Below are 71,925 nucleotides of genomic sequence, written 5' to 3' on the forward strand. Positions count from 1 at the left end.
ATTTATTATTAAAGTATTATTCATTAGATTGTGATGATTTAACCATTAATGTAAAAAACAGGATTTTACTTTTAAATGTTCAGGTGCAGCTAAAAATAATTATTTTAGCTGATTGATCTCATTTTCTGCATGAACTGATTGTCTTTTTAATCTGAACATAGTTAGAGTGATCAAATACTTTCTGCTGCCATTTTTCAATGAGACGAGTACACTTAGTATGAGTTTCATGTGTAAAAACCAGGGCCGGGCAACGATTAAAATGTTTAATCTAATTAATCACATGATTTCCCTGATTAATCACGATTAATCGCATTTGTACGCAGAATCCAAAAATGAATCCAAAAGTAGTGTATAGCTTTTAGCATTTAGCTTTATTTTAAATGTGCTGCCATATGAATGAAAGTGCCATAACATTTGTTGTGCAAACACACTTTTAACATCAGCATCTTTCTGTAGTTTTTATGTAGAAAATGAACGGGGCCAGAAATAGTCTTTGACCAGGAAGTAAAAGTGGAACAAATCAATATTTAATAGAAAACAAATGTTTGTTTTTGATAAATAACCCAAGTTTATTATTTTCTTCTCCTGGATTTAGTCAGATGAGTCGACCTCAAACACAACAACGTGGTGCATTATGGGTTAAATGTTGCCAGGTAACAGCATTCACAGCCCGTGCTACTGTAGAAATGTCTGAAGGCTTCTGATTTTTATATATTTATTCATTTATTCTGTCAGAACTGTATGCTGGGCCGCATGGAAGCTGGTTCTGAGCCGCAGGCGGGCCGCGAACCACCCTTTGGAGGACCCTGGTTTACAGTCAGGATGGCCGAGCGGTCTAAGGCGCTGCGTTCAGGTCGCAGTCTCCTCTGGAGGCGTGGGTTCGAATCCCACTTCTGACAACAAGCTTTTTATTCTTTACACTCTTTGAGACAACAAATCATGGAACCCAACTGTCTGCTATTTATTCTCCTTCCTCTCAGCCGAAAAGAAAGGTGCATTTCTTATTAGATGTATGGAGTGCGCATGCGTGTGCCCTGTCCTGTACCAACTCAATCCACCAGGGGGCAGCAAAGACCTCTGTCTACACTGCCTTATTGCAGGTAATTGTGCTGCTTTATTTGACACAAGCTGAGCAAAATCTGTGAATTCAGCCTGAATAATAAGAATAATAATAATAACAACTTGGACTTATATAGCGCCTTTCAAGGTACCCAAGGTCGCTTAACAAAAGAAAAGAAGGGGGGAAGGGTAGGCCGGAGATGATGGAACAACCCTCGTGTTGCATTAGTCACACCAGCAGACTTCAGCCAGCAGACTCACATTAGGAGCAGATTTTCTCTTATGAGCTCATTCCTGTTGCTTCTTGTTATGAGTGGCATCCAGTAACAATTATATTCAGTCTGTTAAATCCTGAAGTCTGTCCAGAACTCATCTGAGCATTAAAAGCGTTCCTGATACCTTCTGTTCCTGTTCACACTTTAGTTCATCTGTAGGAGATAGAACTACCTCAGCTACCAGGTGCTTTGGCTCAGGGTTACAGCTGCTAAATAAAAATCAATAAAACCAAAAGAAAATACTTCTAAAACAACGGCACCATGCACCCGTCTCCCAAATGTTTGTGGCCTGCTGTCGCCTCCGTCACCTGTGTGAGCATTTCTAAAATAATGTTTAAATCTCTGGGCTCAAGTTATTTTAAAAACAATGTAAGGTTCCTGCTGTACGTACCCCGGCTCGTGGCTTTTCTGCTCCCCAGAGAATAAAAGGACAACCACACACCCTGCTGTCTGTGCAGCGCGGCTCCTACCAGCTTGTGTCCTGGGAATTACACACACCTGGCCTTCATTACCCACCCTGTCACATCAGTGAAAACCAGCGTTTATCAATGAGGGCAGCAAACAAAGTAAACAAAGTGAAGTGAAATTTATTTATATAGCCCTTTTCAGCAACAAGGCGATCCAAAGTGGACGTGAGACAGGGGCACAAGTATCTGTCCATCCAGGCGGGGTTAAATCTACAGTTTTCGTGCTAGCTGAACGCTAATTCTACTGAACAACTTCAAAACACAACAACGTGGTGCATTATGGGTTAAATGTTGCCAGGTAACAGTGTTGCATTCACAGCTACTGTAGGAATTTATTCCATCGATGTAGAAATGTCTGAAGGCTTCAGCTTTTTACATAATTATTCATTTATTCTGTCAGAACTAGGGTTGCCAACCGTCCTTTGAAAAACGGAATCATCCCGTATTTAGAAACAAATGTAGGTATTGAGCTGAAAAGGGACGCACTTTGTCCCGTATTATCGTGAGAATCAAAAATAGTCCATAAAATGTCAGTGGAATAAATGAATAACACGGCGCTTTGTATGAAAATGTAAGGTAAACTCGCTGCCTGGCCCTCTCCTGCTCTGTGACCAATGTTTTAAGTTTTAAGTTTAAGACAGATTTCTGTTTAAGAAAGATATTCATTTTATTCAGTTTATTTTGTTATTTTGTAATAAAGTACATTTCTGGTGAAACATTTGTTTTCCATGTGTTTATATCACTCAAAAATACGCATTTAATTCAATTCAGGTTCGAGTCAAATAGTTAAAAAATCATTTCACTTACAAAAAAAATCACCAGGCCAGGAAGGCTGCTCCTGCCAAGGAGGTGTCCCTTATTTTGTTTTTTCAAGGGGTTGGCAACCCCAGTCAGAACTGTATGCTGGGCCGCATGGAAGCTGGTTCTGGGCCGCAGGCGGGCCGCGGACCACCCTTTGGTGGATCCTGTTTTACAGTCAGGATGGCCGAGCGGTCTAAGGCGCTGCGTTCAGGTCGCAGTCTCCTCTGGAGGCGTGGGTTCAAATCCCACTTCTGACAACAAGCTTTTTTTTCTTTACACTCTTTGAGACAACAAATCATGGAACTCAACTGTCTGCTATTTATTCTCCTTCCTCTCAGCCGAAAAGAAAGGTGCATTTCTTATTAGATGTATGGAGTGCGCATGCGTGTGGATATGTTTTGTGTTCATAATGTTTAATAATATTCCAGAGATCCATTCTTCTGAATGTTTGTGGAGGTGTAACACTCTGTTGAATTTGCACAGTCAGTATTTCCTGGCTCCGCCAGTGCTGCACAGTATATTTTATTACTTTTTATTTACTCTTAGAACACTTTTACTCACGATGGAAAATAAAGTAAAAGCCAATGAGTTAATAAACATGTCATTTACAGTAATTTACACCAGATCTGTGTCTGTCCATTTATATCATTTATATTGTTTTTAGATAGAGAAATGTCCCCTGCAGACACATGGACAGATGTTTATTCCGTCAGCTCAGGTAGGAAGATATGGCACATGCATGCACACTCCATACATCAAATAATCTCTTTCCTTCAATACTTTGTGAGTGACTCAACATTACAAGTTGAATCCACTTTGACTTCTCCTACAGATGAACTAAAGTGTGAACAGGAACAGAAGGTATCAGGAACGCTTTTAATGCTCAGATGAGTTCTGGACAGACTTCAGGATTTAACAGACTGAATATAATTGTTACTGGATGCCACTCATAACAAGAAGCAACAGGAATGAGCTCATAAGAGAAAATCTGCTCCTAATGTGAGTCTGCTGGCTGAAGTCTGCTGGTGTGACTAATGCAACACGAGGGTTGTTCCATCATCTCCGGCCTACCCTTCCCCCCTTCTTTTCTTTTGTTAAGCGACCTTGGGTACCTTGAAAGGCGCTATATAAGTCCAAGTTATTATTATTATTATTATTATTATTATTATTATTCAGGCTGAATTCACAGATTTTGCTCAGCTTGTGTCAAATAAAGCAGCACAATTACCTGCAATAAGGCAGTGTAGACAGAGGTCTTTGCTGCCCCCTGGTGGATTGAGTTGGTACAGGACAGGGCACACGCATGCGCACTCCATACATCTAATAAGAAATGCACCTTTCTTTCGGCTGAGAGGAAGGAGAATAAATAGCAGACAGTTGGGTTCCATGATTTGTTGTCTCAAAGAGTGTAAAGAAAAAAAAGTTCCTTGTCAGAAGTGGGATTCGAACCCACGCCTCCATAGGAGACTGCGACCTGAACGCAGCGCCTTAGACCGCTCGGCCATCCTGACTGTAAAACAGGATCCACCAAAGGGTGGTCCGAGGCCCGCCTGCGGCCCAGAACCAGCTTCCATGCGGCCCAGCATACAGTTCTGACAGAATAAATGAATAAATATATAAAAATCAGAAGCCTTCAGACATTTCTACAGTAGCACGGGCTGTGAATGCTGTTACCTGGCAACATTTAACCCATAATGCACCACGTTGTTGTCTTTGAGGTCGACTCATCTGACTAAATCCAGGAGAAGAAAATAATAAACTTGGGTTATTTATCAAAAACAAACATTTGTTTTCTACTAAATATTGATTTGTTCCAGTTTTACTTCCTGGTCAAAGACTATTTCTGGCCCCGTTCATTTTCTACATAAAAACTACAGAAAGATGCTGATGTTAAAAGTGTGTTTGCACAACAAATGTTATGGCACTTTCATTCATATGGCAGCACATTTAAAATAAAGCTAAATGCTAAAAGCTATACGCTACTTTTGGATTCATTTTTGGATTCTGCGTACAAATGCGATTAATCATGATTAATCAGGGAAATCATGTGATTAATTAGATTAAACATTTTAATCATTGCCCAGCCCTAATTATGTCATAAGATAATTGATATTTATTATAATATGTCTTTGTGGCCCTGTGATGGACTGGAGAACCCACCTCAGGCTTCAGCAGGTAAAGAAAACAGATCCCACCAGGCTACGAGATCTCTTCTTCCAGGTGGTCCTGGTCAAAACAGAGAGTTTCACAATAAGAGAAGAGAAAATCAATAGTTAATACAACAGAAAATGGCCCCTGAGGGGAGGAATTCAACCAGTAAACAAATTAATGCAACATATATTTCTTAAAAGATTACAACAGGGAAAGGGTTTCCTTCGGGGCTGTTTGTAAAAGACTCTTAAAGAGGGGATTGGCTGTCACATGATGTCACATGATATATTTAGTATGGATGGCTTGTTGCTGCACAAGCTACAGGGAACTGGAATTTAATTTATTTACCAGGCAGGGAAACAGATTTCAGTGGAAAACGTACAAAGGTCGAGCTTATACATATTAAAATGGCAACATGATTAATTTACCCTGTCCTTTCTTTAAGGAGTCTTCAGGAATAGTTCTCCAGGCTTCTTGAAGGACATCCCAAAGCTCTTCTTTGGATGTGGGCTGCCTTTTGTTCCGTTCTCTGCCAACATGATCCCACACTGCTTCAGTAATGTTGAGCTCCGGGCTCTGGGGAGGATTCATCCCTCCATCAGACCTGCTGCCGCTGATTTTCAGCCCACTTCTTGTGTCCTTTGGCACAGCTCAGCCTTTTCTCCCTGTTTCCCTTCCTTAAGAACGGCTTCCTGACAGCCACCCTTCCATGGAGCCCATTTCTGATGAGGCTTGGGCCAACAGCAGATGGATCAGCTGAAGCTCCAGATGCATCTCTCAGCTCCTGTGTCAGGTCTTTGCTGGATGTTTTCCTCTTTCTTAAGGACATCACTTTCAGATCCTGTTCATCTGCTGGAGATAGTTCTTTAGGCCTGACACTTCTTCTTCTGTCCTCCACTTGTCCAGTTTCCTCAAATGTTTTAAGGACACACTGCACACCATGCTGAGATATGCCAAGTTTTCAGCTAACAGCTCTTTGGGAATCACCTTGTTGCTGCAGAAATCCTGTTTTCTGTCTGTCACACTGTGTTATCTTTGCTGTTTTTCACAGATGCAGCTAAAGAAATGGGAACAAATGATGTGTCTCTGTGACAGGCTGCTGGGAACAAAGTGCCTAAAGATCCAGTTTAAAATGGCTTCATTGCTAAGTTGGACACAACACTGGTTCATCCCTTGAGTTAGGACCCTTTTTCCTGCCTGAATGGTTCATAGCTCAGAGTTAAGTGGCTTAATGAATAAAAAACTGGACTGAAAATGAGGAAAAAAGCTTTATATAACTCCAATGAGTGCCCAGTGTTGGATGTGTACAATGAACCTGCTAAATTAAATTATTTTTTAATATTGTGTTTTGTTTTCCTCCAAATTAACCAACAGGACTCATTGTGATATTTTTTCTAAATTTTACCTTCAAAAAGGAGAGAATAAAATCCAAGATAGCAAAAATAAAGAAGAGAAACTTCCTTTGAAATACAGGAGAACTTGTTCTGGATTTAAAATCGTCCATAAAAGGTGCCCTTTGTGGGTCTTTCTAACCTAAAATTCAAAGACCGATATCATTAATTTAATTATTTAAACTGCATGTATTTATGAAGCACGTCTCTGTGTGCGCGTTTGTAAAATGTTTCCTGCTGCTTGCCGTAGTTGAATGTAAACACGGAAGTTGTGTGACGTCAGTTCCCGTTCCCATGAGTGTTAAAACCGGCTATCTGTGACTGCAATTACTTTAAACAGTACATTCAAGACACCTTTCAGTTTGGTTGTGGCGCTAAATCAACGTTAATGTGTCCATGAGAGAAAAAAAAAGAAAAGATATTTGACGACTGAACCCGCCCGCGAAACATGATATATATCAACTGTTAGCTAGCTGTTGTTAGCTTAGCGGTTTTTGAGCTAGCTGTTGTTAGCTTAGCGGTTTTTGAGTTATGGATCGTGAAAAAGAGAAAACGTTCCAGTTTGTGATCGTGGGAGGTGGCATAGCGGGGGTGACATGTGTGGAACAGGTGAAAATGAATCGCTGACATGCAATAAGTCAACTGTGCACGCGTAAAATCAGCGTTCAGGCTCCATTACTGCGCCACAGTGAATGCTGTGCGGCTGCTAAACCTGAATGGTCATGTGTTCTCCCGCAGTTATCGTCCCAGATTCCGTCAGCAGACGTGGCTCTGATCACAGCAGGTCCCCACATCAAGGCAGTGACCAACTATAAACAGGTTAGAGTTAGAATGGTGACCATGGGGGTGTTTTTTTTTTGCATCCACACCCAGGGCCAGGCATAAGAAAAAATAATGATATTTTATATTATAATAATATATTTATTCTCGACAGGCAAAATATATATTTTTTTTCTTATGCCTGGCCCTAATACTCTTCCGTAACTTTCCTCCATGTGAAGGTGTCCAAAATCCTGGAGGAGTTTGATGTGGAGGAGCAACCGTCCAGTGTCCTGGAGGAGAAATTTCCCAACGTCACTGTGATCCATTCAGCTGTGAAATCACTTCACACACAGTCACATGTGAGGAGCCCATTAACAGCACTCCTTACACTCAAATGGTCTCAGTTTATATTGAAATGCAGCATTCTTAATCGGATATGTACTGATTATAATGATAAAACAGTGATTCCCTTCTGTCACTGTGTTTAACAGCTATGATCTGTCCAATACTGCCACCTTGTGGACACGTGGTTCCAGCGCATGTTGAAAAAGTTTAGTGTCACAGAACTGAGACTGATTGCTGCTTCCCACGTGTTCTTCTCTGTCGTTCAGGCTGTGGAAACCACAGATGGACGCGTTTTTGGCTATGAAAAGCTGTGTATCTGCAGCGGTGGGAGACCGAAGCTTCTCACCCAGGACAACCCTCATGTGCTGGGGATACGGGACACAGACAGTGCCCAGGTACAGCTTGGTGCTGCATTTCCTTGTTATGTCTTCTGCTCCCTCCCCTCCTGTGAGTGTCGTAGACCTTGCTTTTCACCACGCAAACATAGCAGAGTGTCTTTACGTGCACGTGGATCAGCAGCAGCGACACACAGAGCCAGACTATCATGATAAACACGACCGCCAGTGAAAGAAAATTCCTGCTCCAGTCATAACAGTTGAAAACTGAAAACACGACCTTGTGGTTGAAGGTTATAAAACATGTGGCTGCTCACCACAACACTCTCCGTTTGTGTTTCAGGAGTTCCAGAAGCGCTTATCCAAAGCAAAGAGGATTGTTGTTGTTGGAAATGGAGGGATCGCCTTGGAGTTGGTGTAAGTCTGAAGTTCCAGTCTAAAAACAAAGTGTTTTATATGTAGGAAACCTGCTTTCTTTCTAACATCCAACAGAATCTTTTACACATATATTTGCTCGTTAATTTAAATCTTTACTTCTTAAACACTAGAAATGGTTTTCAGTGTGTTTACTGACCAACTTAACTGTGTTTAGAAATGATAAATAAATTGAAAATCTGATGCAGCAACACTTATAAAACATCCTGTTCCACCAGCTTCCTTTAATGGAACTGAGGACGCTGATTGTTGCAGTTTTTCAGAGGAATCTGGGTCCATTCCTGCTGAATCCCAGATTCCAGCTGCTCAGCAGTCTCTGGTTGTTGTTGCCTGGTTCTCCTCTTCATGATGCTCCAACATCTTCAGCAGCAGACAGATGTGGGCAGATGTGGGCAGATGTGGGCTGCAGGCAGCTGAGAACAGCCTGGATGCTCTTTCTCAGCAGTTTTTCCCAGAAGCAGCTGAAAGGTGGACTCATCTGCCCACAGAACACGTGTCCACTGTCTTTCTGTCCATCTGAGACGAGCTGGTGTCCAGAGAACTGGGCCGTGTTCCAGAAACCCAAAGAAAACTCCAGAAACTCAAAGAAAACTACAAGAAAACTCCAAGAAAACTCCAGAAAATTTAAAGAAAACTCCAGAAACTCAAAGAAAACTCCAGAAAACTCCAGAAACTCAAAGAAAACTCCAGAAAACTCAAAGAAAACTCCAGAAACTCAAAGAAAACTCAAAGAAAACTCAAAGAAAACTCCAGAAAACTCAAAGAAAACTCCAGAAACTCCAAGAAAACTCCAGAAAACTCAAAGAAAACTCCAGAAACTCAAAGAAAACTCAAAGAAAACTCAAAGAAAACTCCAGAAAACTCAAAGAAAACTCCAGAAACTCCAAGAAAACTCCAGAAAACCCCAGAAACTCCAGAAAACTCAAAGAAAACTCAAAGAAAACTCAAAGAAAACTCAAAGAAAACTCCAGAAAACTCAAAGAAAACCCCAGAAACTCAAAGAAAACTCCAGAAAACTCAAAGAAAACTCCAGAAAACTCAAAGAAAACTCCAGAAACTCAAAGAAAACTCCAGAAAACTAAAAGAAAACTCCAGAAACTCAAAGAAAACTCCAGAAAACTAAAAGAAAACTCCAGAAACTCAAAGAAAACTCCAGAAAACTCAAAGAAAACTCCAGAAACTCCAAGAAAACTCCAGAAACTCCAAGAAAACTCCAGAAAACCCCAGAAACTCCAAGAAAACTCCAGAAAACCCCAGAAACTCCAGAAAACTCAAAGAAAACTCAAAGAAAACTCCAGAAAACTCCAGAAAACTCCAAGAAAACTCCAAGAAAACTCCAGAAAACTCCAAGAAAACTCCAGAAAACTTAAAGAAAACTCAAAGAAAACTCCAGAAAACTCAAAGAAAACTCCAGAAACTCCAAGAAAACTCCAGAAAATTCAAAGAAAACTCCAGAAAACTCCAAGAAAACTCCAGAAAACCCCAGAAACTCCAGAAAACTCAAAGAAAACTCCAGAAACTCCAAGAAAACTCCAGAAAACTCAAAGAAAACCCCAGAAACTCCAAGAAAACTCCAGAAAACTCAAAGAAAACCCCAGAAACTCCAAGAAAACTCCAGAAAACTCAAAGAAAACTCCAGAAACTCCAAGAAAACTCCAGAAAACCCCAGAAACTCCAGAAAACTCAAAGAAAACTCAAAGAAAACTCAAAGAAAACTCCAGAAAACTCCAAGAAAACTCCAAGAAAACTCCAGAAAACTCCAAGAAAACTCCAGAAAACTTAAAGAAAACTCAAAGAAAACTCCAGAAAACTCAAAGAAAACTCCAGAAACTCCAAGAAAACTCCAGAAAATTCAAAGAAAACTCCAGAAAACTCAAAGAAAACTCAAAGAAAACTCCAGAAAACTCAAAGAAAACTCCAGAAACTCCAAGAAAACTCCAGAAAACCCCAGAAGCACTGTCTTTCTGTCCATCTGAGATGAGCTGGTGTCCACAGAACTGGGCTTGCTGATCTTTTCCTGAACTTTTCCCGGTCTCTTCCTGAGAAACATTTGCTGAACTTATTGAGGATTCTCTGATGGAGTTTGGCCCAAAGCGTCCTTGCTGGAGAGGCTGAACCTTTGGTGGAACGCTGTTCCTGTAGATTCTGGAAACTTTTCTCTTTTTTCCAATTTATTTGCGAGTAGTTATTTGGTTTCTGATTCTGGATCTGTTCATATATCCCGATAACAAACGGATGTGCTGTATTTTTTTTGGTTTTAATGAACATGTTCTTTCAGGTACGAGGTGGAGGGCTGTGAGGTGATCTGGGCCGTGAAGGACAAGGCCATAGGAAACACCTTCTTTGATCCCGGAGCGGCACAGTTCCTCGTCCCGTCGCTCCAGGCCAACAAACCGGAGGTGGCCGCCCCCTGTAAGAGGCCTCGCTTCACCACGGAGGAACCAGCACCTGGAGCCCCACAGACCTTCACAGCAGGTCCGAATCTGAACACTCGGTCGGGAGATTTCTGTTTCCAAAACCAGCCACTTAAAATACTTCTGACACTCGCAGAACCAAATTTACGAGGACGCAGTTCTGCTCCCACCGAGGCCGGCAGCGCTCTTGGTCCAGACTGGCATCGAGGAATGGTTCTCCGAGGCACGGAGCAGGTCGGTGCACGTTTTTTACCCTGAGCGCATGAGAAGTCTGCAGCTGTGGGCAACGTGGGCGACCGCATTTTCCATTCTACTTTAGAATGAAATAGAGAGACTGTATAATAAAAATAAAATACTAAAAAAACTGAAAACTCAAAAAAACTCCAGAAAACCAAAATAAAACTCCAGAAAACCAAAATAAAACTCCAGAAAACTCAAAGAAAACTCCAGAAAACTAAAAGAAAACTCCAGAAAACTAAAATAAAACTCCAGAAAACTCAAAGAAAACTCCAGAAAACTAAAAGAAAACTCCAGAAAACTAAAATAAAACTCCAGAAAACTCAAAGAAAACTCCAGAAAACTCAAAGAAAACTCCAGAAAACTAAAAGAAAACTCCAGAAAACTCAAAGAAAACTCCAGAAAACTAAAAGAAAACTCCAGAAAACTAAAATAAAACTCCAGAAAACTCCAGAAAACTGAAAAAATACTCAAAGAAAACTCCATAACCCACATAAAAATGTAGACTGATCCCAGGCCACAACACAAGCTGCTTCCAGTCCAAATAAACTGTATTTCATCCCTAAAATGAACACAGACCCATTTACCTTCGTGTAACTAACTGGGTTATGTGACTAATGTAAAAAAATAACATAAATCTGTGCAGCCGTCTCCGTGAATGTGTTTACGTCACGTGACTCCGGTTGATTGACGGCTGAACGGACGGCGTTAATGGGAAAAGCAAAGGTAATAATGTGGAGTCATCATGGTGAAAGAGCAAAGAAGCCATCAGGCGCCCAGTTTAGAAAGAGAAGAAGAGGAGAAACTGGCAGAAGATAAAGGGATGCAGATCTCTATCAGTGACCTGAGGGACGTAGGCTAAAGGCTATCTGTTAGCATCTTGCTAACATGTTGCTATTAGCCACGACTGTGTTTGATTTTTAGTTTTGCTGAACTAGAATTAGAATCATGCATCGTGTCATGCAGCTAATTTCACCCAAAGGCAACCTGGTCCAGGGATGGTTCGCCCAGGGCCTAAATCTGCACTGGAAAAAATGCCCTTCCAAAAATAAGTAAAAAAACAACAAATAAAAGACGTTTTTGCTTGAAATAAGCAAAAAAATCTGCCAATGGAACTAGTGAAAATCGGCTTGTCAAGATTTCTTGAAATAAGATGTGATATTTAGGACTTTTGAGATAAAAGTGATCTTGAAATTAGCTTAAAAACCTCATGAAATGTAAAAAAAAAGCTTGTTTCATATGAAATGTGACTCAAAACAATTTGTTTTCAAGACTTTTTCATTTAACAAGATATTCCAGATGTATTGTATTAAAACAAGTCCCTATATCTGGCTGAAATGGTGCTTGTTAGGCAGTTGGGTCTGATATTAAGTGTAATGAGATACTCAATGAGACAAATATACTTGGTAAGATTTAGATTTTTTCCAGTGTAGGCAGGACCGCCGCCAACGCAAACAACCAGCTGCTGACGCTGCCGCTCTCCTCCTCTTTCCAGGCGTCCCGCAGAGTCTCGGTGGAATACCAGTGTGAGGTGGAAAGGATCTTCACCTCCGAGGAGCGAACACTAAAACCCGAGAGCGGTGAGAACTTTGGAGTTCTAGCCGTCTCCTCTCTGTGCCCGCTGCTCTTGTTCATCCCCGCTTTCCTTCTCTCTCAGCTGGATCCTGGCCGGTTTACGTCCAGCTCACCAACGGAAAGACTTTCGGCTGCGATGTGGTGGTCAGCGCCACCGGCGTCGTGCCGCACACGGGGCCTTTTCTCCACGGCAACGCTGTGAGTGTTTAGGGGAAACTGACCTCTGCTTCGACAAAGATGAGAAAGAACATCCAGGCTGTTATCAGAGAAAGATTTAAAGGGACAGTTCACCTCCTTAAAGGGACAGTTCGCCTCTTTAAAGGGACAGTTCTCCTCTTTAAAGGGACAGTTCGCCTCTTTAAAGGGACAGTTCGCCTCTTCTGGCATGAAGCTGTGTAACATCCCATATCAGCAGCATCATTTCTGAACATCTTCTTACCCCCTGCTGCGTCCTGTGAGCAGAGTTCCAGCCTCGTTTTGGTGCTGATGAAGGTGGTCCGGCTAGTTGGCTGGGGTTTAAAAAATAAAGCGTCTTTCTTCTCAGAACAATATGCGTTCAACAGAGTAATACATTTGCATCACAAAATGGTTCTCCAGGAAAAGTCAGACCTTTTCTTTTGTTCCTTTCGTTTCCTTTCCTTTCTTTCCCTTTCCTTTAGTTTCGTTTCCTTTTGTTTTGTTTCGTTTCCTTCTTTCCTTTCCTTTCCTTTCCCTTTGTTTCCTTTCCTTGTCTTTTGTTTCCTTTCCTTTCTTTCCTTTCCTTTCCTTGTCTTTCCTTTCCTTTCCTTGTCTTTCCTTTCCTTTCCTTTCCTTTCCTTTCCTTTCCTTTCCTTTCCCTTTGTTTCCTTTCCTTGTCTTTTGTTTCCTTTCCTTTCCTTTCCTTTCCCTGCTGTGCAGAGCGAGCAGCAAACAGCGTAACAGGCGCGGCTGTCGGCAGCAGGCAGTGATACGCAGGGAGAGAAAATAGGGCCAAGAGATTGTGAGGTCTGACTTTTTCCTGGAGAACCATTTTGTGATGCAAATGTATTACTCTGTTGAACGCATATTGTTCTGAGAAGAAAGACGCTTTATTTTTTAAACCCCAGCCAACTAGCCGGACTACCTTCATCAACACCAAAACGAGGCTGGAACTCTGCTCACAGGACGCAGCAGGGGGTAAGAAGATGTTCAGAAATGATGCTGCTGATATGGGATGTTACACAGCTTCATGTCAGAAGAGGCGAACTGTCCCTTTAAAGAGGAGAACTGTCCCTTTAAAGAGGAGAACTGTCCCTTTAAAGAGGCAAACTGTCCCTTTAAAGAGGCGAACTGTCCCTTTAAAGAGGAGAACTGTCCCTTTAAAGAGGCGAACTGTCCCTTTAAAGAGGCGAACTGTCCCTTTAAGGAGGCGAATTGTCCCTTTAAGGAGGCGAACTATCCCTTTAAAGAGGAGAACTGTCCCTTTAAGGAGGCGAACTGTCCCTTTAAGGAGGCGAACTATCCCTTTAATGAGGCGAACTGTCCCTTTAAGGAGGAGAACTGTCCCTTTAAGGAGGCGAACTGTCCCTTTAAGGAGGAGAACTGTCCCTTTAAGGAGGCGAACTGTCCCTTTAAGGAGGCGAACTGTCCCTTTAAGGAGGCGAACTGTCCCTTTAAGGAGGCGAACTGTCCCTTTAAAGAGGAGAACTGTCCCTTTAAGGAGGCGAACTGTCCCTTTAAGGAGGCGAACTGTCCCTTTAAGGAGGAGAACTGTCCCTTTAAGGAGGAGAACTGTCCCTTTAAGGAGGCGAACTGTCCCTTTAAGGAGAAGAACTGTCCCTTTAAGGAGGCGAACTGTCCCTTTAAGGAGGAGAACTGTCCCTTTAAGGAGGAGAACTGTCCCTTTAAGGAGGCCAACTGTCCCTTTAAAGAGGAGAACTGTCCCTTTAAAGAGGCGAACTGTCCCTCTAAGCCAATAAAGAGCAGAGCAGCTGCATCCACGTTCATCTGGAACATCACTTAGTTTTTGTGTAATCATACTTTATTCACTCTCTGCTCAGTTTGCGTTGGCAGAGGACGGCGGCCTGCGGGTCGATGACCACATGATGACATCAGAGCCGGACGTGTACGCCGCAGGAGACGTGTGCAGTGCATCCTGGGAACGCAGTGCGCTGTGGCAGCAGGTAAAGGGACCAGAGGAGTTCTTTATCAGCTTATTTAGGCTGCGCGCTTCCACTCAGACGACACACTCCTGTGGCATTCGGGATATTTACCAGAAAGTCGAGACGAATAAGAAGTGAAGGTAAAGTGGGGTCGGCCGACAGGAGAGAGGTTATCGGGAGGCTCTTTAGGTGTTCGTGTTGGACACTTTAAACACTGAATTGACTGAATAATGAACTTTCATTAAATGTTTTAAACCGGTTTATTTATATTCACTTTGCTGAATATTGTTCAGTTCTGGATCTTATTTCGAGGCAAAGCTGACCCGTTCCTCTACATTTCTTTCTTTTATTTAATTCTTACCTGTTTTGAACTGGAAACTAGTCGTCTGATTGGATCGTTGAACGTGGGTGTGCATCTCCTTATAAGGCACCTGTCACTCATTTGCATGTGCAGAGCATTTTAATTTAAACGTGGGCTTCTTTCTGCATAGCTTTGCCTTCCACACTCAGCGGGGTCACATGGCACTGAAAGGATCGGATAATTGGCTAAATTACAATCAGACTGAGTTATTAAGTGCATGTAGACACCTTAATCTGACTAAGAACTGGATCGGATGGGATTCAGACCCCGAGATAACTGGGTTAAAGTCACTCTAAACCTGCTTGTAGACGCTGAAGCACGTGGTGAATCAGACTTTGCGTTCTGCGCATGCTCCAGATGTTTTCCCGGGGTCGTGACCGGGAAGTCAAAGGAGACGATATTCCTGTTGTTGTCGCCGTCAGAAAGAAACAAACAACGCGATGGAGAATGCTCCGTTGGGCATCGAGTTTGTGCAACAAGCAGCTCATCACAGAGCAAATGTAGAGGGACGTAGCTTCATCTGGCTCTGCGTTCTCCATCTTTCTCCAATGCCTGAGTTTGTTGTTGTTGTTGGTGGTGAAGAGGTCAACAGGAAGTGGCTCTATTAGCAACAGCTGGAATGGGTACAGCGCCACCTATCATACCGGGGTATGACACGCTTTGTGCCTCTGATCCCATTCATTCACCGCCACATATCCAAGGAGAATTACCCTCGCTCAGCTCATTCTGACTGTAATTTAGCCAATAATCTGATCCTTTCAGAGCCATGTGACCCCAACTGAGTGACCTGGCATGTAAACGCTGAGCCGGCTGTAAATGAGTTTGTTAAGGATATGTGGATATCGCCTGTGCATGTGGAACGTTGAACGTTGAACGTTGAATGTTCAGCTCGAGCAGAAGACTCTATAGAAGCTAAAGGAAAAGCATTGTGTGTTTTGTGCGCAGATGCGTTTGTGGACGCAGGCCCGTCAGATGGGCTGGTACGCAGGCCGCTGCATGGCAGCTCATCTCCTCTCAGAAACAATCGAGTTGGACTTCTGCTTCGAGCTCTTCTCACATATTACCAAATTCTTCAACTACAAGGTGAGCAGACTGTCGGTTTAAATCAGTGGTTCCCCAACTTTTTGTGCTTCATTAAAGCAGCAACACATTCATTTAAACCAGACGGGTCACAAAATTAAAAATGAGGCAAAGGAAACTCAGCAGAGATGCAAGGAAGCTGCATTGTTCATGGTCCTAAACTACAAATTATTAATGCAACATTTCAGCAATCAAGTTAAGTTAAGTTAGCATTAGCTCACTAGGAGTTAAGTTAGCATTAGCTCACTAGGAGTTAAGTTAGCATTAGCTCACTAGGAGTTAAGTTAGCATTAGCTCACTAGGAGTTAAGTTAGCATTTGCTCATTTGGAGTTTAGTTAGCATTTGCTCACTAGGAGTTAAGTTAGCATTAGCTCAATAGGAGTTAAGTTAGCATTTGCTCATTAGGAGTTAAGTTAGCATTAGCTCACTAGGAGTTAAGTTAGCATTAGCTCACTAGGAGTTAAGTTAGCATTTGCTCATTTGGAGTTTAGTTAGCATTTGCTCACGAGGAGTTAAGTTAGCATTAGCTCACTAGGAGTTAAGTTAGCATTTGCTCATTAGGAGTTAAGTTAGCATTTGCTCATTAGGAGTTAAGTTAGCATTAGCTCACTAGGAGTTAAGTTAGCATTTGCTCATTAGGAGTTAAGTTAGCATTTGCTCACTAGAAGTTAAGTTAGCATTTGCTCATTAGGAGTTAAGTTAGCTTTAGCTCACTAGCAGTTAAGGTAGCATTAGCTAACTAGCAGTTAAGTTAGCATTAGCTCACTAGGAGTTAAGTTAGCATTAGCTCACTAGGAGTTAAGTTAGCATTAGCACCAGAAAGCGCTCCATTTTCCCACTTTCTCTGTTTTAATGTTGTCCTTCAGCCTTTGATGTGTCAGTCTCATAATTTCCACCTTGTTTTTTTTTAAATAATGTTCTTTAGGTATAGAGTCTGCCTCTGTATTATGAAATGAGTGCATACTGAGTACTGATATGGTAAATTACAAAATAATTATTTTTGTGTAGTTGTATATTGCAATAATAATAAAATAAACCCAGCAGAGCTCTGAGATCCAAGGACTCAGGTCAGCTGGTCCAGTCCAGAGTCCAGACTAAACATGGAGAAGCAGCATTTAGCTGTTATGCTGCAAACAAGTGGAACAAACTGCCAGTGGAGATTAAACTTTCACCAAATGGAGACATTTTTAAATCCAGGTTAAAGACATTTCTGTTCTCATGTGTCTATGCATGAAATCTGCACGATATCTTTGAACTTATCTGGACTGTTGCTGGTTTTTAAATTCATTTAAATGATTTTATTTGTTTCTCTTTATATTCTTTTATGTATTTTTAATGCTTCTTCCACTCCCTGCTGCAATGCTTTTATTTTATGTAAAGCACTTTGAATTGTTTGTACATGAAATGTGCTATACAAATAAATTTGATTTGATTTTGATTTTGATAATAACGTGTGGTTGTCACAAAATCCCACGGCACACAGTTTGGGAACCACTGGTTTAAATAATAAGTGTTAATCATCTACTTTGTGCATAACAGCCGTTAAAATGCATCAAGGTCGTTTCCCTGTTGGCTCCGCAGGTGGTGCTTCTGGGGAAGTTTAATGCTCAGGGGCTGGGGTCCGACCATGAGCTGCTGGTACGCTGCACCAAAGGCCGGGAGTATGTCAAGGTGACGCTAACCAAAATAATCGTGCGCTGATTCGCTCTGTGTGGGCACATCTGCTGGGTCTGTTTATTACTGGATGCACACCAGCATTAACAGAAGATTTAAAGCACATTCTCTATTTCCGCTAAACTTAACCCAACGATTCGAACCAGCAACCCTGTGCAGCCCCCTTCCTAACATGTAGAAAACAAAGAAGAAAAAAAATAGGCAAATCAAACTGTTTTGAGTGCCTTGGAGTGGTTGTTTTTGTCCCCTCCGAGCTCCTGTAGAAATTATGTGCAAAAATGAGAAGGAGCCGTTTCATCCGAAGGCGTAAATAGATTTCTCCGAGCTGTTGGAAACCTCGTTACGTGCATTAGATGAAAACAGCTGGAGGAGAGTGCTCTTTGCTTTTGTTTCCAGGTGGTCCTCAGCGGGGGGAGGATGGTGGGAGCCGTGCTGATCGGTGAAACCGACCTGGAAGAGACTTTTGAAAACCTGATTTTAAATCAGATGGATCTCACGCCGTACGGCGAGGAGCTGCTCAACCCCGACATCGACATAGAGGACTACTTCGACTGAGCGCCGGAGCCGCTGCTTTCTGAGGACTCTGATTAGAAAGTCACGCCTGAAGAAGTTAAACCAATTCTTGGTTCTTTTCAAAGCAAATGTCATTTTTTTAATTAAATTAAATTATTTTCAGTCTGACTCGTGTTGAATTGCAGCTTACATGATATGTTACAGTTACACGCTTCTCTCTTAGTTGTAGAATTACTGCAAATCTTTCAATGTATCATAAAGGTTAAGTATATAAAAAGAGACAGTGTTGTATTACAACCTGTAATTTAAATTGACGGGATTGTTCCTACACTAAAGAGGCTCAACTGGTGAAAGATAAAGTATCTTGGCTCGGTCACACTTCTGCAGCGCACCACCTCGCCACAGGCGTCCCCCAAGGTTCAGTACTGGGACCTCTTCTTTTTGCCATATACACCACCTCATTGGGCCAGATCCTCCCATCACATGGCTTCTCATACCAATACTATGCTGACGATACCCGGCTCTATCTGTCATTCCCACCTGACGACCACACGGTCTCAGCACCAAACTCAGACTGTCTCTCTGACATATCAACATGGATGAAAGCCCATCACCTCCAACTGAACCTCTCTAAAACTGAACTGCTCGTCTTCCCCGCCAAACCAACCGTACACCACAGCATCTGCATCCAAACTGAATCCCTATTTCTTGCTCCATCAAAGGTAGCTGGAAACTTGGGTGTCATGATTGATGACCGGCTGACCTTTAAAGATCATGTTGCCTCCGTTGCTCGATCGAGCCGCTTTGCATCGCTAAACATAAGAAAGATCAGGCCGTACCGAACCCAACACGCCACCCAGCTCCTGGTGCAGGCCATGCTCATCTCTCGCCTTGACTACTGCAACGCACTCCTAACTGGTCTCCTAACCGGTCTCCCAGCCTGTGCTGTGAAACCTCTGCAGATGGTCCAGAACGCGACGGCGCACTGGAAAAAATGCCCCTCCAAAAATAAGTAAAAAAACAACAAATAAAAGACGTTTCTGCTTGAAATAAGCAAAACAATCTGCCAATGGAACTAGTGAAAATCGGCTTGTCCAGATTTCTTGAAATAAGATGTGATATTTAGGACTTTTGAGTTAAAATCTTGAAATTAGCTTAAAAACCTCTTCAAATGAAAAAAAAGCTTGTTTCATATGATATGTGACTCAAAACAATTTGTTTTCAAGACTTTTTCATTTAACAAGATATTCCAGATGTATTGTCTTCAAACAAGTCCCTACATCTGGAAAAAAATCAAAGTCTTACCAAATATATTTGTCTAATTTCTAGTCAAAATATCTCATTACACTTAATATATAAGACACAGCTGCCTAACAAGTTCTATTTCAGCCAGATATGCACTGGAAAAAATGCCCCTCCAAAAATAAGTAAAAAAACAACAAATAAAAGACGTTTTTGCTTGAAATAAGCAAAAAAATCTGCCAATGGAACTAGTGAAAATCAGCTTGTCCAGATTTCTTGAAATAAAATGTGATATTTAGGACTTTTGAGTTAAAAGTGATCTTGAAATTAGCTTAAAAACATCTTCAAATGTAAAAAAAAAATCTTGTTTCATTTGATATGTGACTCAAAACAATTTGTTTTCAAGACATTTTCATTTAACAAGATATTCCAGATGTATTGTCTTCAAACAAGTCCCTATATCTGGCTGAAATGGTGCTTGTTAGGCAGTTGTGTCTTATATTAAGTGTAATGAAATATTTTGACTAAAAATGAGACAAATATACTTGGTAAGACTTTGATTTTTTCTCAAATGGCTACCCTTACCCCGCATCAAATTCAAATCCCTGATGTTAGCCTACAGAGTGCTTAATGGAACGGCTCCCATCTACGTGAATGCTCTCACAAAGGCTTACGTCACAACTCGGTCACTCCGGTTGTCACAGGATTGTCGTCTAGCAGGGCCTACACCACGCTGAAGACAATCCAGACTCTTTTCACGTGTCGTTCCACGATGGTGGAATGACCTGCCGAGCGCTACCAGAACAGGGGCGTCCCTGAATATCTTCAAGAGACCCAGCTGTTCAGAGAGCATCTCTACACAGTCACCTCTGACAGAGCCTGACTGGTGGTTTCCTTCTATGTAGCTTATTGTTATTGCTAGCTTTGATGTTAGCTGTAATGTTGTATATTTTTCATTTGTAAGTTGCTTTGGATAAAAGCGTCTGCTAAATGCATAAACATAAACGTGACAGTAAAGGAACTCCAAACGTGTGCCAGAAAGTAACAAATGTGAGACTAAAATGTAATGTTTGGCCCTGAAAAGCCCTATTCCACAGTGAAGCACGGTGGTGGCAGCATCATGCTCTGTGGGTGTTTTTCGTCCTCAGGAGCTGTGAAACAGATGGGAATTTAGGGGAAATAAATTATATTAAATGCAGGCATATTCCTGGGGGACACCCTCATCCAAAGAAAACAGATTGGGACAGAAGTCACTTTAAACATGATGGAGGAGGGACGTTTAAAGGTCTGGGAATGGACTCGATGCCCGATGATTCCCCGATGGTGGAACGATCTCCCGACTGATGTCAGGACAGCTGAGTCGCTGTTCATCTTTGTCTACAGGCTGCAAACCCATCTCTGCAGGAAACACTACCCTGATCCGCCCTCTGAGAACATCACCTGCTTCCTCCCAGCTTCTTACGCACTGATTTGCAGAGGTGGGTAGAAACGAGTTTACCTTACAAAGAGTGAGAAACAGCAGCTACATTATGTGTCTTCTGTGTCAACCAAAACAAACGCACATTTCAGCAGAAACTCAACATCTAACTTGATTGAATGCTTGTGTTAACAAATAAATCAGACGTTACTCAACAGTTACTCAGTACTTGAGTAGTTTTTTCACCGAGCACTTTTTTACTCTTACTCAAGTAATTATCTGGATGAATACTTTTTACTTTTACTTGAGTCATATTATTCTGAAGTATCCCTAACTTACCGCACTTACTCTAGCACTAGTTCTGCTCTTAGCTGTTTGGTTTTGGAAGGAAATGCACTTCTGATTTCTTGTGACCTGAAGTTCTTTTGCCTACCGATGTGGAATACACTTATTGTAAGTCGCTTTGGATAAAAGCGTCTGCAGAATGACCGTAATATAATGTAATGTGATGACGATAATGAAAGCTCAGACCTCAGTGTGACTGAGAATCTGTGGTATGACTTAAAGCCTGCTGGACAGTGGCTTAATAATGATAATATGGCATTTTGTGTTGAGCAAATGATAACAACCCACCAAGAAATGCACATGAGCTAATCGCACGTGGCTTCATCAGTCACATTACCCCTGAAATAACACTTTGGATCTCTGGTTCATGGGTCCCGTCACACAAAGAAGCCTTTTTATCAGACTCACATCATCCTGTCTGATCTTGTATTTTGCAGCACAAAGCACAAAGTGAATGACTGAAGCAGACCTGCTCCGGGTTTGTGTTAATCTGGGTCACAGACTTACCGACAGGAGACGTCGCTCTGCTGGCTGATAAAGGTTGACATGGCAACCAAGGCTTCTGCCCACTGAAATGGCTGAAAACATGCACACAAATAGGAAATGACAGAGTGATTGCAGGAGTAACGTGAGCAGGACATTATTCACAAGGCGAGTCAACAGTACCGTGTTTTTCAAGAGATGCTGGAGAGCGTCAGACAATTGGTGCAGCGAGACCTGGAGTGCGGTTGTACTCGGTCGGACTGTTACCAAGCAACCGAGCACGCAGATCAGGCGCTGTGGTGTAGATCTGATGGGCTTTTATGTGTTTTATTGCTGAGATGGGAATACACCAGAACATGCTGCACATCAGCTGGATTTATCTGAAAGCCCCCATAAAACGGCTCATTGTGCAGAGGCTTCGCAGTTTACATCGATAAGAGAAATCCAGATCCGCTGATGATGGCAACCTCTCTCTTCAGTTCACAACCACGCCATAAAAACGAGTTTAGATTCATGTTGAGGTCGGTTTATTTCACAGTTTTCATGTCTTGTTGGTATTTGGCTTTTTCCAGTTTACCTTTAACATCACAGACCAAAACATTTACTCATAAACGTTCTCATTGGTGGCAGACTCATCGGCAACAGGAAACAACTAACTCCAACCAGAACTCTACCAGAAGGTAATTAAACAAACAATAACAAACTAACATTTCCCTCAAAGTAAGTAAGAAAACACCAAATCATTGTTTTATTCTAAAAGACAGATAAACCAAAGTTAGACTAAATTACTTAAAGGAGACACAAAATGGTCAAAAAAGGGCACGAAGTTCACGTAGAGACATATTAATCTGCCACCAAACTGCCACAAAGAGATGCGTCATGATTAGGGTTTCGTCCCGTATTTAGAAATAAAAGCACCCGTCCCGTTCTGAGCTGAAAAGGGACGCACTTTCTCCCGTTTTACCGTGAGAGTCAGAAAATATTCAGTATCATGCCGATGGAAATGAATAACAAGGCGCTTTATATGAAAATGTACGGTTTTATCACTTTATTATGTTCCATACTGCTGTTTTTGCACTACCACAACCATAACTACGCTGCTAACTTAACTTATACATACCAACCACACTGCATATTTGTTTTTTATATACATTTTTATTGGCTCTTCTAGTTTTAGCTTAGTATATGTCTGTGTGAATGTTTACTTTGTATCGATATGTCCTGTCCTATCTGTTGTGCCTGTGCACTTTATATGTCACTGTGGGAGTGTGTGAAACGTCCTCTCGATTCCCTTGTATGTTTCGGCATGTGAAGGAATTGAAAATAAAGCAACTTTGACTAAACTTGTTCCCAGGCCCCGCCCTACTCTGTGACCAATGAGCTGACAGTATATTCACACACAAGTTTGACGACACAGAATGCACTCGTCCCATTGGTCGAGGAGGTACCGTTGCACGTGGAGAAGATAGCGGAGGACAGAAAGCAAACAGAAAGTTTTCTACAGATATGCACTATTACAGGATGAATGTTCTGCGTTCCATCTATTGTTTTATGTTCATTCATACAGTTTTAAGTTAAGCAGGACAGGTTTCTGTTTAAAAAAAGATACTTATTTTATTCAGTTAATTTTGTAGTTTTGTTTTAAAGGGAATTTCTGGATAATAATTGGTTTACAATGTGTTCATGTCACTCAAAAATATGCATCTAATTATGGCTGGGCAACGATTAAAATCTTTAATCTAATTAATCACATGATTTCCCTGATTAATCACGATTAATCTCATTTGTACGCAGAATCCAAAAATGAATCCAAAAGTAGCGTATAGCTTTTAGCATTTAGCTTTATTTTAAATGTGCTGCCATATGAATGAAAGTGCCATAACATTTGTTGTGCAAACACACTTTTAACATCAGCATCTTTCTGTAGTTTTTATGTAGAAGCCTCGCTCCACTGTCTGTTTCCTTGAATGACTTGCTGCTATCAGTTGTGTGTTTTGCCTTTAAGTGATATTTTAGACTGGAACTACTACGCTGAGAAGACAATTCAACTTGGCTGTAAATGCAGGAGTTTTTTTTTTAAACATTTATTCTGAAATACGTGCTTTTATGTTGAAACAAGTAAAACAGGAAGTAACGCCGGTTAGCTCCGTGAGCTTCACACCTGTAGCGGTGATGTTAGCTGCTAGTTTATCTTTATTTTATCACTCCATGCTTCGTGGTGTTTGCTGTAACTGTGTGAATGTGATGCATTCAACAGACTTTTAATATAATAAAACCTGCGTTAATGCGCGATAAAATATTTATCGGCGTTAAATAATAAACAAGTTAACGCGATAATAACGAGTTAACTCGCCCAGCCCTACATCTAATTCAACTCAGGTTCGAGTCAAATAGTTAAAAAATCGTTTCACTCACAAAAAAAGGCGCTAAAACAAATTGACCCTGAGGTGTCCCTTATTTATTTATCAGGGAGTTGGCAACCTTAGTCACGATTCAAATCATATCAAGATAAACAAGTGAAGTCATGGACATGATAACATTTTTTCCTGCGTTCAAAGTGTATTTGTTCTGTTGGGGGGGGGGGGGGGGGGGGGGCCTTCACAAGTCTGTGCCCAGGGACCTGTAGCTTCACATTCCGTCTCTGGTTAAAAGTCTCTATCATAGATATGTATAGAACCATAGATATGTATAGAATCACAGATATGTATAGAACCATAGATATGTATAGAATAATAGATATGTATAGAATCATAGATATGTATAGAATCATAGATATGTATAGAACCATAGATATGTATAGAATAATAGATATGTATAGAACCATAGATATGTATAGAATAATAGATATGTATAGAACCATAGATATGTATAGAACCATAGATATGTATAGAATCATAGATATGTATAGAATAATAGATATGTATAGAATAATAGATATGTATAGAATAATAGATATGTATAGAACCATAGATATGTATAGAATAATAGATATGTATAGAACCATAGATATGTATAGAATGATAGATATGTATAGAACCATAGATATGTATAGAATGATAGATATGTATAGAATCATAGATATGTATAGAACCATAGATATGTATAGAACCATAGATATGTATAGAACCATAGATATGTATAGAATGATAGATATGTATAGAATGATAGATATGTATAGAATCATAGATATGTATAGAACCATAGATATGTATAGAATGATAGATATGTATAAAATGATAGATATGTATAGAACCATAGATATGTATAGAATGGCTCGATGCGTTACGTCTGAGTTTAGAACGTCCGCACAAGTCGGCCATCTTACCACAGGGTGAGATGGCCGGGAGACAGTCAAACCTGAGGTAACCATAGTTACGCTAAGTGATCTGCTCTGACGCTATTACTCTGATTTTACACTATTTTACATACTAAAAGACCCTGTGTGATATTTTATTTATTCGGTCATCTGTGCAATAATTCCCGTCACTACTGTGCAATATCTTATCTATTTATGGTCAGACTGTGTGCATACAATGTGTAATTAACACAAGTGTAGTGCAATATGGGCAATAACTCAACCATAGTGCCATAACTTATTTTATTTCACTCTCTTTACTTTGTATATCTTGTATAGCCTATATTCTTTTTTACACTTTGTTTTAGATTATTCTATTTTAATGATATGTTATATTAATTATTCTATATTATACTGTATTTTAGATTTATAGAGATCCTATGTGTGTGTTTGGAGCTACTGGAGACTTGAATTTCCCTGAGGGAGTCATCCCAAGGGGTAAATAAAGTTGAGTCATGGGGCAAATAAACGTGAAATATTTACATTTTATTTCAAAAATAAATATGGACTTCGTCTGTAGTGTGATAATTAGCTTACTACTTTGATGTTTATAATAACCTAAACGTTCGAGAATTAAGCAAGTTATGTCTTGAATGTTTGAATGTTTCACCATCAACACAATGTTGTCGGCGAGAGAGCTGCCTGTGGTAAGATGGCCGCCATCTGCGGACGTTCCACTCTGTTGACCAGCAACGCGGACGAGACATCTAGCCATTCTATACACATCTATGATTCTATACATATCTATGGTTCTATACATATCTATGATTCTACACATATCTATGGTTCTATACATATCTATGATTCTATACATATCTATGATTCTATACATATCTATGGTTCTATACATATCTATGATTCTATACATATCTATGATTCTATACATATCTATGGTTCTATACATATCTATGATTCTATACATATCTATGGTTCTATACATATCTATGGTCTCTATGACTACGACGTCATCCTGAGTGCGCTTCACTTTACTACCTACAGGGCCCACAGAAGTTACACAAGGCTCATTCATACATTACGGATCAAATCAAATTAAATTTATTTGTATAGCACATTTCATGTACAAACAATTCAAAGTGCTTTACATAAAATAAAAGCATTGCAGCAGGGAGTGGAAGAAGCATTAAAAATACATTAAAGAATATAAAGCGAAACAAATAAAATCATTTAAATGAATTTAAAAACAAGCAACAGTCTAGAGAAGTTAAAAGATATTTCATGCATAGACACATGAGAACAGAAATGTCTTTAACCTGGATTTAAAAATGTCTCCATTTGGTGAAAGTTTAATCTCCACTGGCAGTTTGTTCCACTTGTTTGCAGCATAACAGCTAAATGCTGCTTCTCCATGTTTAGTCTGGACTCTGGACTGGACCAGCTGACCTTCCTTCCGGATGTGACGTAACCAGTCATGAAAACGTCTGCATTAAGTGTGTGTTTGTGGTTAGTCACCGAGACCTCCCGAATTCACACGGAACAAAAGAGTTGGGTTATTTGTTCACATTCAATCGCGTCCTTTAAACCCTGCGTGTTCTCTGTGTCCAACGGGAAGCAAATTAATAAAGATTATTTACACATAATAATCTTTATTAACCGTTAAATACAGCTTAAACGGTTAAGCTCAGCCGGCGGTTCGTACTGACGTCGCTATCACGCGCTTTCCATGAGTCATTCGATTCCCGGCATGCATCAGGAGAGCCTTTTTTCCCCCCTGTGGGCTGGATTTTTTGAGAGGCGTTGCCCGCACACCGACTCAGCCAGTACTATCCACCCGCAGATACTCACACATTTTCATACGCTGCGCACTTTTGCTGCCGAGCACCGCGCCGTTATTCAGTCAGAATAACCCGGACAAATCGAGACATTTCCTCCGAGCTAATGGCTCACTACATCCACGTACCGGACGCGGCTCCCATCGTGCCCAGAATAGATGTGACGGTGGAGGAGAGCGACTACAGAAGCGGCGCTCTGCGGCTCCTGGAGGAGCTGAGACCCGGCTGGAAGCCGGCCGAGGTCAAGATTAAGGTACCGTGTGAATCATCCGCGGTGTTTTTACCGTGTTTTTTAATAGGATACAGTTTGAAAAGTCACGATCTTTGTAGCTATCGTTTATATAGCATCTTAAGCTAGCAAGGTGTCCTTGTGTAAAACGTTAGCTTCGTGGGTTCCGATGCGAGTTACAGGCGTCCAATGAATATTAGGGAAAACAACTTAAATAGCTGAGGCAATTTCTATTTTTTTATATCTCCAAACAGATGATTGGTCTCCGAGAAAAAAAAAAAAAGCTCGGGTTTTCCGCGTCAGGGTTGAATGTTTTTGCCTTTGCAAATAGCATCTGCGTCATCTCAGAATCTGATTAAAACAGCGAGAGTTTCTGGTCTCTTTCTCTCCAAGCCCACAAACCCCGATGAGCCCCCTCCTCTAAGTGCCTCTCTTACAACTATTAGTAACCAAAACGGTATTTTAGAGCTGGTTTTTAAATTGACGTGTCTGCCACTTTAACACAAAAGGTTTCCCTAAAGATGTGGGCTACCCTTGAGGGAAATGAAATTGAGGTGGCACATTTGTATAAATATTAGGGGTGGGACATTATGCTTTGGTCTCGATTCGATTTGTATCACCATTCTTGATAATTGCGATTCTCCAAGTATTGTGATTCGATATAATCACTAATTGCAATTTTCTTCCTCCTTAAAAAAAAAAAAAACAAGTTTCGACACGGATATGATGTAATATAATCGATAAAGCTTCCCTTGGCATAGCAAATGTGTTTAGCATAAACGGTATTCAGATTACAATTCTGCTGCCATAATGCTGGACAGGACAAGGGTTAAAAAAATTAAATAAATAAAAATCTATTTTTAAAATCATCCCATAAAAAAAAAATCGCGATATGTACATGAATCGATTTTTTTTTCGCCCACCCCTAATAAATATTTTGGTATCTTACTTGATGAGACGCTGACATTCAAAGCCCACATTGAAAACCTTGTAAAGAAACTTAAACTAAAACTAGGTTTTTTATTTAGAAATAAATTCTGCTTTTCGTTTGATGTTAAGAAGCGCCTGAGTAAGATAGACTGTCTATCATGCCGGCCTGCTCCTTTAAGGCCCGTTTACACGATAGGAAGACGCAGATATTTTCCTGCGGTTTGGCCTCTCATTTACACCAAAACCCCGTTTTTATCACAGAAAACGATTATTTCTAAAAACCTCCGGCCAAAGTGGAGATTTCTGATAACGCCGGTTATGTGTTGCCGTGTCAACTGGGAGAAACGGCGTTTTAGGTTCTTAAACGTCACATTATGCGCCAGAAAATGCCTAACGCCATGCGAGCGCATTGTGTTTACGGTTTGTTTGGCTACTGATCAGGATTATCATGGATGATGTTAAAGTTGTACTCATTTTTACGTTTGCCTCGTTACGTTACGCCTTCCTCGGTGCTGTGGATGTAGAGATAAAGCAACCACCAGCCAATTCCACTGATTACATCAATAGGAAAGGGAGGTTTACCTTAAACATTCAACATTGCTGTTTTGAAAGGTACAGGAAGTCGCTCGTGTTATTTGTTGGTGTCGATTCTGAGGATTTTGATTGGCTTGCATGGCTTCATTCCTTTCCCTACACTGGTTTGGCAGAGTTATTATGGCATACACTTGTTGCCTTTTTTTTTTTTTTTTAATGGACAAAACAAAACAAAAAATTGTTTGCAAGATAGAATTATAATCAAAAGAAATGTTTCTATGACCTTGTGAATCTTGCAATAAAGTGTTAAAAAAAGAAAACGATGTTGTGTGCACGATGTTATTATTGAAAACGGAGGCGGGGAAATATCCTTTTCTCTAAATACCCGGCTGTGTGTAACTGTGGCCTAACTGTAGGGCTCTAACCCATCACTGTATGCCCCCCTACATCTGCAGCCTAATCACAGAAAGGAGCATTGGCTCTTATAGTCTGCGTTCCAATGACCATTTGCTACTCTCTGTCCCCTGTTTTCGTACAGAACGGGGAAAAAGGGCCTTTTGCTTTTGCTGCTCCTACCTCATGGAACAATTTACAAAAGGATTTGAAATTAACGGAACTGATTCCTTTAAGCGATTTTAATTCCAGGATGAGAACACTTGAGACCGAGTCCCTTGTCTAATTGTTTTACTTGATTTGTTATTTTAATGCAACGGAAATTTTTATTTTGTAACTTGTGCTGTCACTTGGCCAGGATTATTTTAATAATAATTTTAATGTCAACGGGTCTTTTTTCCTGGTAAAATAAATAATATGAACCTCTGCGCTGCAAGTTTAAAGCTTAAAACCGGTCTTTGAGGTGATATTGGAAACTTCTAGCAGGTGACGGAGCCTATATGTCGAGTATTTGCATTTTGGTGCATAATTGACTTAATCTAACCCTTTAAGCGTGCTTATTGATCAGATAAAATCCGGTCAGTCTGGTTATTTGCATGACATTAGCATAGATAAACGCTCATTTAACGCTGTAAACTAGACGTTTTCCTTTCTAGTAATAAACCCTGGAGGGGGAATGGGAATGGGGGGGCGGGGTGGAGGTGGAGGCGGCTCTAAACTAGTAAACACAGAGGATGGGGGCTGGTTGCATGCCTTTGCTGCCTTTGCCTATGTTCATCAATGAGCCAAAGTGGGAACTCAGCAGATGCCAATCATTGCTTCTCCATGAAAAAATGAAATTCCTCACGCTCCTGTCGTTCCCACCCGGTCCCAGATACACTGAACAATTAGGGCTGGTATGTTGGCACCCCACCTTTTCACCAAAGGCTTCAGGCTTCAGTGGAGATTAAATCGAGCAAACAGACTAAAAGTCCGCCTTATTTTCAGGGTGTTGGCCGGATCCCGACTCCTTTTCAAAGCAACTTATCTCATAACGACGCAGGTTAGCTTAAACGGCATCGTGTGCATCGAGTTGTGCGTTTATTCCACCCGGCTTCACCCGCTCTCCACCTTTATCTCCGCAGTTTTTCACAGATGGAATAACCAATAAGCTGCTGGGCTGCTACATGGGTGCAGTCATGCAGGACGTGGTGCTGGTCCGTATTTACGGCAACAAAACGGAGCTGCTGGTGGATCGGGAAAACGAGGTGAAAAGCTTCAGGGTCCTGCACGCGAACCGCTGCGCCCCGCGCCTTTACTGCACCTTCAACAACGGCCTCTGCTACGAGTTTCTGCAGGGAGCCGCGCTGGAGCCGGAGCACATCCGCAGCCACCCTGTTTTTAGGTGAAAACAAACACTAACGCACACAGCAGCTCTGTGTAGGTGCATGTTTTAGATGCCAAATCCAGTTGCTGTCCTTTTACCCACCTTTTTTTTTTTTTTGTTATTCCTTTACATGACTAAAGGAGTTGCTCAGCTTTAGAAAACAAGATGAAACCGTGTCAAATTCCACTTATTTGTTGACAGGTTTCCATGCTTTATCTTTGTAAATCCACTGAATAATAAGTCCTTCTTCAATTAAATTGAGTCTTTTTTGGAGAACTGATCATGTAGAAAGTCTGGATGGTGAATTAAAACACAGTAATGACATATTTAGACATTAGTCTGAGTCTGTGTTCGAAACCGCCTACTACATACTGCATACTGATCGATCAGACAGTATGCAGAGCGTTTACCCACAATGCATTTTGCTCCTGCCCGAGCCGAAATCAGCCGGCCTGAAGCTGATTTCTCTTAAGCTCTAAACTCTGTAAACTTTAGCAACATTTGAAACATTTTCAGGAGAGAAAGTAGTCGTTTAGATCCCCAACGTGTTGAAAACCTGACAAAATACCGGCTGTTTACAATTTTGTTCCCACGAATTCGGCGCTACTAAAGCTAGCCGCAGTGAGCAACGCACTTCCTGTTATTTTCACAAAATAAAATACCCGTTGCCTTTTATCATAGGGAAAGCCATTACCATACAATTGGTGCTTTTGTTTTGAAAACAGGAAGTGAACCTACCCTCGTTGTAGCTAGCTTGAAACTGCCGTTTTGACAGGAAATGACGATCGGAAACGTCACGTTACGTTGCATCTTGGGTAGTTTGAGTATGAGTAGTAACCTCATGATGCATACCCAACATTTAGGAGAATCTAGTTTGCATCCGGGAACTTAAAGAAAGTTAAAGTTAGTATGAGTGGTAGGAGAAGTATGCGGTTTCGAACACAGCCTGAGTCTTGGGGTAATTTATTCTGTTCTTCTGCTTCTGTTCTGCAGGCTCATTGCCAGGCAGCTGGCTAAGTACCACGCCATCCATGCCCATAATGGCTGGGTGCCCCAGTCCGACATGTGGCTGAAGATGGGAAAGTACTTTGCTCTCATCTCCCAGTGCTTCCATGAGCCTGAGCAGAGCGACAGGTGAGGCCGTACAACACAAAAATGTGCTCTCATGGACCAAAATTTAACCAAAATTAGGGCTGCACAATATATCGAATTTTAATCACGATAACGATATTGGCTTCCTGCGATTGAGCGATATTTAAAATGCGTCATTCCGTCCATAGAACGCTCCGTATTAAAGGTGTTTTCAAAGATCCCCGCTTTAACCCTCTCTGGTGTTTTTTTTAAAGCCACTCTGGTCTGATCACATGCCTCCATGAGCCAATCAGAGCTGCTCCCTGCACCGCGCAGTTTAGTTTCTAGATGTAGACACTAGTTACAGAGCACAAAGTAACGTGGCGAACACACCACAGCAGGCAGCAGTCGCTCTTATGAGCTATAAACAATCTTAACAGAGAAAACAAAAAATGTCTAACGAGGCCGAGGAGCTCGTCCCGAGAACCGGATCGTCATCCGTTGTGTGGAAGCATTTTGGGTTCAAGGCGAGTGACACAACACAAGAAAAGGTGATATGCACAGAGTGCCGTACGGTTGTGTTGGCGCCACAAAACAACACAACGAGCATCTTTAGCCATAAAGTTCAATACGATGAATGTATGAGGACCAAGAAATGCGTTGCAAAGACGAATCATCCCACAACATCAACTCCGGCGTCCATGGAAGCGAGCCTCTGTAGCGCATCACCGCACCCAAAGACACCGTGAGATAACCAATGCAGTCGCATTTCATTTGGCCAAAGATATGTGCCCAATAAACATGGTGACAAACAAAGGATTCAAATTCTTGGTCAACACTCTATAGCAGTGTTTCCCAACCGGGGGTACGCGGCGCACGGGGAGTTTTTTTCATCTAGCAAAGCTGATGAAAGACAAGCAAGCTCAAGTGTCTCACTAAAGACCAGATTACACTACAGTAGTGAGTATTTTCATAAAGGTTTTGTTTCAGATATTTCAGAGGACTGTTTATGAAGGAGACTCCAGTTTTGTGATGAATGTTACATGAGTTAGGCCTGTTCATGTATTCTTAAAAAAAAAGAGAAATGTTACTTGTTTAAGTTGGATAACAAAGGAAGATTATTTTGATTTAGTATTTATACTATTTTGGTTAATTATTTATATTTCAAGAAAATGTTTTTTATTCTTATGTTGAATTCAACTGAGGTTAAAAAAAAGAGAGAAAGCCTGAGAATTTTATGTTCAAGTTAAGGATATTAAATAAAATGATTTTCATGTAATAACCACTGTGTTGCTCTACTTTTGGAGAATCATCGCACGCGTTGTATGTGTGAGGGGAACTCAGGCCAAAAAAAGGTTGGGAAACACTGCGATAGACAAACGATACGTGATCCCCTCTCGCAATTACTTTTCCAAGGTGGCGCTACCTGCAATGTACAAAAAACGCAGAGGGGAAATGGAAAGCGATCTTGGCAACGCCAATTTGTTTTTGGTTAAAATCAACAAATAATCGTGATAATTAATTGTGATATCAATATTGTGATAATCATTTTTAGCCATTATCGTGCAGCCCTAACCAAAATTCTGTGTTTTTCGGTTATTTTCTGTTTCTTTCCTCTGTTCTAACTCGCTGTACTCTCTTTGTTTGACCTTCTTCAGGTTTAGTCTGGAGGTTCCCAGCCTGCAGCGCCTCAGAAAAGAGCTGCTGTGGCTCCAGCAGAGCCTGTCTCTGCTGGGCTCCCCTGTAGTTCTCTGCCACAACGATCTTCTCTGCAAAAACATCATCTATAACCAGAAGGAGGGTGAGTTGGAACTGCGCGAGAGCAGTCAAGACATTTCTGTGTGACTGAGTTGAGTTGTGTGATCTGCGTTTGACACGTGCGCTCAGGTGGGATGGCAGCGACCCTGAGCCGTAGTCACATGCTTTCAGCCCATGTTAGAACAGTCAAACCAGTTGCTTATTTAGTTAAGTCACAAGATTGAGTTCCTTCCTCAGTTGAAGGCAGTTTTGTTAACACCTCATGTCACGCATAACTTTGTTCCCAGTCATGTTGTTTTTTTTAATCAATGCAAAGATGTATTTAAACTGTATCTGTCAGACGTTTCTGTGCAACAAAATGTTCAGAAATGGGAACTTTCATTCTTTTTTTACCCCTAAATCTGTTCTAATTGTGTATAAAATGATAAAAAGCATCAGTTAGAACATGTGAAGTGTGAGTTTAATGAGCTGAATGTCAACTAACCTGCTCTCAGGTTAACTTAGAGCTTTACCTGTGCACCGAGCAGCTGTAATCCTGCAGCATCTGTGCTTTACTCAGTCAAACTGCTCATAGTCTTTGTTGGTAAATGGGTAAAAAAAAAAAAAGGGAACAAGCTGGGGAAACGGGATGATGAGTGTATTTTTTTGTGTATTTGGGCGGGGGGTGGAGATGTTTAAAGGAGGGTGTAAGAGCTGTCGGCCCCCTCGTCAAAGTGACGGGGGGCGAGACCATTCTCACAGCTCCTTGTGTTTAGCCTTTCTCCCCTAGGAATGACAGCGGAGGCTGTGGCCGCCCTGCGCCGCCCTGTCCCCCTGGGGAGGGAACGGAGACAAACCTCACGCTCAGGCGGCTCAGAGGGCCCTCGCATAGTCTGCCCACTGCTCAGGCTAAACGGGATGAGTTCATGGCAGCAGTAGGAGCCTCATACCTGCCTATAACGCTGCTGCTCGCCACCCTTTTGTCCATCTATCTTACTGTCAGGGCAGTAAACGGCTAGTTTTTAGACGACTGTTATTATGGTTTATTCTTACTGTAAGTAACTGAGCTCCAGCCGAAAAGCCGTAACTTCTTTTCAGGGTTTTTTTTCCACTTTGTGACATTAATGTTGTTGACGATGGGACGACCACGTGGCTGAAGGAATATGACGGTGGGGTATTCTGTATTTGTCATGACGACGTAAACCTTTGACAAGATCAGAACCGGCGCTGAACTCATCGAGCTGCAGCTAATCTAGGTGTATTAATCCCTTTTTCATCGGATTAACACGTTTATAACACCACCAACATCATGTTTATCCTTTAGTGTCACGTAAACCTGCCGATTTGTCTCTCCTGCTTCAGCAACACTTAAAAATGGAGACTTTGTAAAGTTTGAAAGCCCTCAGGTGGGTCCGAATCGTTGGTTCTGATCTTCTCATGGGGAACGGTTGAAATTAAAAATATAGAATATCATCAACCTTATCCCTGAAAGCTGAAACATGCTTCTGCAAAAAAACAAAAAACATCTGGAAGTATTTTTGCCCAATCGTCCATAATTAGATTAACTGTACTTTTGCTTCAGAGTTTTATCTTCCTGAACCGGTTCTGTCTGGTTTCGGGGGGGCCGTAATAAAAGCTCCCGCATGCAGCCCTGCTGGGGCACATTGCTCCGGGCACGAGGCACCGTTCGGATGTCTCGTCCAGACATGTACAGTAACTGTCTGTCCAAAGGGGATGGCAGATTTGCAGAATCATGTTTCAAGCTTCAGCTGAGGTCATCAGTTGCTTATTTTGTGAATCGAAGACGAGAGTAGACAGAATTTGTCCCCGATCACATGACCAAACCCAAAGTCTGCAGCTCCTAACTGTCCTAAACGCTTTTGCCGAGCTGCTTCCTCTGCTGAATTTAAACCGCTGATAAACCCCCTGAATGGAGGAGGTGGAGGGTTATTTTTTGTTATCTCTTTGTTTTTGCAACCTCTATCACAGGCTGGAGAAGTTTTCCTCTCCCTGTTATTCAGACTGTAGTTAGAAAGCAGAGGCGTCCTACTATTGGATTCATCGGAGACCAATAAGAACGGAGCGTTAGAGGGGAGGGAAGTGAGGGTGGTGGTAGATATGAGGGGGGGGGGGAGTGGGAGTTTGGCAGCAGGCCCTGATGTTTCGAAACTGTGCGTGAGAGAAAGGATGGATAAAACACAATGTGTCAGTGAGAGAGTGAGCATGTGTGAAAGATGTTTGCCCAAACCTTTTCATCTGCTGCACAGGGGGGCTATAGCCACTGCCCGGAGGTGTTCAGTTGTGTCCCGCAAGGACCCACCCGCCGGCTGGTAACCCACCTCCAAGTGTCTTTCTCTGTAGTCCAGCACCACCTCAAAAACAATCAATTTTTCCACATGTCAGGGCAAAAGAAATTAACCAACCAAGGCCAAAAACAGATTTAATAGTAGAGAAAGTTAATTGGATGCATTGTTTTTTGTTAAAAGTAATTTTTCTGTGACGGCGGGCTCGTCAGTAAGGGTTTGGATTTTAAGGTTGACCACTTCACGACTGACTTCTTCCCCCCTTTTGTTCACGGTTAATGAGACGCGTCACGGTTTCAGTGGCTTTCAGACGCACTCGGACAGCAACGCATCCTCCCAGCTTCGCCCCGATCTTTCCTTTAAAGCGATACTCCGGAGTAGATTCAACCTGGGGTCATTTGAACCGTGACATCCAGCCAAGTAGCCCACCCGCAGTTTTTTCGATCTTGGCTGAACATCAGCTGAGTTACTGAGTTATCCCGAATAGCTTAGCACAAGCGCTAACGGACCCTGGCAGTATCTCCAAAATTACCACACTAAAATCACATGCCATGACACCAAACTTCTACAGTAGTACAAATATGGTCTGTACTCACAAAACGATGCATTTGGAAGTTTGTACATAGTCCAGGAGTTTATTATTATCAACACAAGCCTGATAGCTTTTCTGCTGCTAAAGCTGCGGCGACGTCACTTCCTTGATCTGGGAGCTTCAAAGTAAGATGAGGGTTGATCTACTACTATAGACAACAAAGCAAGGCTGCTCAATTTCTCCATTGATATAAAAAAAATAAACTCTACAACATAAAAATTCATGTAGAATATAGCATATACTTTGTTGTCTACAGTAGTAGATCAACCCTCATCTTACATTGAAGCTCCCAGATCAAGGAAGTGACGTCGACGCAGCAGAGAAGCTGTCAGGCTTGTGTTGATAATAATAAACTCCTGGACTATGTACAAACTTCCAAATGCATCGTTTGGTGAGTACAGACCATATTTGTACTACTGTAGAAGTTTGGTGTCATGGCATGTGATTTTAGTGTGGTAATTTTGGAGATACTGCCAGGATCCATTAACGCTTGTACGAAGCTATTCGGGATAACTCAGTAACTCAGCTGATGTTCAGCCAATATCGGAAAAACTGCGGGTGGGCTACTTGGCTGGATGTCACAGTTCAAATGACCCCAGGGTGAATCTACTCCGGAGTATCGCTTTAACTCGAGCTGCGACTCGGCTGGTGCGTTGCTGCCTGCACGGCTCACTTTAAAGTCTCCTCTGCTGCCGTCTCTTTGTATTTCCCCCCCCTCCTCCTTTTGTCCCTCTGTTTTTCTACCCTTCTTCTGCCCTCTTTGTTTGAAGAACAGAGCACAACCTTGGCAGTCTTTCCCTTTCTCTCCTGTGCATGTGTCCAAAACAAATATCGTGTGAAAAGTCGGCTCTGCCTGTTTTCCTGCTCGACTTTTCCGTGTGTTGCATCGCTGTCCTACACTCCTACATCTCTAATGTGTCCCAGCTGCTCATTTCATACCCGTGTGCGTCTTTTCCTTTAACGTGATAACTCCCGTTTTTTACTCCTGAAGCTCTCAGGTTTCATCTATCTCCAGCTCAGGGTTTTCCTTTTACTGTGAACACACACGCTGACACAGACTTTTTAAGTTGGAACGCCTGCGTTTTGGAGGAAGCTGAGAGAATATCTTTTTTTTTTTTTTATTCCTTTCTTTCCTTCTTTACTCCACATCCCTCAAAATACAAACTCTTACTCCTTGTCCTTTACAATTTGCCACTTTTGTCCAGTCAGATATAAAAGAAATCTAGGGCTTGACATGAAGAGCCTTGACATTCTGAGTTATCAAAAGGGAAACACAACATAATCATTGTGTTCATGTTGTTGCTTTCTCTGTCTGAACAATGCTTCCTCTGTTTCCAGGCAGCGTAAAGTTCATTGACTACGAGTATGCTGGGTATAATTACCAAGCCTTTGACATTGGGAATCATTTCAATGAGTTTGCTGGTAAGAACACGCACATAAACACACAAACTGTCCCGTCGCTTTAGTGCACCGTGTTTACGGTGGAGATTAAACTTTCACCAAATGGAGACATTTTTAAATCCAGGTTAAAAACATTTCTGTTCTCATGTGTCTATGCATGAAATTTGAACTTATCTAGACTGTTGCTGGTTTTTAAATTCATTTAAATGATTTTATTTGTTTCTCTTTATATTATTTTATGTATTTTTAATGCTTCTTCCACTCCCTGCTGCAATGCTTTTATTTGATGTGAAGCACTTTGAAATGTTTGTACATGAAATGTGCTATACAAATAAATTTGATTTGATTTTGATATTTTATTTTTAGGCCTGAATGAAGTGGACTATAGTTACTACCCAGACCGGGCTTTTCAGTTCCAGTGGCTGCGTGCATACCTGGAGGCTTACAAGGAGCACAAAGGCCAGAGCCACGAGGTCACCGACAGAGAGGTGGAGATCCTGTATGTCCAAGTCAACCAGTTTGCTCTGGTACGTAAAAATGTGTTGCTGTGACTCACCTCAACTCCTTTTTGTGAAACATTCCTTCCAGCCGCTCGTTACTGCAGGGTTTTTTGTTTTCTCGCTTCCGTCTTTAAAATACCTCAAAAGGTTTCCTACATGATTCAAGTTGGGTGACATTATTTTACAAGTCAAGTCAAGTTTATTTGTAGCACATTTCATGTCCAAAACAGTTCAAAGTGCTTTACATAAAATAAAAGCATTGCAGCAGGGAGTGCAAGAAGCATTAAAGATACATAAAAGAATATAAAGAGAAACAAATAAAATCATTTAAATGAATTTCCACCGATACAGATAACAGATATATATCCATATTTTTATATTAAATATAATCTGCAGTTTGTTTAAGATGGAAAACTGATGTTTTACTTGCTCTGGCCCATCTATAAACAGCAAACAAGTTTTTGGCTCTTCAAATGTTTATTTTTTTTCATGTTGCCATTTGCTATAAATAACAATAACAGAGCAAAAGTCACAACTCCACTTTAAGACAAAGTGCAATTCTGTTGATGTTTCTGAGGTGGTAAAAAGCTGCCTTGGTGAAAGCTTTGATGTGGCTGCTGAAAGTCAGATCTGAGTCTATCAACACTCCGAGGTTACGAGCTTGGTCAGTGATTGTAAGGTCCAGAGTCTCAAGATATTTACCAACGCTGACCCTCTTCTCTTTGCTGCCAAACAGAATGATCTCAGTTTGGTCTTCATTTAACTGTAGAAACTTCTCTCTCATCCAGGTGTTTACTTCCTCCAGACACTGACACATAAAGTTGTGTATCGTCTGCATAACTAAGTACACGTTGTAGACAGAAGGTAGAAAGTTCTACCTAAAGAATATACAACAAGAACGACGGCTAATAGGACAGACGAGGTGGAATAAATACTAGGGCTGATCGCGTTAACTTGTTAATTATTTTACGCGTTAACATTTTATTATTGTAAAAGTCTGCTGAATGCATCACATTCACACAGTTACAGCAAACACCAGGAAGCATGGAGTGATAAAATAAAGATAAACTAGCATGTAACATCACCGCTACAGGTGTGAAGCTAACGGAGCTAACCGCAATACTTCCTGTTTTATTTGTTTCAACATAAAAGCACGTATTTCAAAATAAATTTAAAAAGAAACTCCTGCATTTACAGTCAAGTTGAATTGTCTTCTCAGCGTAGTAGTTCCAGTCTAAAATATCACTTAAAGGCAAAACACACAACTGATAGCAGCAAGTCATTCAAGGAAACAGACAGTGGAGCGAGGCTTCTACATAAAAACTACAGAAAGATGCTGATGTTAAAAGTGTGTTTGCACAACAAATGTTATGGCACTTTCATTCATATGGCAGCACATTTAAAATAAAGCTAAATGCTAAAAGCTATACACTACTTTTGGATTCATTTTTGGATTCTGCGTACAAATGAGATTAATCGTGATTAATCAGGGAAATCATGTGATTAATTAGATTAAAGGTTTTAATCGTTGCCCAGCCATAATAAATGGTTAAAAAACGGTATAATTGCACGTTTATTAGGCTGAATATTCTCTGAAGGCAGGAGAGAGAACAGTTTGATACGAGGCCTTCTTTGGATCATGATGCACATGATGTAGACGTGCAGAAAGACGCTCATCAGCTGATCTGTTTATTTCTGTTAGTTCTTCATTTCATTGACACTTAATGATGGTTATGTGTGTGCCAAAGTGCAGCAGCACTCCAAACATCTGTTGAAAGAGTGATTTCCTTTGTCTTTAACGGTTAATACAGAGGGTTTAAAGTCCCGTAGCTATGATGGTAAACACAGAAGTGATCCATCACAGCTTTAACCTGCGAGCTCTTTCAATCATTAATTAAATGAAATGAAAAGCCACATCAGTTTATGTAACCCAGCTGAGCTGCACTTTTAAAAACAGGCCGGATGCTTTAAAGAGTTCAACGCAGACGGGTTTGAATCCACGTAAATCTTTCTGTAGCTGCTGCAGCCGTAGTAAACAGATCATTATTATTATTATTAACAGAACGAACAACGGAGGGGTTTGGTTTGAGCTCTAATTTCGGACTCGTTGAACCATCATAAGTGGCAGGGCTCTCCCCGGAGCCTCCCGGGGTTGTTTGCCAGGAGGAAACGAGGACAGCGTGGAGGATGGGCGACGGAGGCCCCCTCTGCTCGTCTGTTGCTGCTGAAGTCATCAGAAACCCCAATCACAACCAATAGCTGAGGATAAACGGTCCATATAAGCAAGGAGGGGGTCCCAGGTTTTCTGAAATTTCTTCAGGGATCCTCTGACAGAATGTTTTATTTTTTCTAGGTGTAAAAATGACATCACCTCTTCCAGCCAAGAATTTGTGCCGGCGGCTTTGGGCTCTTCCACTGTAGTAGAATTTGACGCTTGGCTATCAGAGCAGCGAATGCAATAACATCAGCTTGGTAGCTAGTAAATCACCAAATATTAATCCTCCTATTTCTTCCCTTTTAGGCATCTCACTTCTTCTGGGGTCTCTGGGCTCTGATTCAGACCAAATTCTCCACCATCGACTTTGATTTCTTGGGGTACGTATTCATCTGGAGATAAAACCAAGTTATTTAAAGGGACAGTTTGCCTCTTTAAAGGGACAGTTCGCCTCTTCTGACATGAAGCTGTGTAACATCCCATATCAGCAGCATCATTTCTGAACATCTTCTTACCCCCTGCTGCGTCCTGTGAGCAGAGTTCCAGCCTCGTTTTGGTGTTGATGAAGGTAGTCCGGCTAGTTGGCTGGGGTTTAAAAAATAAAGCGTTTTGCTTCTCAGAACAATATGCGTTCAACAGAGTAATACATTTGCATCACAGAATGGTTCTCCAGGAAAAAGTCAGACCTCACAATTGAGGTGGGAGATGTGGGAGCCTCTTTCCTTTCGTTTCCTTTCCTTGTCTTTCGTTTTGTTTCCTTTCTTTCCTTTCCTTCTCTTTTCCTTTCCTTTCCGAGTAGTAAACACCGTAACAGGTGCGGCTATCGCTAAGTAGCTGTACGCATTGATATGAAGGGAGAGAAAATAGGGCCAAGAGATTGTGAGCTCTGACTTTTTCCTGAAGAACCATTTTGTGATGCAAATGTATTACTCTGTTGAACGCATATTGTTCTGAGAAGCAAAACGCTTTATTTTTTAAACCCCAGCCAACTAGCCGGACTACCTTCATCAACACCAAAACGAGGCTGGAACTCTGCTCACAGGACGCAGCAGGGGGTAAGAAGATGTTCAGAAATGATGCTGCTGATATGGGATGTTATACAGCTTCATGTCAGAAGAGGCGAACTGTCCCTTTAAAGAGGAGAACTGTCCCTTTAAATCTGTGTTCACGGAATCGGACGTGAAGGATCCTGATCTGTTGTGCTCCTCTGCTCTCAGATACGCAGTCCTGCGCTTCAACCAGTACTTCAAGATGAAGCCCGAGGCCACCGCGCTGAACTTCACCGAATAAAAGCCCCCCGTCCCGCCCCCCATGATGACTGCGGGAGGGGGGGGGGGCCCTGGAGCTCCGTGTTGAGAAGACGTGGGAGCCTCCTTTTCTGGAAAGACTGAATGGGCCACAATCTTATCTTATGGTCTGGTGTCGCACCTTTGTCAGCCAGGTGGTGTAACGAAGGACGCATTAAGAGCCGTTATAATGTGAAGCCGAAGCTCAGACTGTGACCTGGAAGGCAGAGGTGACCCCAAACACTAATTTCTTCCATCGATGTGCACAATTTATGGGGGAAAACCTTCGTGTCGGCCCATTAAAAAAGACCAAAATTGCCAACGACATGAAAGCCAAACAAAGCCGGCTTTGTGCGATGAGGAGCTGAGACGAAGCGTGGAAAAGGCCCACGTGATCCGGCCTTGTGACTCCCGTTTCCACCCTTATCCCCCCCCCCCCCCCGAACACTGTTCACGGATTGGCTGGTTCACCAGGATGATGTGGTCCTTGTTTCTGTTGTCTCGGTGAGGACTTCTGTAGTTTGGCTTCTAAGAGTAGAAACGTTGTCGTAGCTCAACCGCTACCCGAGTTAAATGAAAACGGTTCACCAGAGAAAGCCGTTTGACTCGAGGGGGGGGTTTAATGTAGATTTTTCATGTTTATGGGATTGTGTTGTAAAATAATGTAACCAGCGGGCAAAGAGTGCGTCTCCCTGAAAGTTGGAACATTCCATGTTCACGATGCTCAGACACTTAGCTTTCACCGTAAGCTACGCCGCTCCACGCCAGACCAAACATTGCCGTCTCTGCTCCACGTTTGGGGATCATCTTTGCTTTTATAGAACACTCATCGTCCAGTTTTATGTGCCCCACACATCTGTATTCACATTTTAAATGCTGAATGTGGAGATGAAAGGTTAAAAGGAGCAACAACACGGTTTCGTTTGAGAGGAAATTCCTCCTTCGGTTCGTTTAACAAGCCGACGCCAAAAGTGCCGACATGTTGCATATTCATTGTGAACACTTATAACTGCTCAGATTCGTCTTTAAAGGGGACGTTTTTTTACTAATTTATTTAGTGTGGATGATTATTGGTCAAGCGAAACACTCCCAGATTAACTCGAGAGGCGAAAACCTTTGTTCTGTTTACTGAAAACAAAAAGATATGAGCCGTAGGTTTGTGTTCCTGCGCAGGACAAGCTAACGGGCACATGTTTGAGTTGGTTAAAGCACGTTTTATACCGAAGGTAAAACGGTCAGAAGCTCTTACACTCAGCTCTACTGCATGTGTGATTTTTGGGGGATTCGAGGATGAAGAAAACGGTTTGAGTCGGCTGTATCGTGACAGAAAGGTGTACTTTAAATAGAACATTTTGATTGGAGGAGCTTTTCTTTGACAGTCCCATCGGTGATCTCCACAGAACACGTTTGTTTTTAAAATGCCTGTCCTGAAATCTCTCTGTAACATATGTTTATATGTACAGTTAGCAAATGTAATGAGACTTTTGCTTGTTTTCATGTGAATTAATGTACATAGAGGGAGTTCTTTTATTTTTTCTAAGAGTTTCATTAAAGTGAATGATTGCCTGGTTTAAGAGGTCAAATTAGGGTGAAATAAAAAGTAAATATGCTTTGAAAAATAAAGTATTTACATTATCGTGTGTCCTTACTTTGAAGTTTTCTCATTTAAAATGTAATGATGTGGTATTTTCTATTATAGGTATCGAGATTTTAACATCTGCTTCCTGGTTAAATACATGCTCCGGTGGATGTTTTGTTAATTAACATGTTTTTTTTTTGTCTTGTTTTACTTCAGAAGCTCTGACATCACAACAAACCTGCTTTTAATTCCTGACGTTACCTGTAAAAACAAACTGCAGCTCATGCAAATGACTGAACTCCTGAGTTATGGAATGAATGCAAAATTCCCTCTATAAAAACATTTGACTCATTCAATTCAGTTTTATTTATAAAGCACCAAGTCACAACAAATGCAGTCCCAAAAAAAAGTATCCCAGCTAAGGAAACAAACAGACTGCAGTGAAACATCTATTATCCAATCCGTCCATCAGAACCAGAACCAGGAAGGGCGACCAGCTGGGGGCTTTTCAGAGAATATGTGGGACAGCCCAATAATAAAGAGTTACAGCAGTCCAATCATGAAGTAAAACATGTGTGGAGCAGTTTTTCTGCATCACTCTGAGACAAGATGTTCCTAATTTCAACAATATCGTCCAATAACTTCCTTTTCTTCTGCCCATGAAACACGCCGGCTGTTACGGCAGCCATTTTGGAAAAGATCTTCTGTTTGCATTGGAAGAACCCAAACAAATCATTCATCAATGAGAAGTCCTCTCCACAGCACAACAGGTTTTACTCCTGTAGTTTTCCGTTTTCTTTTTTTAAATAAAAACGTGAAAACTCCTTTTCGGTGGACAAAGATGTATCAATGAGGGTGGAGCGGAGGCGCTCGACAGATTTCGACCACAAGATGGCGCCACAGCCCACAGAAAGACAGAATCCAGAATGTGCGACACACAAAACAATCCTGTTCAGCTTCTGTTTTTATTTTCTTTTTGTGATATCAATTCTTATATGCGGGATAAAAGCAGCTCATAGAATCTTTATATTTAAATCAAACATGTAAACAGAATTTCTGGAGAGCGTCACATTAAAAATCAGCTTTTATTGCTCCGAGACACCGAGCTTTAGGCTCGATTATCCAGCCAAAAACTGCAAAATCAAGTCAAAAAGTAACTTATTTTCTACTGTAATGTGTTAGTTTGCCGTCGTTGGTAATTCACATGTTTACAGTAACTCAAGGATTGAATTAAGAGCCTGATTCATGCCTAACAAATGATTTTACACCATTCTCCAGCGGCACATCAGGCCAGCTTTCCGTCTCCCTAATGCGAGCGCCGTCTTATACAGTCGAACAATTACAACAGTGCATTATCCAAGTCGCTGACTCTAATTCAATTAACTTCCTCCCCCTGGTTTCATCCACCCAGATAATACGCACATTAATTAACAACAGAATCCAATATCGCCCGTTCTGTGCCTCCACTTATTTTCATTTCCCATAAACAGGTCATCGCAAGCCACTTCCAACCAAAGACAATTAGTGTAAGTGTGTAGTAATGGATTACGCTTGTATATCACCGGGGCCCCGAGTGTGTGACAGGGAGCCGGCGAAGGGAGCCGGCTGGGAGTCGCAGGCTGCGGCCGGGGACAAGCCGAGCGCTGACGCGGCTGCCATGAACATCCATCAGAGGTGTCACTTCGCCAAAACTCATAATGGAAAATTCCTGTGGGGCCGACTTTTTCCCCGCAAACCTTTCAGGCGGGCAGAGGCTCCTCGAAAGAAGAGAATCTGGCTCGTCTCCTCATCGCGGTGTCGTTCGTGTTCACCTTAACAGGGTGCTTGCTCTTTTTCCAAATTAAAATTACAGACTTTTTTTTAAAACTGATACTTTTTACCCCCCAAAGACCTTAACTTTATGTACTTGTAACTTGTGTGCCTACTAGCGGTGGGTATTGGCAAAGAAGTCACGATGCGATACTATCACGATGCATCGCGATACTTGAATTATTGCGATGCATTGCGATATTTTCACTGAACATACTTTAAAAAAAAAAAATACAGCCATTACCAGTGGCTGGCTGTGTATGATCTGGATAGTGTCTTCAATTGATACATAACTCAAAGCAAATCAATTCATAACTGTATTTATTGAAACAACTTTTGGAGATATTGCCATTAAAACAAATATTACTATTACTGGACACACTCATCACAAAAAGTGCATAGGCTTTATAAAACTTAAAATAACTAAATAGGGATGATCAGTACAGGCTTTATAAAACTATAAAAAATATTAAATAAATATTGCAAACATCCCTTGCAGCGAAATGCATCAATTGCATGTGTCCTATCATTAAAGGCATAAAAAGCCCCCCCAAAAAATAAATAAATAAAAAATTTAAAAAAATTTGATACTTGGCATCAAGAATCGATGCAGTAGATCGCGAAAATTAGAATTGCGATGCATCGTCATGACGATTATTTTGCACACCCCTACTGCCTACTTCATTGGGTGAGATTGTACCAACTGTGTTTATTAGAAATGTAAATTTTTATAGGCTAGTATTCAATGAACAAATGCATTATTCACAGTAAAATATGCTTTTACTGATGAAAACGTTTCAAAACATGAAAATCACAAGTACAAGTGTCACAAAAACTATCTATACAAAAATGAATGGATGTAGAATTCAGTCCCATCCCATTAGGCTAACACAGTACGTGACCAGTTAGTAAAATTATAGTTTTATAGCCTATTTCTCATCTCACAATGCCTTTCAGCATACTGTAAAATTCTACCATACATTTATTTTCCAAACTTTCACACAAAATTCAAGACTTTTCAAGGTCTGGAAAACAGTGCATCAAAATTCCATACTTATTAAGACTTTCAAGGCTTGCGCAAGCACCCTGTTTAACGTGATATGTTGGACTTTCTTACACAAACTGAGCAGGATTCAGACAAAGCGGTACGTAGCACATCTGTGCTAAATGCAGATGTCACAGTTCGGCAGCGTTTAGGTTGAGTGCCTGAAGCCGAATGGTGCAACATCCACGCTTGGATTGGAAATGTTACACATCACTCCTACCGCTCCTCTTGTTTCCGTCTTTCCTCTGAAGTGACAACCGCTAAGAATATCTGTGATATTTCCATCTTTTTGCTTTCTTAAGCCGGGCTGTGTGAAGCCCTGCAGGAGAACAGGTGGTCAGAGCATTTTACACCATCTAAAACTATTCAAACCTGTGCCGACGAAAGTCAAAGAAGCCGTTTATGAGGCAGAAAAAGCAGAATAAAACCATCAGAGACATGGGTCAAACCTTTAGGACCACCAGCATCAGCTGTCTGGAGGATCATGAAGAAGAAAGAACGCTCAGGTGAGCTCTGTGATCACAGAGGGAGGCCGAGGAAGCCAGAAGAACCCTCAAAGGCCCGTCCAACAGATCAGAACCATCTTCAGGAGGCAGCTGTGTCTCTGTCAGAGACGACTGTCCACAGAAGACTTCATGAGCACAAACACAGAGGCTACGCTGCTACATGCTAACCGCTAGTTAGCCACAGAAACACAGAGGCTACGCTGCTACATGCTAACTGCAAGATCCAGAGCAGAGCAGCTCCTCTGTTAGGCACGGTGGTGGGGGTGTTATGGTGTGGGCATGTGTGGCTGCCACAGGTACCGGCTCACTGATCTGCACTCATTGGACGGAGCTTCATCCTGCAACAAGATAAAGATCCCAAACATCCTGCTGAGCAGCAGCAGAGTTTCTCAGAGCTGAAACATGGCCGAGCCGGCCGGCTGATTCACATCCAGCTGAGCCGGCCGCATTTATGTCGGTCCAATCCCAAAATATAAACTACAAAACAGTAAAAATGAATGAAAATCCTGGAAAAACACAAAGTGAAGCCTGACACAACTCCTGCCTAGGGATGGGAATTCCATTTTATATTCTGCTTAACGATTCGGTTCAGGTTCACCAACGTTAGTCCGGAGCGGATCGAAAACGCGACATTCATTCATAGTTATTGCATGTTGGTAGTATTTCCTCCCTTTGGTGAAATATTCACTTTGCAAGTTGCCCTGTTGTCGTCTTTTTTAGGGATGTGGAACCAAACTTTCGAGCGTTTGTACCGCTTGGGCGCCATGTTTACTGTTGGCTGCTGGCTGCGCTGGACTCGCCACGCAACGCTGCGTGGTGACGTCATTCACGCCCACTGGAATCGATAAGGGAATCGTTTGCAAAATCGCCAAAACGATTCCAAGGAACTGAAACACTGGGAACCGGTTCTCAACAAGAACCGGTTTTCCATTCCCATCCCTACTCCTGACCGACTCAGATCATCATCAGCAGGATATTCTGGGCAGCCATCATGCAGAGCACATTGTAACGTCCCCGTCATCCCCTTTAAGAGTCGTTAAATTCACCTGGAAGGCAGCAAAATATCAAAAGAAAGCAGAAAAGAAGCTGAAGCCGTGGGACCTGTAGAAAAACCCAGGTATGAGACCAAATCTATCTTTTTTTAACTGCCATAACTGAGCGAGACAGCAAATGGAGATGAGAGCATAATAAGCCGCTGTAGGTTTTGTGGAGGTGCATCATTGTGTGTGTCGGTGGGGGTGTAAGCAGGCAGCTGCAGCGAGCTGAGAGGATACAAGCTGCACACAATTAACAGAAACATAAATACCTCACCGTGCTTAAGCAAGCCATTAATCAGATATAAATAGACTGAAGGAGCCCTTTGTGATTAACGAGGTGAGACTTGCTGCTAATTACAGTTTCCCCCTCTCCTCTGGTAATTAGGTCGCCGCCTTAAATGGAGACGACTGAAGCTGCCCTGACCCGACCCGCTCTGCGCCCCGTCGTTGTTCTGCGTCAGAATCCATTTATCCCTCATTCTGGGCCTTTTTTCCTCCCGAGAGTCTTCAGCATCTTTTTTTTTTACCTCTTTAAGCACACAAGGTCAACCTCAGTGTTGTATAGTAACGAAGTAAAAATACTTCACTACTGTACTTAAGTATATTTTGGAATACTTTGTACTTTCCTCGAGTTTAATTTTTTTTAAAAACCAATAATTTCCCAAATTGGGATGAATAAAGTACTTATATCTACCTACTCACTGCTCACCTGCTGCGCGAGCTGAGGAGGAAAGTTAGCGCCGCCCACTCGCCCCTGCGTGCACGGAGCGTGACCAGAGAATGACAGATTTGAGTGTCGATACGAAAAAAAGAACGTTTCACATCGTTTTTTTGCGTCAGGGTATCACGATACCTTTCTAGTATCGGTATACCGTCCAACGCTACGTCGTTTTAATGGTCGGAAAATGTCTCCATTCGGATTATTCTTTATGAACTCTGCCGATGTTTAAATCCAGGCTGAAAACTGTTCTGTTCAGCTGTGCATATGACACCTGAAAGTGTTTTATCTGCACTCTTCACTTTTAAAATAATTAATGAATGATTATTTTGAACGTTTTTAAAAAAAATGTTTTAATGATTTTATTGCCTTCTTGTGATTTTGTGTAGCTGTTAGGGCCGGCACGGTACGGGGGTCACGGTTCGGTACGCGCATTTCCACGCAGAATACACACGGTACGGAAGTTTTCTGAACGCGGAACTGTTATTTTGCAAGAGTTTCCTTCAGGACCCATTTAAACACTGCCACATGCAAGCTCTGATTGGTCCGTAGAGATATACGCTTTCGGACAGAGTAGTTCTAAGAACGCAGTTATCAGAACTGTCCTACTCGAATTTCGTTCTGATAACTGTCCTTCCCCAGCGGAGCTGTTTCAGTCGGCATTCGCACATGAGTCGGGACTGATGTGCCGCGCGCAGCCGTCCGCGTCAGTGACGTGTTAGCCGTTAGCCGTTAGCCGTTTAGCGCCACATTCAACAACAAAACGGAACAAAACAAAACCCGAGAGAAGAAAAAACACCACAAAGAAGCTAATATGGAGAGCGGGGAGGCCACCGTGTTCATGGTCTGCATGATGGTGATATTAATCATGGACATCACATCAGGCGTCTAACATGGAGGCTGGAAGAGCTCACAGAGAGAGTCAGGAGATACTTTTTCATTTCATGAAGGAAGAAAGGAGAGCAGAGCACCGCAGACAAAGGAGACAACGTGTAAGTTTAACTTATTAAACACGCGCCGGTTCTGTCTGTGTGGTATGATGAAACATTTCAGCCGTGATAGCATGACATGGGGCGGAGCTACCGACCACCAAACACCTCCGTCAGATGTGTTGCTATAGAACCATGAAAAGACCCGACCAATTACGTCTCCCAAATGTATTACAACAACCCCTGGATACGAATACATGCAGAGCGAAAAAAATTACCAAAGCAATTGGAATTTACATCGCATCTGCTATGCGCCCATATTCCACTGTAGAAGAGGCAGGATTCAGATATCTATTACATGTGCTCGAACCTCGCTACACGCCTCCTTCGGCACTGTACCGAAAATGTACCGAACCGTAGGGTCCGTACCGAGGTACGTACCGAACCGTGAGTTTTTTGTACCGTTCCACCCCTAGTAGCTGTGAAGCACTTTGAATTAACTTGTGTACGAATTGTGCTCTATAAATAAAATCGCCTTGCCTTGCCTATGAGGATTTAGACAAAAAACAACAGCAATAATGCACCCGACTTATTGGTAATAGGGATGCTCCGATCAGCATTTTTGGAGGCTGATCCGATCACAGGAATCCTAAATCTGCCGATACCGATCACAAAAATCGATGGGCAAATAATAAAAATCCTCAATGTTGTGTATTTACAATCTAACCTTGTGCACCACTTAAAGTGTTAAAAAAAACATATTTCTACTAAAATAAATAATAAATACAATAAAGACATTTATGTACCACCATCAGCTTTTTACTTATGTAAACATTTCATGCCCTTTCAAGAGCAATAGATAAATAAAAAACCAACAACTAAACCTTAACTGAGGGAATAAGCAACCAAAATGTATTCGGTTGCTCATTCTTACTTGCTTATTCCCTCATAGTAACAATATATAAGAATAAGCACAGTTTTTAAATAACCTTTTTAAATAACCTTGGTACAAACCAACAACTAAACCTTAACTATGAGGGAATAAGCAAGTAAGAGTAAGCAACTGAAATGTATTCCAGAATACAACCGAGTGACGGTTGGGGTGTTTTTTGCCCGCGCTTGTTTTCCATCCTCTCCGTGTTCCGTAGTGTGCCGCGTTCTTAAAAGTCTGATTAGGTTAGTGGTATTAAATTGTCGTTGTGTAATGCCACCTCTTGGAATTGCGGCCTCGCATATTTTACAAACAGCGAGTTTTATGTCTTTATGTCCCACCGATCAACCTGTTTAGGGTCCATATCTGCCGATCGATCGGAGCGTCCCTAATTGGTAACATCCACTAGATTCATAAATTAGACTCGAGATGCATTTTGAGGAAGTGGAGGACAGGCAGCAGCCAGATTCTGAACAGGGTTGGTGAGAAAGTCCTGATCGTGGGTAAATGTCTGCGTTCCCACCAGGCGTTTGAGCCACTGCTGATTACATTTGTAGAACACGCGACCTCCACTAATCGTGAGAGCAAGTGCGTGAAGGAGTGAATGCTTAAAGGCCCAAACCCACCTGCTTATAAAGACTTTGAGGCTTTCCCTCCTTCTGCGTGGATGGGAGGGATTTCTGAGGTTGAACAAACATATATGATCACATAAATCTGGGGAAGGTGCTTAATGTTTGAGATGAGCCGAGTACTTGTTGACTCAACCGTCTGGTGACTTTGCTTAATTATGTCGTAATTATGGCAGGTTGTATCCAATTATCTGCTGAGTTAGAACTGGGAAATCATGACCAGCAAGAGCAGAACATGCATCCCAAGAAGTGGCAGGTGTCAGGCTTTGAGGTTTTCCTGTTTAACTTTGGGTCAGATTTACTCATCTTGTTTTTCCCGTTTGTGTTCTCGGTATTTTGGGTCTGACTCAGGATATCAGTCTGTTTCTGATGATTTTCCTCAGCAGTTATTCTTACCTTTGTTCACTTAAATCACAAATTCTCAATAAACACACCTGATTTTATAAAAAAAAATGTGAAACACTAATAAAATAGAGTCAATTATTTACAGATTTTTCCCTTTTCAAAATGTTCAAAAGGATAAATACATTCAAAGTATCAGTCAAACTCAAATGATGGACCCAGATAACCTAAAGCCGGCAGTATACTGTAAAAAAATAACTCAGTTCAGCACGTTGCAGGCCTGAACGCCAAAAACGTCACAGCCGTTTCACCTCAAGGGCCTATGGCGAGCCACGTTAACACCTAAAAGCCAAGTTTGACTGTCCACAATTAACACTGTAGATATCAACAACTTCTTTCTGACTCGTCGTAATTAGTTTCAATAGTTGTATTTTTAATTCAAGGTATGTGTAACGTGATTGTGACTTGTCCAAACGAAATATAGAGAACTGTAATTCAGGCTAGGACAAATGACGTCACTTTTGCCATTCATGTGTATGGGGGGTCATTACATAATTATGGATCTCTGTAACTGAATTATGATGAGTAGTAATTTCAGTTTGAAGTATCTACAACGTCATTTCGCCTGGTCAAAACTTAATTGAAGATATCTGAAAAGGGACATGTGGATATCTTTAACTGAGGTGAATTAAATACATCTGTTAGTGTAATTATGACCAGTCAGAATCAAATTGTAGATATCTTAAACTGGACTTAGTACTAGTAATAATTCAGTTAGCTGGGCAACGATTAAAATGTTTAATCTAATTAATCACGATTAATCTCATTTGTACGCAGAATCCAAAAATGAATCCAAAAGTAGTGTATAGCTTTTAGCATTTAGTTTTATTTTAAATGTGCTGCCATATGAATGAAAGTGCCATAACATTTGTTGTGCAAACACACTTTTAACATCAGCATCTTTCTGTAGTTTTTATGTAGAAGCCTCGCTCCACTGTCTGTTTCCTTGAATGACTTGCTGCTATCAGTTGTGTGTTTTGCCTTTAAGTGATATTTTAGACTGGAACTACTACGCTGAGAAGACAATTCAACTTGACTGTAAATGCAGGAGTTTCTTTTTAAATTTATTTTGAAATACGTGCTTTTATGTTGAAACAAGTAAAACAGGACGTAGCGCCGGTTAGCGCCGTTAGCTTCACACCTGTAGCGGTGTATCAACTGTATCAACCTTAATATTTCCTCTCAGATGAAAGTCTTTTAAAGATCTGTTATCATTCATTATATCAACCGTTCTGTTATTAGCTATATTTTAAATGCCTCCTCTTAGAGGAAAGTTTATCCATGTTTGTTAGCTTTTGTTAGTTTACTCAAATTACCTGTTATAGTTATACCAATCTTACTGTTAGCTAAATTTACTTTTGCTCTGTTATAGTTATACCAATCCTACTGTTAGCTAAATTTACTTTAGCTGTTATAGTTATACCAATCCTACTGTTAGCTAAATTTACTTTTGCTCTGTTATAGTTATACCAATCTTACTGTTAGCTAAATTTACTTTAGCTGTTATAGTTATACCAATCCTACTATTAGCTAAATTTACTTTTGCCCTGTTATAGTTATACCAATCTTACTGTTAGCTAAATTTACTTTTGCCCTGTTATAGTTATACCAATCCTACTATTAGCTAAATTTACTTTTGCCCTGTTATAGTTATACCAATCTTACTGTTAGCTAAATTTACTTTTGCTCTGTTATAGTTATACCAATCTTACTGTTAGCTAAATTTACTTTTGCTCTGTTATAGTTATACCAATCTTACTGTTAGCTAAATTTACTTTAGCTGTTATAGTTATACCAATCTTACTGTTAGCTAAATTTACTTTAGCTGTTATAGTTATACCAATCCTACTATTAGCTAAATTTACTTTTGCCCTGTTATAGTTATACCAATCTTACTGTTAGCTAAATTTACTTTAGCTGTTATAGTTATACCAATCCTACTATTAGCTAAATTTACTTTTGCCCTGTTATAGTTATACCAATCTTACTGTTAGCTAAATTTACTTTAGCTGTTATAGTTATACCAATCCTACTGTTAGCTAAATTTACTTTAGCTGTTATAGTTATACCAATCCTACTATTAGCTAAATTTACTTTTGCTCTGTTATAGTTATACCAATCTTACTGTTAGCTAAATTTACTTTTGCTCTGTTATAGTTATACCAATCCTACTGTTAGCTAAATTTACCTGATTGATGTGCTGTATCTGTATTTGATTTTTGTTTTGGATGTTTTTATTTCTGTATTTCTGTACCTGATTGTTGTTTTTGTGTTGTAAAGCACTTTGGATCGCCTTGTTGCTGAAAAGTGCGATATAAATAAATTTCACTTCACTTCACTTAAATAATTAACAAGTTAACGCGATAATAACGAGTTAACTCGCCCAGCCCTCAATATTTATTTGTAGTTTTTTACGGGTTGTTAGATTCTGCTCTGACTGCTGTGCTGCATCACAGAACCTTTAAAGGAAAGTCAGTGATGTAATGTCCCGTTACTTAATGTGCGGCCTGGCAGCTGCTCACATCTGTCCCTTTAACCCATTTAGGCCGGGAAAGCATTGCCGCATTTCCACCTTTAAAACCGGGGGCGCTGTTGCATTATTCTACCTTTAAGGCCGGGACAGCGTACACGTCTTTTTCAGGCGGTAGCGATTGTGAGGAGTTTCTTGGCTTTGATGATGCTGATGAACGTGCCGACCCAAATGATCGAGATTTATGGCGAGCACATATGTTAATGACGAGGATGATTTTGAAAGGTTTGAATGTGAGTGGAAGACTGACGATTACCACCGCAATCGACGGAGAGATTTCAACCGCACACCAGGGGTGAAAGTCGGTTTACCTGCAGATGCCACACCGTTGCAGGCATTTAATCATATTTTTACTGAGGAGCTTCGGGCGCATCTCGTTTCTGAGACGAACAGATACAGTGAGCAGGTACTTCAGACTCCAGCTCGAGCAAAGATGGCAAGGTGGTCACACGTAACTGTGCCGGAGATGAAAGCGTTTATTGGAATGTGTATGGGCTCCTTGTGCTGCCAGTACGAAGAGATTACTGGCGATAAAATAAATATATAAATAGATAAATAAATAATTTAAATATAAAATTAAATTTTATCTTATTACTGTTTCCTAATTGAAAATAGTGCTGTTCCTGCACTTTACTTTTTACATTTTCTATTTTCGTGAAGGTGTATGTAAATAAACTCCATTTCCACAGAAAGCCACAGGTGTAAGCTCTCAAATACTTTTTGGATTTTGTTTCTATCTGCTACAGAGGCTGAGAAATCCATCATTTAGTAGGTGTTGACACAATTGCTGAATTTCCAGAAAAACTTCAGGTTTTAGGGGGTCTTTCTGAAATCTCCCACAGGTTTTACAGGCATTCTTTTCCAGGCGTTTTAGGCCTAAATGGGTTAAAGAAACATTCAAAGTAAGCCTTGAACCCCCAACTTCCTGCGTTTCTTTGCCCTGTGCAAATCAGAAAAGTCATCTTTGAGCTGGAGCCCTTCAGACATCAGAGCTCTCCTCCTGCCCGCGACCTCTGGATGAAAGCCTGATGATGGAGAACAGACGAGCACCTCTTAAGCGCCTCCGCCTCCCCACGCCTCTGTGCGACAGGTGTAAAAGCCCAGAAACGCAGCGAGGAACAGCTGTCGGTGGATGAGCCTCTGATGGGAGCGCGTTTTTTCCTCTTCCCCGCCATCCAGCCAGCATTCCAGCACAGCTTCGCCGGGCTCACTCGCCTGTTGTGATGGAAAAGGGAGGCATAATGGGAGAGGATCAAAGAGCTAAACGAGCGGCTAAAGATACTGAAGCAGATTAGAGGCGCTTCCCACAATGCCGACAGCTGCTTATAACGACACTGGGCCTAAAGATATTGTTTCAGATTAGCGGCAGCGCTACAATGCCCGGGCAGCTGCCGTCTGCTGCCCGTAATACAATGGGAGAGGCAGGATCAGCGCGCACACTGAAAAACATGTGTTATCGTCACAAAGGGATTGTCAGCTTCAAACGCCTTACATCCCTCTGCCATCCCTCAGGATCAAACAGGCTGTTGGCTGGCAGTTATCACAGAGCTCTCTCTTCCAGTCTAGTCACATCTATTCTCTCGCTCTTCACTCTTCTTCTCTGGCTCTTTGCCTTCCCCTCGCCCCCCCCTCTTTTCTTCTCAGCAGGCCTAATCTCGATCACAGTTATCCTCCCGAGCCGTCACCGACGACGTCGCTGACGGACAAATAAAATCGAGACAATCCCTTTTGTCTGGAGTTTGCCTCTCTCAGAAGTATCAACAAACACGGGCTCTCATTGTGGGAGCCGGCGGTGCATCTCAAAGCGATGCATTGTCGGGTCTGAATTCTCCCGACAACCTCGGAGCCACGAAGAGCAACACATCTGAAACACACGAGGGGGTCGCTTTGTTCCGCAGTGTAGCGGATGAACTCTCTCCGACTCAATCCCGAACAAACCGGAGCTGAATGTCATGAGGCAACAATTACCAGAATTAGATAAGAATTGTTCTCGGCAGAAAAATGAGAGTAATTCCGGCTGTAATTCGAGGTTTGTGTGATTTCCCAACGTACACAACACAGCCTCATTAAGATGAAGAAAGAGAAGAAATACAAGCTTTACATTTTCAGCTCAACACTTCGGCAGATCGATGAGCCGAAGCATGAAAAGCAATTATTTGTCCTGCGGGACGGCTTATGTATAATTGACTGTTGTTATTGTGCCATTAGTTCAGAATCCTGATGTTTTAGAATCATTTAGTAAAGTATTTCAGCCTTTAAAAGCTTTCGACTTCACAGAAAAGAAGAATTCACCGATTGTGGTAAATGAATGATAAGAAGCACGGGCACGCACACACGCACGACATGTTGAACTTCAACATTTTCTGTTATTTATATTATTTTCCATAAATCAATTCAAATTAATTTGTAAAAATTAGACCAAAATAATTATTAGTTCAGTTCCACACAATCGGTTAGAATATTTAACTGATTAATTAATCGTCACGTCTGCAAAAAAGCGATCATTCTCCATCGATTTATTAATTTTTTAAAGATTTTGTCTTTATTTAGGATCGTTACCTGTCAATCATATTATTTATCAGAGGTTACATCCCCTTACAGTCTGATCCTTTTTTATTTATATGTGTATATATATATATATACACGTGTATATATATATATATACACATATATATATATATATACATATATATATATATACACATAACATAAACACGAGGTGATATACAAAAATAAAACCACAAAGGGAAAGAAAAAAAAATAAATAAATAAATAATAATAAAAAAAAAATTAAAAATCGATTTATAATTGATTATCGTGCTTTTAAGCTAATTACAGGATCACATTAAATGTTTGATTTGAATTCTGCCTGAAATCAAGAATTTGGCATCTACTGAATTTGTTGTGAAGAACAGTATTTCCTGTGTTTTAGTAATAAAGGTTTAAATTGAGGAAATAAAATGTCCTGACATCACGAACGTTAGTTTAGCCTGAAATTATCCTTCATCTAATTGTGCATTTTTCACTGAATATGATTCATATTGATCAGCATGTCATTTCTGGTGTGTTTGATGCTAAAATTGGAGCTGATGAGTTACATCCATCGGGGATAGCGGCTCGGCTGGTGGACTTCTCAGCTTCTCCAGTAGATGTCAGCAGTGAACTACACAACACGCACCACATCTTTCTCTTCCTGCCCCCCCCTGCCTGCCTGCCTGCCTCCTCTCTTAATTCCAAGCTGCCTCTGCTTCTAACCGCTTTGGAGTTGGAGATGGTACAGATGGCTGGCCTAAACGCAACACTTATCCAGACATTTCACTCTTCGCAGAATGATATCAAAGTCAACTCAAAATGGAGGCTGTGCCATCAACTTGAAACAAATTCTAACACTCCCAACAAAATTTGTATTGTGAGCGAAGTCGCCACGGATTTGGTCAGCGTTCAGCACAGATGTCCCCCTCTGTGTGTGTGTGTGTGTGTGTGTGTGTGTGTGTGTGTGTGTGTGTGTGCGTTTGCATTAAATAAAAACCTCTTAAAAAAATTCAGCTGTGGATTTTTGAGGATAAATGCTCACAATTATAACATTTTAATCCAGATTGGATTCAGACACATTTATTTATTTCTGAGTGCGAGAGTTTAAATCGAGCTTTTAAAACATTTCAGAGCTTCGGCACAAACACAAACCGCCTGCATCATGTGACGGCGTTACAACAGCTGCCCGCCGTTTTCCTTTGCATTCTGTGGCAGAAGACACGACGAGTTTGTTGATTTTTATTCAGTTAAAGGCGCACATTTATCCCCGTCGCTTGGTTTTCTTGCCCTTTGTCCTCTTCTTGACACGGATTGTAGTCACACAAGCTCAGATCAAAGCCATCAAATCTGTCACACGGGCTCGCAGGCCTGCTGTCAGATCGCATTAAAACGTGCGGACTGTAACATCATAAAGCCGAAGCAGCGACTTCCTGCCCTTCTTCCTGACTCTCCCATCCATTAGATTTCATCGGTTTCTGAACTCGTTTACAGCGGGTTTCATAAGCGACACGCTCGCTCTGAGCGTGGAGGTCGTCCGTGTGTGTGAGACCACTGTTTGAGCTGCAACAATAGGTCATCTGTGCCCGTTCCTGGAGGGCGGGGCCCCGGAGACCTGACCTCCCCGTGTGATTGGCTGGCTGGCTCGCCGCTGAGAGAAGTTTACTTTGGAGGGTGCTGCATAGTGAGTTCTCTTTTTTGGATTCCAATTAAATGTGGAATGCAGGACTCTCGAAGGCCATTTGAAGAGTGTTGTGTTGGTGTTTGCGTGCCTGTGTGTGTGTCTGTAACCTCCTCTTTCATTTTCACACACCGAGGTCCTTCAGCCGAGCGAGGCAGGTGAGACGGGACCTGGAACCGGCTCGCTCGTTTGTCCACGTTGACCTCCGTGTCAGTTTGATTCCACCTGCGTTTGGTGGCGACCTGAGGTGGGAACATTTATTATTTCTTCTTCTCATCCGGAGAGGTTTAACACTTTCTGCAAAAGACTTCTGACTCCTCGCTTACTGCTGGCGTTTTCTCCGTCCACGCGTGCACGGGCGCGTGGATTCGGCCCTCGTTCAGAGGGGCCCCCCCTCAGATTTAGGCTACCTTTACACGGAAACGACCTGAAACCAAAACGCAAAAGTGGCGTTTGGTTTTCACTTTTAAATCTGCATTTAGACGAGCGTTTGAGGGGCACTTTACACGGAAACGAAAACGGGTTAAAAACGCTAAACCTTTTTGCGGATATCGTTTAGATGGAAACGGCGTTTTGGGGGCATGAAAACGCAAAAAAGTGAAACCGCCCTCCAGAGTGGAATTAGGAAATAGGAAACGTCACACACTTTTGCGTTTCCGTGTGCACGCAGATTTTGTGAGGTCACGACTCGTGTTACTTCTAAACTAAACAAAGTTGATGCTAATCGACCGGTTTGTCGTCCTTTTTCTCCAAATGAGAATCGATAAGGGAACCGACAAAGAACCGAATCGTTAAGCAGAATCGGAAATGGAATTGGAATCGTGAAACTCTGCGTGCATACGGAAACGCAAAGGTGTGTGACGTTTCCTATTTATCGATGCAGTAAACACGCCAGATGGCTCGGTGGCAACACTACCAAGCGCTCGTCACGCCATTTCTATGTGAGGAGAAACGCAGTTTTGCGTTTTTCATCCTTTACACGGTGGCGCGACAGTGGAGCGTTTTTTAAGAATTCCACTCTGGAGGGCGGCTTCACTTTTTTGATTTTCATGCCCCCAAAACGCCGTTTCCATCTAAACTATATAGTGCACCCGCTAAAAGGGTTTGCGTTTTTAACCCGTTTCCGTGTAAACGGCCCCTCAGAGTCAAACGACAGAAGTATTTCCGGGGGAACTCGTGCGGCACACGGTGCAAACCCCCAGGAAAACACAAACATTGGAACCCGGAGGTTGGAAATAAAAGTGAATTTAAAACTTAATGAACATGCATTACTCGCCCAGAAGTGCTTTCATCAGAGTCCTTTTCAAACGTGTTTTCACATCCCCTCAGATGCAACATCACAGCACCAGCGAATCTGACAGCGAGCAGAGAAAGTCTTTATTTAGACTCAAATGGGTCTCATCTGAAATAATGAATATGTCCTTGAGAAAAACAAAGAGCCCCAACAAAACAGGCTACTCTTCTACAGAGGCAACGGAGATGGCAGATAATTGTTTTCAAGTCTGGCACTGCTCTGTAAATGAGTTTGTTCTGTTCTGCGGGCGGCTAACTGTGTCTTTCCTTCCTTTCATTTCTCTCTCATTGTTTCTTCACACACACACTTTTTGATTTTCCTCTCTTTGCCTTTGTTTTCTGGTTATCCAGCCTCCATATTTACCCTCTCCTTGGCTCCCTCGACGCCCTCTTTCACTGTCTTTCTTCTTCATCTCTCTCTTCTCTCCGAGTTCCAAACTCTTCAACACAGCAGGCATTTTACATCTTTGCTTTATTCGCTGTTCCCTCTTTTTGTTTTGTGCGCTGGCTAACTGCGAACAACGGAGGAATTCTCTATTTTGCTCTCTGTTGTTTACAGCAAATAGTTTACCTTGGATTCGGCTGCTTCAGCCTGCTGTATTCTCGTCAAACCGTTATTAGTCCTCCATAACGATTCAAGAATCTCACAAAAACACTGTTGAAATGACCCGTGAGCCATTGTGGAGAGTCAGGTTCCCTTCACACAGACATTGCTGAGGCCATCGAACCACACAGTAAACAAGAGCCATGAACAAGGAGAGTCCTGTGCTTAATTGAAAGTCCTTGTAGACTTACAAAATGGCTGCCTTCACAGTTAGAGGAACACAGAGTGCACTATGCAAGCTAAATGAAGTCCAAAAGAACTTTTTCACAAGAGATTCATTGCCACCTACGCTGAAGGGAAGTGCTGTCCTTCCACGACGGGGAGATTTAAAGCTCCAAGTAAAGCAAATAAAGAGATTTGCGTGGAAACATGTTGTATTTGTATTTGTCAGACAGAAGCTGCTTAAAAACTGACCGTCTCCGTCCTTCTCGAGCTCTCGCGCTAACCACACTCACTTCCTGACCCTTGACCTCAAATGTGATTGGCTACTTCACAATGGCTATAAAAATAAAGTAAATTCACAATTCTTTCGTATGTTTTTCCTTTTTTTACAGCTATGTAACAAGAGTTAATTTGGTTCGTTTATAATTCCATGAAATCATTATGTTTTTCACCTGACATTTATAAGACTACTCAGGTGGAACTTTTGTTCTCTTTTGTTTCTGTACATTCTTTTATGGGGGAGCAACATGAGCTATAAATGTCCCGCCTAAACTCCCCCCCCCCGTTTTGTGATGTTCGGTGAGCTCCAATTTTGTCTTTTTTTATTTTAGCATTTTATTGGTTTTAATTTAATATTTTATTTTATGTGTAAACAAAATTAAAAAGAATGTTGCACCTGGCTTTATCATATGTTCAGATCTAACTTCCGAAAATATACGAAAATCTGCGCATATTTAATGTGATAATGCATAATTTGCTAAATTAAACATACAAATGTCTAAAACTTGTTATACATTTTTTTTTCATACTTGTATAAGTAATTAACTGAGGAAGTTTCATGGTGATATCTATTATTTTAAAATATTACCCTATTCACCTGTAGCATCCCTTAAATGTTTCTTAGACTCTCTGTTTCGGGTTCCTCGTTGGTGTTTTGTTTGAACTCTGCTCCTATCTGCTGGTCTTTTCTTATTATTACTCTGGTTCTATGCTCTCAGTTGGTCATTCTTTCAGTGCTTAGATCCCTACTTCAGCCCAAAGTAGCACACAGACTGCGCTCGTCTCAAGCCAGAATCGCAAAGATGTATCCGACAATTGACGATTCGTGTCATAGATGCAATTTTTCACCTGCAACCTTGGCTCATACGTTCCGGTCTTGTCCGAGGCTCTCGGGTTATTGGTCCTCTATATTTGATGCCCTATCCAAGGTATTTAAAAGAACAGTAAACCCCAAACCCTCTCAGGGCCATTTTTGGTATTCAATGTGAGGATGACCATCTTCCTCGGGCACAATCACCCTCATAGCGAGAAGAATAATTTGACTTAATTGGAAGCAGGCGGCTCCACCCTCCTACAAACGTTGGGTTAGAGATACGCTACAACTCTGAAGCTAGAAAAGATTAGACTGGCTATACGACGTCCTAATAATAATAATTTCAGCTAGTTATGGAAACCTTTTATTACATACCTGCTCGATTGTCATTCATTATCATTACATCATTACTGAAAACCACATGAATGTTCTCTCACACACCTTTGTTTTGTCTTAATTTCTTCAATTAATTATTTTTTATTTTATTTTATTTAGGGCTAGGCAACGATTAAGATGTTTAATCTAATTAATCTCATGATTTCCCTGATTAATCGCGATTAATCGCATTTGTACGCAAAATCCCCAAAAATGAATCCAAAAGTAGAATATAGCCTTTAGCATTTAGCTTTATTTTAAATGTGCTGCCATATGAATGAAAGTGCCATAACATTTGTTGTGCAAACACACTTTTAACATCAGCATCTTTCTGTAGTTTTTATGTAGAAGCCTCGCTCCACTGTCTGTTTCCTTGAATGACTTGCTGCTATCAGTTGTGTGTTTTGCCTTTAAGTGATATTTTAGACTGGAACTACTACGCTGAGAAGACAATTCAACTTGGCAGTGTTTACAGATGACTTTGGTTCTGTCGACTCCGCCGTCTGGAAGAACTTTAACATGAAAATGGCCGAGTAAAAGTTCCGTACCCTTCTCCATGTTTGGTGGATCCAAAGATTACTTTCTTTTCCTGTTCCACAGCAGACAGCAGCAGACTTTTACAAAATAAAAGCCTGTGAGCAGCAGACTTTTACAAAATAAAAGCCTGTGAGCAACAGAGTTTTACAAAATAAAAGCCTGTGAGCTACAGACTTTTACAAAATAAAAGCCTGAGAGCAGCAGACTTTTACAAAATAAAAGCCTGTGAGCAACAGACTTTTACAAAATAAAAGCATGTGAGCAACAGACTTTTACAAAATAAAAAAAGTAAAAAAAAACAACTGCGTTAATGCGCGATAACATATTTATCGGCGTTTAACAATTAGCGAGTTAACGCGATAATAACGAGTTAACTCGCCCAGCCCTAATTGAAACAGTTGTATTATTAAATAGATATAAGGCCTAATTATCATTAACCTACAAGTGGCATCACAGTGGCTCGGTCCATCTTTTATGCATCTTTGAGAGGCACAAAGCACCCTGCTGGCACCAAGGTGGGAAGTTTAAATGAGTGTTTTAAGACAGATTTTTAGGCCGTCAACTGACTCCATTATTTTAACGTCTCAACTGCAGAAAGAAAATCACAGATTGAACAGATGTACTCGGCACAAGAGCAGCTATTAACTTTGGTGGAGTGAGTTAGCTGAAGCCAAAGAGTCCAGAGCTCCTCATTCCTTCTGTAGCCTAAAGAAATGACCATATTTAGACCTGTGATTATCTTCTTAATTCTGAACTCATTCAGAAACTTAAATGCAGCTTCCCTCTGTGTTCTCTATGGTTTTTCTATTCCCAGGGTTCCACGCTGCGAGCCTACCGTCCCCCGAGAACCCTTTCGAAGTCCTCTCTGGCTGGGTAATAATGGCTTTCTAACGTCGCCCATTTAGACTGCGAGTTTCCATTAAATCTCACCATGTCATTACAGTTCATATTCTTAATTATGCAGCAAGTGTCCTCGGGGGAATATCACGGAGGCCACTACTACACAATCTGTCCATATGGCACTTAATTAAAAGTTTTCTTAAGAATAAATTGTATTGAATTCAATTAAAACTGTAATGTCATACCAAAAATAATGGGCATAGCCTCCTCCAACGTGCAGCTTAAAACACACACAAAAAATCTTTTTTTTTTCTTTTTTGCAATGTTTGCAATGGGAAAAGTGCATATCTCCCTTCCAAAAAAGCCCCCTAGTAGAAAATATGCAAAAAGCAAATATCACCAAAGCCTCCTACATGCCACCGAGCCCCAGGCAACAACCGCGCTTGAACACTCGAGCTATTTCTAGATTCCACTCTTGGAATTCACACCATGACAAATGAACCATTGGAGTTTGGAATTCCTATTTATCTGCTGTGCACAGAGGCACTTGATTTGGGTGTGAAGAATAAAGGAATTATGTGGACAAAAAATAAAAAAAATAAAACAGACGACTTAAAGGATAAATGATAAAAAATAAATAAATAGATTGTGCGTGTGCTTTTCCCTCTGGAGCCGGAGCTGTTTGTTCTTCTGATTGAGGGCGTTTAGGTGGGCGTGCCCTTATCTGCGCGCTCTGATCTCACCAAAGCGAGACATTTCAGAAAAAGCAGCATCAGATATTAAATATCTGCTGCCACAAGCCAAGCGCAACGCCCCGGAAGGAATGTTTCCAAGAAAAATGGCTTTCTTTTGACGATGAATTTACACACATTCACACAGTCCAATCTCCACTTTCAGAAGTTTTTTAAAAAATGCAACTAAAAGCTAAACAAACACGTACAAAATGAATCATTCTTAATGCAACATCGTCGTATTTTGGACGTTTAAACACTATTGTATTATATCAGCCTTATTTTAAGAGCTAATGACACTAATAGCTGGAGTTTTTCCCAGCTATCTATGGCCACAGACACTGACGTTAAAGGGACAGTTCGCCTCTTTAAAGGGACAGTTCGCCTCTTCTGACATGAAGCTGTGTAACATCCCATATCAGCAGCATCATTTCTGAACATCTTCTTACCCCCTGCTGCGTCCTGTGAGCAGAGTTCCAGCCTCGTTTTGGTGTTGATGAAGGTAGTCCGGCTAGTTGGCTGGGGTTTAAAAAATAAAGCCTTTTGCTTCTCAGAACAATATGCGTTCAACAGAGTAATACATTTGCATCATAAAACGGTTCTCCAGGAAAAAGTCAGACCTCACAATCGCTTGGCCCTATTTTCTCTCCCTTCGTATCACTGCCTGCTGCCGCCTGCCGACAGCCGCGCCTGTTACGCTGTTTGCTGCTCGGAAGCAGCGGACTGCTCGCTCTGCACTTCGGTCTGCTCAGCAGGGAAAGGAAAGGAAAGGAAACAAAACAAAAGGAAAGAAAGGAAAGGAAAGGAAACAAAACAAAAGGAAAGAAAGGAAAGGAATGGAAAGGAAAGGAAAGGAAAGGAAAAGAAAAGAAAGGAAAGGAAACAAAAAGGAAATGAAAGACAAGGAAAGGAAAGGTCTGACTTTTTCCTGGAGAACCATTTTGGGATGCAAATGTATTACTCTGTTGAACGCATATTGTTCTGAGAAGCAAAACGCTTTATTTTTTAAACCCCAGCCAACTAGCCGGACTACCTTCATCAGCACCAAAACGAGGCTGGAACTCTGCTCACAGGACGCAGCAGGGGGTAAGAAGATGTTCAGAAATGATGCTGCTGATATGGGATGTTACACAGCTTCATGTCAGAAGAGGCGAACTGTCCCTTTAAAGAGGCGAACTGTCCCTTTAAAGAGGCGAACTGTCCCTTTAAAGAGGCGAACTGTCCCTTTAAGGAGGCGAACTGTCCCTTTAAAGAGGAGAACTGTCCCTTTAAAGAGGCGAACTGTCCCTTTAAAGAGGAGAACTGTCCCTTTAAAGAGGAGAACTGTCCCTTTAAGGAGGCGAACTGTCCCTTTAAAGAGGAGAACTGTCCCTTTAAAGAGGAGAACTGTCCCTTTAAGGAGGCGAACTGTCCCTTTAAAGTTTTCTCTGATAACAGCCTGGATGTTCTTTCTCATCTTTGTAGAAGCAGACGTCAGTTTTCCCTAAAAGCGGACAATAAGAGACTCAACGTCTTTCTGTCCATCTGAGATTAGTCCAGCTTCCTGCCGGATACAGCCGAATATCTGGAGTAAAAACTGTATTTCTAAGGTACTCCTGAGCCTTTTTTTAAACTCATGAATGATTCTCTGATGGAGTTTGAGTTTGGAAAGACGAGTCCTTTACTGGATGCTGCTTTTATACCCGATCCCGACACCCTCACCTGTCACCTGCCGGTGTTACGTGTAAAATCTATGAACTTTTCCATCTTTATTCGCCTCCATCCCACGTACTTTGAGTGGGTCGCTAACATCAAATTCAAGATTTGTTCGTTTTTCTGAATCCAAAGAAGTTGGTCGTTAAACACTAGGGGTGGGCGAAAAAAAATCGATTCATGTACATATCGCAATTTTTTTATGGGATGATTTTAAAAATCGATTTTTCTCCCCTGAATCGATTTTTTATTTATTTATTTTTTTTTTACCCTTGTCCTGTCCAGCATTATGGCAGCAGAATAATAATCTGAACACCGTTTATGCTAAACACATTTGCTATGCCAAGGGAAGCTTTATCGATTATATTACATCATATCCATGTCCAGATAAACTTTATCACATTAAGTTGTGTTAAACTAGCGCACATTTGTGCTGTGTGGACATTTCAATTCATTCTGTAACTGTAAACTTTAAAAAATGCCTCTTTTTGTGTCAGTGGAAATAAATGTCAGCAGCTGGACTGACTGACACTGATGTGCATCGTTTATGGGAACGACATTCATTCCAGAAGTGTATGATTCAACTTGTTTGTTTTTTTAAGGAGGAAGAAAATTGCAATTACTGATTATATCGAATCGCAATTATCAAGAATCGCGATACAAATCGAATCGTGACCAAAGCGTATCGTCCCACCCCTATGAAACACAATGAGAATAATTTCAAGTTTTAGCTCCATTATATAAAACTTCCCAAGTTCAGACCTGCACCGAGCACCAGCCCACGCTTTAAATAATCCCTCGTTTCCTTCATCCTGTCGCTGCTCTCACCTTCCCCGAACAGCCCAGAGGGCCGTCTCAGAGACAATCAGCCCTGATAGATGAGACGACAGGGAGCAGAAACGTCCATTTGGTAAAGAAGGCCGCTGTTCCGCGCGCCCCATCTGTTGGGTGCGAGATGCCGACTTCATCTGTTGACGCCGCGGCGGCGGCGAGGGAACCGGGGACGACTTGATTTCCCTCTTTCACTGGTTGAGCAGCGAAGGGCCCTAAAGCGTAAACAAAGTGTTTTTCTTTTTCTAAACACAGTCTTGGCGTGTGTCTGGGCTTGGACTTGGCTGCTATGTGGGCGTGTGCACGTACGTGTGCACGTATATATGTGTGTGTGAGTGACTCTGCTGCTCACTCAGCCTCACTCTAAAGACCTGTTTGGTCGGCCTCAAACACAAACAACCCTTAACTAGTCATCCACAGGTGACCAGCAGATACAAAACATCCACACGTACCGGCTGACCACCGCGCCCGCATCCCTCCACGTGCACGCACACACACACACACACACACACACACACACACACACACACACACACACACACACACACACCGTGCATTCTGAGTCATCGCGCCTCTGACTATTAACCCCTTAATGCCTGAATTTATATAGCTGTATGTATAAAAAATGTTTTGTGTGTGTTTTAGCCTTTAAGTAGATGGTAAATAATGCTGAGATTATTTATTTCACTTTTGCACAAAAAACTAAATAGAAATTTTGGTATGTTGCAAATTTGCAATAACAGGCATCCTGGTCAATTTGGTATGTCTGGTATGTAATTTGGTATGTTTGGTGTGTAATTTGGTATGTTTGGTATGCAATTTGGTATGTCTGGTATGTAATTTGGTATGTTTGGTATGCAATTTGGTATGTCTGGTATGTAATTTGGTATGTTTGGTATGCAATTTGGTATGTCTGGTATGTAATTTGGTATGTTTGGTATGTTTGGTATGCAATTTGGTATTTTGGGTATGTAATTTGGTATGTTGGTGTGTAATTTGGTATGTTTGGTATGCAATTTGGTATGTCTGGTATGTAATTTGGTATGTTTGGTATGTAATTTGGTATGTTTGGTATGCAATTTGGTATGTTTGGTATGCAATTTGGTATGTCTGGTATGTAATTTGGTATGTTTGGTATGTTTGGTATGCAATTTGGTATTTTGGGTATGTAATTTGGTATGTTGGTGTGTAATTTGGTATGTTTGGTATGCAATTTGGTATGTCTGGTATGTAATTTGGTATGTTTGGTATGCAATTTGGTATGTTTGGTATGCAATTTGGTATGTCTGGTATGTAATTTGGTATGTTTGGTATGCAATTTGGTATGTCTGGTATGTAATTTGGTATGTTTGGTATGTAATTTGGTATGTTTGGTATGCAATTTGGTATGTTTGGTATGCAATTTGGTATTTTGGGTATGTAATTTGGTATGTTGGTGTGTAATTTGGTATGTCCATCCATCCATCCATCATCTTCCGCTGGTCCGGGGATCGGGTCGCGGGGGCAGCAGCTTGAGCAAAGAGACCCAGACGTCCCTGTCCCCGGCCACTTCCTCCAGCTCTTCTGGGGGGACCCCGAGGCGTTCCCAGGCCAGCCGAGAGACATAGTCTCTCCAACGTGTCCTGGGTCTTCCCCGGGGCCTCCTCCCAGTGGGACGGGCCCGGAACACCTCACCGGGGAGGCGTCCAGGAGGCATTCTCACTAGATGCCCGAGCCACCTCATCTGACTCCTCTCGATGCGGAGGAGCAGCGGTTCTACTCCGAGCCCCTCCCGGATGACCGAGCTTCTCACCCTATCTCTAAGGGAGAGCCCAGACACCCTGCGGAGGAAACTCATTTCGGCCGCTTGTATTCGCGATCTCGTTCTTTCGGTCACTACCCACAGCTCGTGACCATAGGTGAGGGTAGGAACATAGACTGACCGGTAAATCGAGAGCTTCGCCTTCTGGCTCAGCTCCTTCTTCACCACGACGGGCCGGTGCAGAGCCCGCATCACTGCAGACGCCGCACCGATCCGTCTGTCAATCTCCTGCTCCATTCGTCTCTCACTCGTGAACAAGACCCCGAGATACTTGAACTCCTCCACTTGGGGAAGGATCTCATTCCCGACCCGGAGAGGGCATTCCACCCTTGGTATGTTTGGTATGCAATTTGGTATGCAATTTGGTATGTTTGGTGTGTAATTTGGTATGTTTGGTATGCAATTTGGTATGTTTGGTGTGTAATTTGGTATGTTTGGTATGTAATTTGGTATGTTTGGTGTGTAATTTGGTATGTTTGGTATGTAATATGGTATGTTGCTTATTTGCGACACCAGGCATAATGGTCAATAATAAGATAATAATAATAATAATAATAATAATAAGATAACAACAACACAGTAATATAACAGTGAAAAAACAATGTTTTTTTATTCACCTTTTTTTTTTTTACATATTCATTTATATAAAGGTTCCTAGGTCCGTAGTTGGGGGAATAAAGATGCTATCTCAGCTGGTTGATTGAGTCAAACGGTTTGTAGCATATATGCAACAATAGGCGTTAAGGGGTTAACACTCCGAAGGCTCCGTGTGAATGGAACCACATGAAAAGACTGAGGGTCAAATCATTTTGTTGGAATCATTGCATCTATTTTTTCTCTGCTGCCTACACACAAACCCTCTGACTCACAGCAGAGAACAAACACAGGGTTTCGAATCAAATCACACAATCGCATCAGTTCACACACACTCGGGTGCACGACAACATGCCTTTCTTATCACTTCGACTATTCACTCCGATATCTGAAGGAAGAGAGACTATTACACCCGGCGCTCAGGTGGCAGATGATAGACTGTTGGAGTTATGTGGCCTCGACCTAGCCTCTCCCCTCTGAAAATGGGAGAGAAACCCGGGCAAAGCATTCATTTCAAATGGCCGGAGATATTTCAACTGCTCGCAGATGTAATTGATTTAACTTGCTGGCCAGTTTGCTTTTAAACGGCCGCCGGTTGAAAGGAAAACCAAAGAAAAGAGAGTGTGCATGGGAGACAAAGAATGACGGAGACGGGAGAAAGAAAGCATAAATAAACGTGTCCTCTTCGGCTCCCCGATAAGATAACTCACAATGAAGAGCATGAGTGAAAACGCTTGCTTGTCAACAGCCAGTTTCGCTGCACTAAGCTAGTCTAGCAGATGTGCACTCACCCAAAGACTTACGCAGCTGCCACAGCTGCTCCTGTGTGTCTGTGCAAAAGGCAAGGCACGTTTATTTGTACGGCACAATTCAACTACAAGGCGATTCAAAGTGCTTTACAGAGACATTAAGACAGTAGAAATAAAAAGCATGATTTTAATTTTAAACAAAAAAGACAGAAATAAGAACAATAGATAAAATCAGAGAAATAAAAAGCATGATTTCAATTGTAAACAAAAAGAAAGAAAGAAGAACAATATAAAATCAGTAGTTAAAATGTGATTGAGTCCTGAATATCCACTCTTTCTTTATTTCTTTTTTATTATTACTATTTTATTTATTTATTTACATTTTTATTTTGTATCATTATTGTCTTTAATATTTTAATCTTGTATATTTTCATGTCTGTAACTTTTTTCTAGTGTAACACCTAGGGTGTACTTTTCAGTCACTATGTTTATTTTTATTATTCAGCTTTTTTTTGTATTGACAGCATGGTGGGGTGGGGGTAAGAAAGAAAAAATGAGAAAATATGTATGTTGAATAACTTTGATCAATGCTAATTCTCTCAAATAAAAAAAAAAAGTAAAAATAAAAATAAAAAATGTGATTAAGTTTTGAGTTTTATGGCTAAAAGGCTGTTTATGCACAGTTCAGCAAGGTCTATGTGTGCCTTCCTAACTTTGAAAAAGCACCATAAATAAGCAAAAGAAAAAAAAAGCAAACTAAATCTGCTCTTGTTAGATTTGATGATAATTGCATTAGCACATGAACACAGTCTTGGCTATTGTCCCGCTCCCCGAGGCGGATTGAGGCTCAGTTTTGGACCGTGCTGGGCTCGCCTGCAGAGCCTCTCTGCCCCGGGAGAGGCATTAAGGGCACCGAGGGCCATCCTGCGGCCCAGTTTGGCCCCCTCGTTCTGGTTCAGGGCACCTGGGTGGATGCTCTAACCGCCTCCTGCAGGTTTGTCCCTAAATGCTAAGACAAGCTAATAGTGATGCTCTGAGCTCTTTTCTCATAAATATCACATTCTTTAAGTTGGAAGAAGAAATATTTGATTTGATGGATGTCAAAGTTGGTTTGAGTTTGAGATGGAAAATATATCAAACAGAGAGTGCATTCCTCTTTCAGCTGTAATACATATGAGGACATAAGGAAAAACATTCGGTCCTCAACGGGCTCTAAAATCTGGTAAATATAAATTAAACAAAAACTAAACCAAAATACTTCCACAGGATTTAAGAAGATATAAGTAGCAGCCAGGATCTGTCCAGGATGCCTCAGTCAGCATGTTAAAGGTTAAAGGTCACCCCGAGGTCAGAAACCCAAGAGCTACATCTCAGACTCTGCGGGCCTCAGTCAGCATGTTAAAGGTTAAAGGTCACCCCGAGGTCAGAAACCCAAGAGCTACATCTCAGACTCTGCAGGCCTCAGTTAGCATGTTAAAGGTTAAAGGTCACCCCGAGGTCAGAAACCCAAGAGCTACATCTCAGACTCTACGGGCCTCAGTCAGCATGTTAAAGGTTAAAGGTCACCCCGAGGTCAGAAACCCAAGAGCTACATCTCAGACTCTGCAGGCCTCAGTTAGCATGTTAAAGGTTAAAGGTCACCCCGAGGTCAGAAACCCAAGAGCTACATCTCAGACTCTACGGGCCTCAGTCAGCATGTTAAAGGTTAAAGGTCACCCCGAGGTCAGAAACCCAAGAGCTACATCTCAGACTCTGCAGGCCTCAGTCAGCATGTTAAAGGTCACCCCGAGGTCAGAAACCCAAGAGCTACATCTCAGACTCTGCAGGCCTCAGTTAGCATGTTAAAGGTTAAAGGTCATCCCGAGGTCAGAAACCCAAGAGCTACATCTCAGACTCTGCAGGCCTCAGTTAGCATGTTAAAGGTTAAAGGTCACCCCGAGGTCAGAAACCCAAGAGCTACATCTCAGACTCTGCAGGCCTCAGTCAGCATGTTAAAGGTTAAAGGTCACCCCGAGGTCAGAAACCCAAAGAGCTACATCTCAGACTCTGCAGGCCTCAGTTAGCATGTTAAAGGTTAAAGGTCACCCCAAGGTGACAAATATTACTGGACACACTCATCACAAAAAGTGCATAGGATTTATTAAACTTAAAATAACAAAATAGGGATGATCAGTACAGACAAAAAAAAGTGCATAGGCTTTATAAAACTATAAAAAAATTGAAAAAATATTGCAAACATTCCTTGCAGCGAAATGCATCAATTGCATGTGTCCTATAATTAAAGGCATAAAAAGCCCCCCAAAGATAAATAAATAAATAAATAAATTTAAAAAAAAAATAAATCAATACTTGGCGTCAAGAATCGATGCAGTAGATCGCGAAAATTAGAATCGCGATGCATCGTCATGACGATTATTTTGCACACCCCTAGTCACATGAGAGCAAAAAAAAAATTGGGTAACATTTAACCGACAGTGTAAATGTAGCCTTTGTGTTCACAGGTGGCGCATCAGAATTCAGAAAACACACCCTGATCAACTCACCAGACTGTGGCTGAAAAAAAACTGCAAAAATACTGTTTTTCTGAGCTCTGAAACACGGAAAAACATTCACACGCACGTCTAAGCGCCGCCGTGCACGTGTGTGTGCATATGCATGATTGACACGCACACACACACACACACACACACACACACAGACCACTCTTTTCTTTCTCGTCTCATTGGCAGGCTCACATCCCATCTGCTCTCCAGGGGGGCGGACAGAGAGATGGTTGTCATTGTGGAACATCTCCACACCCGTTCGTACCGATAAACTGACACACACCCACACACACACACACACACACACCTCAAACCCCCATGCAGCCACTTTCATGCATGTAGAGTCCAGCCATATTCTTCTCTGCTAATTGACTGTCATAACGGCTGGCGAGATTAACTCCAGCTCAATCCCTGCAAGATAAAGGATGAAGACGTGCTGAAACTGGGGGCTAATACCGCCACATCTCCTATTTGTTATTGATATTTACAGGCTGTCATGTCCGTCCCTGGCCGCCGCCGCCCCTCCTCTGCCCGTAAGGATTAGCATTGATGGCAGGCTTATGGGGAAAG

At 41.6% G+C, this 71,925-nt stretch overlaps 2 protein-coding genes and 3 non-coding genes across 5 annotated transcripts; 4 read left to right on the top strand and 1 right to left on the bottom strand.

Annotated features, from left to right (window-relative positions):
• Positions 1-816: 816 nt before the first annotated feature.
• Positions 817-899, top strand: trnal-cag (transfer RNA leucine (anticodon CAG)). The gene has a single exon. It is a non-coding gene; the product is annotated as a tRNA-Leu (tRNA).
• Positions 900-2,776: 1,877 nt separating this feature from the next.
• trnal-cag (transfer RNA leucine (anticodon CAG)) lies at positions 2,777-2,859 on the top strand. The gene has a single exon. It is a non-coding gene; the product is annotated as a tRNA-Leu (tRNA).
• A 1,171-nt stretch (positions 2,860-4,030) lies between these two features.
• Positions 4,031-4,113, bottom strand: trnal-cag (transfer RNA leucine (anticodon CAG)). The gene has a single exon. It is a non-coding gene; the product is annotated as a tRNA-Leu (tRNA).
• A 2,289-nt stretch (positions 4,114-6,402) lies between these two features.
• On the top strand, positions 6,403-18,159 carry pyroxd1 (pyridine nucleotide-disulphide oxidoreductase domain 1). The gene is made up of 13 exons (XM_075471270.1): positions 6,403-6,753; positions 6,883-6,963; positions 7,146-7,265; positions 7,518-7,646; positions 7,930-8,003; positions 10,300-10,496; positions 10,572-10,669; positions 12,168-12,252; positions 12,330-12,445; positions 14,266-14,388; positions 15,674-15,811; positions 17,391-17,480; positions 17,880-18,159. Exons 1-13 carry the CDS (start codon positions 6,676-6,678, stop codon positions 18,036-18,038), a joined length of 1,488 nt encoding a protein of 495 aa, XP_075327385.1. The 5' UTR covers positions 6,403-6,675; the 3' UTR covers positions 18,039-18,159.
• Positions 18,160-26,565: 8,406 nt separating this feature from the next.
• Positions 26,566-42,820, top strand: etnk1 (ethanolamine kinase 1). The gene is made up of 8 exons (XM_075471272.1): positions 26,566-26,881; positions 29,839-30,098; positions 31,074-31,214; positions 32,810-32,952; positions 37,122-37,205; positions 37,551-37,711; positions 40,206-40,279; positions 41,117-42,820. Exons 1-8 carry the CDS (start codon positions 26,735-26,737, stop codon positions 41,187-41,189), a joined length of 1,083 nt encoding a protein of 360 aa, XP_075327387.1. The 5' UTR covers positions 26,566-26,734; the 3' UTR covers positions 41,190-42,820.
• Positions 42,821-71,925: the final 29,105 nt, after the last annotated feature.

Source organism: Odontesthes bonariensis, chromosome 8, assembly GCF_027942865.1.
Source record: "Odontesthes bonariensis isolate fOdoBon6 chromosome 8, fOdoBon6.hap1, whole genome shotgun sequence".
In the NCBI taxonomy this organism is placed as follows: domain Eukaryota; kingdom Metazoa; phylum Chordata; class Actinopteri; order Atheriniformes; family Atherinopsidae; genus Odontesthes; species Odontesthes bonariensis.

Excerpts from the sequence above, each read along its gene's own strand:
- pyroxd1 (XM_075471270.1), top strand. The coding sequence starts at position 6,676 with ATGGATCGTGAAAAAGAGAAAACGTTCCAGTTTGTGATCGTGGGAGGT. Across the intron at positions 6,964-7,145 it reads CAGTGACCAACTATAAACAG|GTGTCCAAAATCCTGGAGGA; the intron begins GTTAGAGTTAGA and ends CTCCATGTGAAG. Across the intron at positions 8,004-10,299 it reads GGGATCGCCTTGGAGTTGGT|GTACGAGGTGGAGGGCTGTG; the intron begins GTAAGTCTGAAG and ends ATGTTCTTTCAG.
- etnk1 (XM_075471272.1), top strand. The coding sequence starts at position 26,735 with ATGGCTCACTACATCCACGTACCGGACGCGGCTCCCATCGTGCCCAGA. Across the intron at positions 32,953-37,121 it reads CATCTATAACCAGAAGGAGG|GCAGCGTAAAGTTCATTGAC; the intron begins GTGAGTTGGAAC and ends CTCTGTTTCCAG. Across the intron at positions 37,712-40,205 it reads AAGTCAACCAGTTTGCTCTG|GCATCTCACTTCTTCTGGGG; the intron begins GTACGTAAAAAT and ends CTTCCCTTTTAG.